Genomic DNA, 72089 nt, shown 5'->3' with positions numbered 1-72089 from the left:
GAACCAGTGTGGCTACGCCCGGTCCTTGCGAAGGTTAAAACGAGTCTATTTGACAAACTATCGTTGTGGTTTTGATGCGTAGGTAGAGATTGGTTCTTGCTTAAGCCCGTAGCAGCCACGTAAAACTTGCAACAACAAAGTAGAGGACGTCTAACTTGTTTTTGCAGGGCATGTTGTGATGTGATATGGTCAAGATGATGAGATTATAATTGTTGTTGTATGAGATAGATCATGTTTTGTTAGAAGTTATCGGCAACTGGCAAAAGCCTTATGGTTGTCTCTTTATTGCATAAGATGCAAGCGCCAAATAATTGCTTTACTTTATCGCTATGCGATAGCAATAGTTGCAAGAGCAAATAGTTGGCGAGACGACCATGTGACGACACATTGATATAGATCAAGATGATGGAGATCATGGTGTCATGCCGGTGACGATGGAAATCATGACGATGCTTTGGAGATGGAGATCAAAGGCACAAGATGATGATGGCCATATCATGTCACATTTTGATTGCATGTGATGTTTATCTTTTATGCATCTTATTTTGATTAGTACCGGTGGTAGCATTATAAGATGATCTCCTCACTAAATTTCAAGAAGTGTTCTCCCTGAGTATGCACCGTTGCCAGTTCGTCGTGCCGAGACACCACGTGATGATCGGGTGTGATAAGCTCTACGTTCACATACAACGGGTGCAAGCCAGTTTTGCACACGCGAATACTCAGGGTTAAACTTGACGAGCCTAGCATATGCAGATATGGCCTCGGAACACTGAGACCGAAAGGTCGAGCGTGAATCATATAGTAGATATGATCAACATAATCGATGTTCACCATTGAAAACTACTCCATCTCACGTGATGATCGGACATGGTTTAGTTGATTTGGATCACGTGATCACTTAGAGGATTAGAGGGATGTCTATCTAAGTGGGAGTTCTTAAGTAATATGATTAATTGAACTTAAATTTATCATGAACTTAGTCCTGGTAGTATTTTGCAAATTATGTTGTAGATCAATAGCTCGCGTTGTTGCTTCCCTGTGTTTATTTTGATATGTTCCTAGAGAAAATTGTGTTGAAAGATGTTAGTAGCAATGATGCGGATTGGATCCGTGATCTGAGGTTTATCCTCATTTCTGCACAGAAGAATTATGTCCTTGATGCACCGCTAGGTGACAGACCTATTGCAGGAGCAGATGCAGACGTTATGAACGTTTGGCTAGCTCAATATGATGACTACTTGATAGTTTAGTGCACCATGCTTAATCGGCTTAGAATCGGGACTTCAAAGACGTTTTGAACGTCATGGACCATATGAGATGTTCCAGGAGTTGAAGTTAATATTTCAAGCAAATACCCGAGTTGAGAGATATGAAGTCTCCAACAAGTTCTATAGCTAAAAGATGGAGGAGAATCGCTCAACTAGTGAGCATGTGCCCAGATTGTTTGAGTACTACAATCGCTTGAATCAAGTGGGAGTTAATCTTCCAGATAAGATAGTGATTGACAAAATTCTCTAGTCACCATCACCAAGTTAGTAGAACTTCGTGATGAACTATAATATGCAAGGGATAACGGAAACAACTCCCAAGCTCTTCGTGATGCTGAAATCAACGAAGGTAGAAATCAAGAAAAACATCAAGTGTTGATGGTTGACAAGACCACTAGTTTCAAGAAAAGGGCAAAGGGAAGAAGGGGAACTTCAAGAAGAACGGCAAGCTAGTTGCTGCTCAAGTGAAGAAGCCCAAGTCTGGTCCTAAGCCTGAGACTAAGTGCTTCTACTACAAAGGGACTGGTCACTAGAAGCAGAACTGCCCCAAGTATTTGGCGGATAAGAAGGATGGCAAAGTGAACAAAAGTATATTTGATATACATGTTATTGATGTGTACTTTACTAGTGTTTATAGCAACCCCTCAGTATTTGATACTGGATCAGTTGCTAAGAGTAGTAACTCGAAACAGGAGTTGCAGAATAATCAGAGACTAGTTAAGGGTGAAGTGACGATGTGTGTTGGAAGTAGTTCCAAGATTGATATGATCATCATCGCACACTCCCCTATACTTTCGGGATTAGTGTTGAACCTAAATAAGTGTTATTTGGTTTTTGCATTGAGCATGAATATGATTTGATCATGTTTATTGCAATACGGTTATTCATTAAAGTCAGAGAATAATTGTTGTTCTGTTTACATGAATAAAACCTTCGATGGTCATACACCCAATGAAACAAGTTCATTGGATCTCGATCGTAGTGATACACATATTCATAATATTGAAACCAAAAGATGCGAAGTTAATAATGATAGTGCAACTTATTTGTGGCACTGCCGTTTAGGTCATATTGGTGTAAAGCGCATGAAGAAACTCCATGCTGATGGGATTTTGAAATCACTTGATTATGAATCACTTGGTGCTTGCGAACCATGCCTTATGGGCAAGATGACCAAACACTCCGTTCTCCGGAACAATGGAGTGAGCAACTGACTTATTGGAAATAATACATACTGATGTATGCGATCCGATGAGTGTTGAAGCTCGCGGCGGGTATCGTTATTTTCTGACCTTCACATATGATTTGAGCAGATATGGGTATATCTGCTTAATGAAACATAAGTCTGAAACATTTGAAAAGTTCAAAGAATTTCAGAGTGAAGTGGAAAATCATCGTGACAAGAAAATAAAAGTTTCTACGATATGATCGCTGAAGTAAAATATTTGAGTTACGAGTTTGGTCTTCAATTAAAACAATGTGAAATAGTTTCACTACTCACGCCACCTGGAACACCATAGTGTAATGGTGTGTCCGAACATCATAGTCGTACTTTATTAGATATAGTGCGATCTATGATGTCTCTTACCGATCTACCACTATTGTTTTGGGGTTATGCATTAGAGATAGCTGCATTCACATTAAATAGGGCACCATCTAAGTCCGTTGAGATGACACAATCTGAACTGTGATTTGGCAAGAAACCAAAGTTGTCGTTTCTTAAAGTTTGGGGTTGTGATGCTTATATGAAAAAGTTTCATCCTAATAAGCTCAAACCCAAATCGGAGAAATATGTCTTCATAGGATACCAAAAGGAGACTGTTGGGTACACCTTCTATCACAAATCCGAAGGCAAGACTTTTGTTGCTAAATTCGGAGTTTTTCTAGAGAAGGAGTTTCTCTCGAAAGAAATGAGTGGGAGGAAAGTAGAACTTGATGAGGTAACTGTACCTGCTCCCTTATTGGAAAGTAGTTCATCACAGAAATCTGTTCCTGTGACTACTACACCAATTAGTGAGGAAGCTAATGATGATGATCATGTAACTTCAGATCAAGTTACTACCAAATCTCGTAGGTAAACCAGAGTGAGATCTGCACCAGAGTGGTACGGTAATCCTGTTCTGGAAGTCATGTTACTAGACCATGACGAACTTGCGAACTATGAGGAAGCAATGATGAGTCCAGATTCCGCGAAATGGTTTGAGGCCATGAAATCTGAGATATGATCCATGTATGAGAACAAAGTATGGACTTTGGTTGACTTGCCCGATGATCGGCAAGCCATAGAAAATAAATGGATCTTCAAGAGGAAGACGGACGCTGATAGTAGTGTTACTATCTACAAAGCTAGAATTGTCGCAAAAGGTTTTCGACAAGTTCAAGGTGTTGACTACGATGAGATTTTCTCACTTGTATCTATGCTTAAGTCTGTCCGAATCATGTTAGCAATTGCCGCATTTTATGAAATCTGGCAAATGGATAAACAAAACTGCATTCCTTAATGGATTTACTAAAGAAGAGTTGTATACGATGCAACTAGAAGGTTTTGTCGATCCTAAAGGTGTTAACTAAATATGCAAGCTCCAGCGATCCATCTATGGACTGGTGCAAGAATCTCGGAGTTGGAATATACGCTTTGATAAGTTGATCAAAGCATATAGTTTTATACAGACTTGCGGTGAAGCCTGTATTTACAAGAAAGTGAGTGGGAGGACTACAACATTTCTGATAAGTATATGTGAATGACATATTGTTGATCGGAAATAATGTAGAATTATTCTGCAAAGCATAAAGGAGTGTTTTAAAGGAGTTTTTCAAAGAAAGACCTCGGTGAAGCTGCTTACATATTGAGTATCAAGATCTATAGAGATAGATCAAGACACTTGATAAGTTTTTTCAATGAGTACATACCTTGACAAGATTTTGAAGTAGTTCAAAATGGAACAGTCAAAGAAAAGGTTTCTTGCCTGTGTTACAAGGTGTGAAGTTGAGTAAGACTCAAAGCCCGACCACGGCAGAAGATAGAAAGAGAATGAAAGTCATTCCCTATGCCTCAGTCATAGGTTCTATAAAGTATGCCATGCTGTATACCAGATATATTGTATGCCCTACCACTAAGCTTGGCAAGGGAGTACAATAGTGATCTAGGAGTAGATCACTGGACAGTGGTTAAAATTATCCTTAGTGGAATAAGGATATGTTTCTCGATTATGGAAGTGGAAAAAGGTTCGTCGTAAAGGGTTACGCCGATGCAAGTTTGACACTAATCTAGATGACTCTAAGTCTCGGTCTAGATACATATTGAAAGTGGGAGCAATTAGCTAGAGTAGCTCCATGCAGAGCACTGTTGACATAGAAATTTGCAAAATACATGCGGATCTGAATGTGGCAGACCCGTTGACTAAGATTCTCTCACAAGCAAAACATGATCACACCTTAGTACTCCTTGGGTGTTAATCACATAGCGATGTGAACTAGATTACTGAATCTAGTAAACCCTTTGATGTGAACTATCGATGTTAATCACATGGTGATGTGATCTAGATTATTGACTCTAGTGCAAGTGGGAGACTGAAGGAAATATGCCCTAGAGGCAATAATAAAGTTATTATTTATTTCCTTATTTCATGATAAATGTTTATTATTCATGCTAGAATTGTATTAACCGGAAACATAATACATGTGTAAATACATAGACAAACAGAGTGTCACTGGTATGCCTCTACTTGACTAGCTCGTTAATCAAAGATGGTTATGTTTCCTAACCATAGACAAATAGTTGTTATTTGATTAACGAGGTCACATCATTATTTGAATGATCTGATTGACATGACCCATTCCATTAGCTTAGCACCCGATCGTTTAGTATGTTGCTATTGCTTTCTTCATGACTTATACATGTTCCTATGACTATGAGATTATACAACTCCCGTTTGCCGGAGGAACACTTTGGGTGCTACCAAACGTCAAAACGTAGCTGGGTGATTATAAAGGAGCATTACAGGTGTCTCCAAAGGTAGATGTTGGGTTGGCGTATTTCGAGATTAGGATTTGTCACTCCGATTGTCGGAGAGGTATCTCTGGGCCCTCTCGGTAATGCACATCACATAAGCCTTGCAAGCATTGCAACTAAGATGTTAGTTGTGAGATGATGTATTACGGAACGAGTAAAGAGACTTGCCGGTAACGATATTGAACTGGATATTGGATACCGACGATCGAATCTCGGGCAAGAGTAACATACCGATGACAAAGGGAACAACGTATGTTGTTATGCGGTCTGACCGATAAAGATCTTCGTAGAATATGTAGGAGCCAATATGGGCATCCAGGTCCCGCTATTGGTTATTGACCGGAGACGTGTCTCGGTCATGTCTACATTGTTCTCGAACCCGTAGGGTCCGCACGCTTAAGGTTACGATGACAGTTATATTATGAGTTTATGCATTTTGATGTACCGAAGGTTGTTCGGAGTCCCGGATGTGATCACGGACATGCCGAGGAGTCTCGAAATGGTCGAGACGTAAAGATTGATATATTGGAAGCCTATATTTGGATATCGGAAGTGTTCCGGGTGAAATCGGGATTTTACCGGGTTACCGGGAGGTTACCGGAACCCCCCGGGAGCCATATGGGCCTTCATGGGCCTTAGTGGAAAGGAGAAAGGGGCAGCCCAAGGTGGCTGCACACCTCCCCCCTCCCCTAGTCCTATTAGGACTATGAGAAGGTGGCCGCCCCCCCTCTCTCTCTTTCCCCCCTTGGGAATCCTAGTTGGAATAGGATTGGGGGGGAATCCTACTCCCGGAGGGAGTAGGACTCTCCTGGCGCACCCCTTGTGGCCGGCCAGCCTCCCCCCCTTGGCTCCTTTATATACTGAGGTAGAGGCACCCTAGAACACACAAGTTGATCCACGTGATCTATTCCTTAGCCGTGTGTAGTGCCCCCTGCCACCATATTCCTCGATAATACTGTAGCGGAGTTTAGGCGAAGCCTTGCTGCTGTAGTTCATCAAGATCGTCACCACGCCGTCGTGCTGACGGAACTCTTCCCCGACACTTTGCTGGATCGGAGTCCGGGCATCGTCATCGAGCTGAACGTGTGCTCGAACTCGGAAGTGCCGTAGTTTCGGTGCTTGATCGGTTGGATCGTGAAGACGTACGACTACTTCCTCTATGTCGTGTCAGCGCTTCCGCAGTTGGTCTGCGTTGGGTACGTAGACAACACTCTCCCCTCCCGTTGCTATGCATCACATGATCTTGCGTGTGCGTAGGAAAATTTTTGAAATTACTACGAAACCCAACAGTCTAGCATAGTTGATTAAGTTGTGCGAACTCTTATGGTGGTAGACTAGCAGATGTAGGGGAAAGTAGGTGTAACGGTCCACCCGATCGTAAGGTGCTAGCGCTTCTGAAAGACTATGTCTCGGTCATCCGTTTCTCAAACACCATGTAGTGCAAGAATCCCAACGGAGAAGGTCGAGTCTTGTGGGGAAAAGTGCGCAAACCTCTGCAGAGTGTATAAACTAATCATGGTTAGCCGTGTCCCCGGTTATGGACATCTTGAGTATCCAATACCTGGATTATCATGTGAATCTCAACATGTTACTCTAAAATTAATTTTGTTGGGTTTTGTTTAATGATGATGCTTAATTGGGATTGAGAATGCTGTCAACCATTCTCAATGTTTAACAACTACCATGATAGTTAAATAAAATCTATTTCTTTGCAGTAGGGAAAAATTGGCTTTACGCAAAACTGTAACCATAGAGCTTTCCACCAGCCAAATATGCATGTAGTATAGCCTATTTCTTTCATTGCTCTCTATGTGTTACATTGCCAGCATATTCCTTGTGCTGACCCGTTTCGGGCTGCAACGTTAATGTTGCAGACTTTTCAGACGACGATTAAGGTGCTTTTAGGTCGTGGTTCTATACTCAGTGATGCCGTTGGAGTTGATGGACTCACTTATCTTCCCAGCCTTCCGCTGTTATTGTTATTAGATGGCCTTAAGCCATATTTATTGTAATAAGTTCTCTTTTGAGACACTCAATATAATAAGTGTGTGATTGCTACTCTGTTATAAATCCTTCAAGTACTGTGTGGTGTCAGCATTACTGATCCAGGGATGACACCTGAGCATAGAGATTGGACCGTTTGAGGTCTGCTCGCTACAGTTTGTTGGTGGCGGGGGAGTAAACCTTTACTTTTTATCACTTGGGAACCGCCACTAATGTGTTCAGCATGGAAGATATTGATAACTTTTGGTCATGACGTAAACAGGAAGGGTGCATTTACCAAAATTACATTTATCCCTGTTTTTAAACCTTTGAGCTCTGGCACCGCTGCAAATCCCTGCTTCCATCTGTGAAGGGGCTATCTATTTAATTTTATGTTGAGTCATCACCTTCTCAAATAAGCGCCAGATCTGAGAGCACTATTGTCATCCTCATGCATTGTGCATAGTTAATGTTGGATGCATCATGACTGGATCTTTTCTACCATGAATTACAATGTTTAGGCGCTGCCTGAACTTTGGAGGTGCTCTGCATTTATGTTTTACGGTCTCAAAAAGGGCTAGCGAGATACCACTGTTGTCATATTATATCACAGTTGTTTTGACAAAGTGTTGTCATTTGAGATATTTTATTATTGCTCGCTAGTTGCTTATGCCATTGATATGAGTTAATAAATTTCTAAAAGTTATTGTTGACATGGTTAGTCATGATCTTTGCTGAAAACATGTGTGCTACTTAACCTTATTTATGTAAACAAGAACAAAAGAGTTTGTAAAAGTTTTTCTTTCTCACTTTTAGTTTATCAACTGAATTTCTCGAGGACAAGCAAAGGTTTAATCTTGGGGGAGTTGATACGTCTCCGTCGTATCTACTTTTCCTAATGCTTTTGCTCTTGTTTTGGACTCTAATTTGCTTGATTTGAATCAAACTAACCCGGACTGACGCTGTTTTCAGCAGAACTACCATGGTGTTGTTTTTGTGCAGAAATAAAAGTTCTCAGAATGGAATGAAACTATTTGGAGAATTATTTTGCAATAAAAGAAAAATACTGGAGCCAAGAACCATCGGAGGGGGGCCCTGGTTGAGCACAACCCACCAGGGCGCGCCACCCCCTCCAGGCGCGCCCTGGTGGGTTGTGCCCACTTGGTGGCCCTGCAGACCCTAAGTTCAACTCTTGAAATACCTATTTCCGGAGAAAATCAAGGAGAAAGTTTCATTGCATTTCACGATACGGAGCCCCCGCCGCCTCCTGTTCTTCATCGGGAGGCCAAATCCGGAGCCCGTTCGGGGCTATGGAGAGGGGAATCTTCGGTCTTCGTCATCACCAACCCTCCATCGCCAATTCCACGATGCTCCCCATGGGGAGTGAGTAATTCCTTCGTAGGCTCACTGGTCGATGAGGAGTTGGATGAGATCCATCATGTAGTCGAGTTAGTTTTGTTAGGGCTTGATCCCTAGTATCCACTATGTTCTAAGATTGATGTTTTTATGACTTAGCCATGCTTAATGCTTGTCACTAGGGCCCGAGTGCCATGATTTCAGATCTGAACTGTTTATGTTTTCACCATTATATCTATGTTCTAGATCCGATCTTGCAAGTCATATTCACCTATTACATGTTATAATCTGTAAACCCAGGGTGACAACAATTGGGATACTTTCTGGTGATGACCGTAGTTTGAGGAGTTCAAGTATTCACTATGTGTTAATACTTTCTTCCGGTTCTCTATTAAAAGGAGGCCTTAATATCGCTTAGTTTATGTATGGACCCCGCTGCCACGGGAGGGTAGGACAAAAGATGTCATGCAAGTTCTTTCCATAAGCATGTATGACTATTTATGGAATACATGCCTACATTATATTTATGAACTGGAGCTAGTTTAGTATCGCCCTAGGTTATGACTATTATATGATGAATATCATCCAACGTATTCATCGTTCCAATGCCTACGAATGTTCCACATATTGTTCTTGCTAAGTTACTACTGTTGTTGCTACTGACACTTGCTACAAAATCATTGCTATCACTGTTACCACTACTATCAAAACTATCATATTACTGTGCTACTAATCATATTGCTGCGGATATTTAATCTCCAGGTGTGGTTGAATTGACAACTCAACTGCTAATACTTACAAATATTCTTTGGCTCCCCTTGTGTCGAATCTATAAATTTGGGTTGAATACTCTACCCTCAAAAACTATTACGGTCGCCTATACTTGTGGGTTATCAACCACAAGACATCAGGGCGCGCTGAGGAGCCAAGGCATGCCCTGATGGGTTGTGGGGCCCAAGGGGGTCTCCTGCATCGCCTCTTCACCCTATAAATTACCAAATATTCCAGAAACCCTAGGGGAGTTGATGAAACATTATTCCAGCCGCCGCAAGTTCTAGAACCACGAGATCCAATCTAACACCATCACGGAGGGGTTCATCATCCTCATTGGTGCCTCTCCAATGATGCGTGAGTAGTTCACCACAGACCTACAGGTCCGTAGGCACTAGCTAGATGGTTGCTGATGTCTAGTACACAACCTTCTTCTTGTAGACGTTGTTGGGCCTCCAAGTGCAGAGGTTTGTAGGACAGTAGCAAATTTCCCTCAAGTGGATGACCTAAGGTTTATCAATCCGTGGGAGGCATAGGTTGAAGATGGTCTCTCTCAAACAACCCCGCAACCAAATAACAAAGAGTCTCTTGTGTCCCCAACACACCCAATACAATGGTAAATCGTATAGGTGCACTAGTTCGCCGAAGAGATGGTGATACAAGTGCAATATGGATGGTAGATATAGGTTTTTGTAATCTGAAAATATAAAAACTGCAAGGTAACAAGTGGTAAAAGTGAGCATAAACGGTATTGCAATGTGTAGAACCAAGGCCTAGGGTTCATACTTTCACTAGTGCAAGTTCTCTCAACAATAATAACATAATTGGATCATATAACTGTCCCTCAACATGCAACAAAGAGTCACTCCAAAGTCACTAATAGCGGAGAACAAACGAAGATATTATGGTAGGGTATGAAACCACCTCAAAGTTATTCTTTCTGATCGATCTATTCAAGAGTCCATAGTAAAATAACACGAAGCTATTCTTTCCGTTTGATCTATCATAGAGTTTGTACTAGAATAACACCTTAAGACACAAATCAACCAAAACCCTAATTACACCTAGATACTCCAATGTCACCTCAAGTATCTGTGGGTATGATTATACGATATGCATCACACAATCTCAGATTCATCTATTCAACCAACACAAAGTACTTCAAAGAGTGACCCAAAGTTTCTACCAGAGAGTCAAGACGAAAACGTGTGCCAACCCCTATGCATAAGTTCAACTGAACCCGCAAGTTGATCACCAAAACATACATCAAGTGAATCACGTGATATCCCATTGTCACCACAGATAAACACATGCAAGACATACATCAAGTGTTCTCAAATCCTTAAAGACACAATCCGATAAGATAACTTCAAAGGGAAAAATCAATCCATTACAAGAGAGTAGAGGGGGAGAAACATCATAAGATCCAACTATAATAGCAAAGCTCGCGGTACATCAAGATCGTACCATCTCAAGAACACGAGAGAGAGAGAGAGATCAAACACATAGCTACTGGTTCACACCCTCAGCACCAAGGGTGAACTACTCCCTCCTCGTCATGGAGAGCGCCGAGATGATGAAGATGGCCACCGGTGAGGGTTCCCCCCTCCAGCAGGGTGCCGGAACAGGGTCCCGATTAGTTTTTGGTGGCTACAGAGGCTTGCGGCGGCGGAACTCCCGATCTATTCTGCTCTCTGATGTTTTTAGGGTATATGGATATATATAGGCGAAAGAAGTCGGTCAGGGGAGCCACGAGGGTGGGGAGCACACCCAGGGGCGGGCGCGCCTCCCTGCCTCGTGGCCACCTTGAAGCTTCCCTGACGTCTACTCCAAGTCTCCTGGATTGCTTCCGTTCCAAAAATAACTCTCCCAAAGGTTTCATTCCGTTTGGACTCCATTTGATATTCCTTTTCTTCAAAACACTGAAATAGGCAAGAAAACAGCAATTTGGGATGGGCCTCCGGTTAATAGGTTAGTCCCAAAATAATATAAAAGTGTATAAATAAGCCCATTAAATATCCAAAACAGAATATATAATAGCATGGAACAATCAAAAATTATAGATACGTTGGAGACGTATCAGCATCCCCAAGCTTAATTCTTTCTCGTCCTCGAGTAGGTAAATGATAAAAATAGAATTTTTGATGTGGAATGCTACCTAACATATTTATCAATATAATCTTCTTTATTGTGGCAAAAATATTCAGATCCATAAGATTCAAAACAAAAGTTTAATATTAACATGAAAACAATAATACTTCAAGCATACTAACAAAGCAATCATCTCTTCTCAAAATAACATGACCAAAGAAAGATATCCCTACAAAATCATATAGTCTGGCTATGATCTATCTTCATCACACAAAATATTTAAATCATGCACAACCCCGATGACAAGCCAAGCAATTGTTTCATACTTTTGATGTTCTCAAACTTTTTCAATCTTCACGCAATACATGAGCGTGAGCCATGGACATAGCACTATAGGTGGAATAGAACGGTGGTTGTGGAGAAGACAAAAAGGAGAAGATAGTCTCACATCAACTAGGCGTATCAATGGGCTATGGAGATGCCCATCAATAGATATCGATGTGAGTGAGTAGGGATTTCCATGCAACAGATGCACTAGAGCTATAAGTGTATGAAAGCTCAACAAAGAAACTAAGTGGGTGTGCATCCAACTTGCTTGCTCACGAAGACCTAGGGCAATTTGAGGAAGCCCATCATTGGAATATACAAGCCAAGTTCTATAATGGAAAATTCCCACTAGTATATGAAAGTGACTACATAGGAGACTCTCTATCATGAAGATCATGGTGCTACTTTGAAGCACAAGTGTGGTAAAAGGATAGTAGCATTGCCCCTTCTCTCTTTTTCTCTCATTTTTTCGGCCTTCTTCTTTTTTATGGCCTCTTTTATTTATTTATTTTCGTCCGGAGTCTCATCCCGACTTGTGGGGGAATCATAGTCTCCATCATCCTTTCCTCACTGGGACAATGCTCTAATAATGATGATCATCACACTTTTATTTACTTACAACTCAAGAATTACAACTCGATACTTAGAACAAAATATGACTCTATGTGAATGCCTCCGGCGGTGTACCAGGATGTGCAATGAATCAAGAGTGACATGTATGAAAAATTATGAACGGTGGCTTTGCCACAAATACGATGTCAACTACATGATCATGCAAAGCAATATGACAATGATGGAGCGTGTCATAATAAACAGAATGGTGATAAGTTGCATGGCAATATATCTCGGAATGGCTATGGAAATGCCATAATAGGTAGGTATGGTGCTTGTTTTTAGGAAGGTATATGGTGGGTGTATGATACCAGCGAAAGGTGTCGGTATTAGAGAGGCTAGCAATGGTGGAAGGGTGAGAGTGCGTACAATCCATGGACTCAACATTAGTCATAAAGAACTCACATACTTATTGCAAAAATCTATTAGTTATCAAACAAAGTACTACGCGCATGCTCCTAGGGGGATATATTGGTAGGAAAAGACCATCGCTCGTCCCCGACCGCCACTCATAAGGAAGACAATCAATAAATAAATCATGCTCCGACTTCATCACATAACGGTTCACCATACGTGCATGCTACGGGAATCAAAAACTTTAACACAAGTATCTCTCAAATTCACAATTACTCAACTAGAACGACTCTAATATTACCATCTTCATATCTCAAAACAATCATAAGGAATCAAACTTCTCATATTATTCAATGCACTTTGTATGATAGTTCTTATTATATACCTCTTGGATGCCCATCATATTAGGACTAAATTTATAACCAAAGCAAATTACCATGCTGTTCTAAAGACTCTCAAAATAATATAAGTGAAGCATGAGAGTTCATATATTTCTTCAAAATAAATCAACCGCCGTGCTCTAAAAGATATAAGTGAAGCACTAGAGCAAACAGCAAACTACTCCAAAAGAAATAAGTGAAGATCAATGTGTAGTCGAATAATTATGCAACTATGTGAAGACTCTACCGTTTAATAATTTCAGATCTTGACATTTTATTCAAACAGCAATTAAATACTAATAAAATGACGCTCCAAGCAAAACACATATCATGTGGTGAATAAAAATATAGCTCCAAGTAAAGTTACCGATGAACGAAGACGAAAGAGGGGATGCCATCCGGGGCATCCCCAAGCTTAGGCTCTTGGTTGTACTTGAATATTACCTTGGGGTGCCTTGGGCATCCCCAATATTAGGCTCTTTCCACTCCTTATTCCATAGTCTATCGAATCTTTACCCAAAACTTGAAAACTTCACAACACAAAACTCAACAGAAAACTCGTAAGCTCCGTTAGTATAAGAAAATAAATCACCACTTAGGTACTGTTGTGAACTCATTCTAAATTCATAATGGTGTAATATCTACTGTATTCCAACTTATCTATGGTTCATACCCTCCGATACTACTCATAGATTCATCAAAATAAGCAAACAACACATAGAAAACAGAATCTGTCAAAAACAGAACAATCTGTAGTAATCTGTATCAAAAGCAAACTTCTGGAACTCATAAAAATCTGCAAAAATAGGAAGTCCTAGATAATTTGATTATTGATCTACTTCAATTGGAATCAGTATTTTATCACTTTCTGGTGATTTTTAACAATTGTTTTAGTGCACAGAAAGTTTCTGTCTTTTTCAGCAAGATCAAATAATTATCATCCAAGAAGATCCTACAGGTCTTACTTGGCACAAACACTAATTAAAACATAAAACCACATCTAACCAGAGGCTAGATGATTTATTTATTACTAAACATGAACAAAAAGCAAGGAGCAAAAATAAAATTGGGTTGCCTCCCAACAAGCGCTATCGTTTAACGCCCCTAGCTAGGCATGATGATTTCAATGATGCTCACATAAGACATAAGAATTGAAACATAAAGAGAGCATCATGAAGAATATGACTAGCACATTTAAGTCTAACCCACTTCCTATGCATAGGGATTTTGTGAGCAAACAACTTACGGGAACAATAATCAACTAGCATAGGAAGGCAAAACAAGCATAACTTCAAAACTTTAAACACATAGAGAGGAAACTTGATATTATTGCAATCCTACAAGCATATATTCCTCCCTCATAATAATTTTCAATAGCATCGTGAATGAATTCAAAAATATAACCAGCACCTAAAGCATTCTTTTCATGATCTACAAGTATATAATTTTTACTACTCTCCACATAAGCAAAATTCTTCTCATTCGGAATAGTGGGAGTATCATAAGAAACTCGAATACTATAAAATGTTTCCACATTAAAAGGGTAATGTTCAGAAAAATGGTAATCATACTTATGACAAGTTTTATAAATATAATCATCACTACTTTTTATAGCATAAGTTTCATCACAATAATCATCATAAGTAGCAACTTTGTTCTCATCATAATCAATTGAAACCTCTTCCGAAATAGTGAATTCATCACTAAATAAAGTCATGACCTCTCCAAATCCACTTTCACAAATATTATAAGATTCAACACCCTCCAAAGTAGTGGGATCATTACTTCCTAAAGTTGACACTCTTCCAAACCCACTTTCATTAATATAACCATCATAAATAGGAGGTATGCTATCATCATAATAAATTTGCTCATCAAAACTTGGGAGGATAAAAATATCATCTTGATTAAACATAGCATCCCCAAGCTTGGGACAAACATTAATCGTAGCAAATATATTCTCAAACATAGCATCCCCAAGCTTGGGCATTTTCATATCATAAGCATAATCACTCTCATCATTAATAGTATGGATAGCACCAATAGTGTAGCAATTATCATCATCACACTGAGTAATAGGAGCAACATCATTTGGGAGGGATACCTTTCTACCTTTTCTTATTCGTCTTTTCTTTTTATTCTTCACATCATGTGTGGGTTTAACCCTCTCTTTTGAGCTCCTTATTAATGAGATTAGTTGAATAGAAAGCTCCTCCTCGTTACCTGATTCATCATAAGAAATAATAGAAGGATATTGGGAAGTCTCTTCCCTTTCATTAGTATTCTCTTCATCTTCTATTTGTTTTCTTGTCTTTATGTAATTGGCAATATAAGGATTTTCAATGCAATTCACCGCACAATACATAAAAATTTCTTCTAGATCAAAATCAAGAAATCTATCAAGATTAAATTTTGGAATACCCTCAGTTATACGTTTCATTTCTTCATACCCCAAAAGAAGACTAAGCTCTTTATGATGCTCAAGGGTAATCAAGTTATCACAATTTTTGGACATGATTTGATCATGAAACAAATAGCATTGGAGCTTTAAATGACCATGTTCATTGCAAAGTTCACAAGGATGGCGATAAATATTGAATCTTTCAGCACAATCATCTAGCCTTTCTTGCAAACATTTAGTTTCCAAATACTTATGGCTCTTGCAAAATCTATCTTCTCTATTTGGTGCGTACTTGCAAACTCTATGCACTCCACAAAAGTTGACATGCTTATATGACATATTTTCATCATGACTAGTGCAATCATCATTAGTACTATGGATATTCAAAGAGTTCATACTGACAATATCGCAATCATGCTCATCATTCAAATATTTAGTGCCAAACATCCTAATGCATTCTTCCTCTAGCAATTGAGCACAATTATCGGAATACTTATTTTTGTCAGGACCCCAATTCTAAGTCACACCAATCTAGCCTGTAACACCTCATATCACTTTGCGGCCTCACGCACGGTCTTCCCACGGGACCTTTTGGCTCACGTATATGATAGTGTCGCTAGCATCCATATGACAGAGAACCCGGGCCGACATGACTAGTCGTGAACCCAAAGTGGCACTAACTTACGGGAACAGGCATACATGAATCAACATCGAGCATGTCGGTCAGCAGCGTGTGAATCCAGGCTGTAGCACTGGGCTAACAGGACTCCGGTAACCTGGGCTGTAGCAGGCTAGGCAGGACTCCGGATGTCACCGTGTGACATTTCCCCGAAGGGACAGACACAGGAACGAAGTGAAACACATGTCGGCCAGTCAAGTGTCCTGAGCAGTAGTGTTGGGCTAGCAGGACTCCGGTGAACCGGGCTGTAGAGGACTACTATGGCTCATGGAAGCACAAGACTACATTTCCCCATAAGAGAGGCTACCAAGGATAAACAACTAGGTTGTCGGATCCCACACATACCAAGCATTTCAATCATACACATAATATGCTTGACATGTGTAAATACAACATGGCATCACAACATAACTCTACGACTCAAGTATTTATTCATTAGGCTCCTAGGAGCGGGATATTACAAAGATGGGTCTCATGACCCAACATACAGAGCATACAAGCAACAAGCACATGCGGAAGCTTAACTTGTCTGAGTACAGACAACTACGAATGAAGAAGGCTGAGAAGCCTGACTATCTACCAGATCCTGCCGAGGGCACAAGATCGTAGCTGAGGTATCAAGCTAAACGTCGAAGTCCACACGGAACTACTAGCGAGACTGAAGTCTCTCTGCAAAAACATAAATTAAGCAAATGTGAGTACAAATGTACCCAGCAAGACTTACATCAGAACTATCTACATATGCATCAGTATCAACAAAGGGGATGGTGGAGTTTAACTGCAGCAAGCCAGCTTTGACTCGGTGGCTATCCTGAACTACGACTGCAAGTAACTCTTTTGAGGTGGCGCACACGAGTCGACAAATTCACCATACCAATACACCACTAAGGATCCGCTCCCGTCTCCCTGCGAGAACGCCATCCGTAGCACTCACGCTTATCTTGCGAGTTTTAGAGTATCCACTTTCACTTGTCTATGAACTATGCAAGGGGTCCAAGTTTCCATATCCGAGGAATCCGGCTATTCGAATAGATAATGATAACCCTGCAGGGGTGTACTTCTTCACACACGCTCTCGCCACTTATCGCCCTGTACACGTCATGTACCTCGGCAACCGTCAAGCGGAAGCCGGGCGAGAGGGTGTCGGCCACGACCTGACTAACCACACAAGTCTCTAGTCCAGGTTTATCGCCTATTCGGGTTCCATCCGCGAGGAGATTCGGCCGGAGTTTCGCTCACAGCCCCAAACGATGTGTGCAGGGTTCCCGAGACACCAAACGGGCGCCCGGTACACCGTGTCATGGTGTATCTACCGCATCATAGCCCACCCCTAGGGTCAGCGCTACGCACGGCCGCCAACACATAACCTACAAACACCAGAAACTAATTGCAACTCCTGGACAGAGGACAAGGGCAGTTAATAAGTCGAGAGGGTCCATTGGTTTCGGGCCCAATGCGTGGTAGTAGCTGTTCATGGATCACAAACACAAAACGCAGTTCCTAAGAACGGTTTCAATGAGACAACCCACCATGTACTCCTACATGGCCTCTCACCACTACCTTTACCAAATCGTGTTCACACACTTAGCTCACACACCGAGGACATGTGCAACACTGTTCCAATTCATCCCTGATAAATCAGACCTGACTCAACTCTAAGCAGTAGCAGGCATGACAAACAAGCATGAATGAGTAGGCACATCAGGGCTCAAACAACTCCTACTCATGCTAGTGGGTTTCATCTATTTACTGTGGCAATGACAGGTCATGCAGAGGATAAGGGGTTCAACTACCACAGCAAGTAACAGATGAATCGTTGTTGTCCTAATGCAGTAAAAGAGAGCAGGAGCGAGGGAGTGGGATTGTATCAGAATGAACAAGGGGGTTTTGCTTGCCTGGCACTTCTGAAGATAATATAGCTCTTCATCGGTGTCATCGATCACAACGTCGGAAACATCGTCTACTGAGAGGGGGCAATTACCGGCAAACAAGGAAGAATACAATCAATGTAATGCAACAATATGATGCATGATCATGACATGGCAATATGCTGTGATTTGGGCAAATGCGATAGAAAGTCATTTTAATTGCAGTGGAATTCAAAACTACATCAAATTCCAACTCCAAACCTATTATGAACTTTGCCCTAATCATGTTTCATTCTAAAAAGTGGGGTTAACTTGCTCAAACATGCATGAAAATGGTACAAATGGATAGATTGGATTTTTCTGATAATTTTTCATATATAATTTATCTTATTTGGAGTTACGGTTGAATTTCTATGAATTTTGGAAGTTTAGGGGATTTTCTGAAAATAAATAAATCATTTAGATTTATTTAAAATACAGAAAAGCATTTACTGCATCAGCCTTGCATCATGCTGACATCATCTGGTCAATAGACGCGGTCCAGGTCAAACCTGACCGGTGGGGTCCACGGGTCAGTGTCACAGTGTCAACTAAAGAGGCTGACGTGTGGGTCCGGTCAATGCCGACGTGGCCAAGTCAACGCTGACAGGCGGGGCCACGGGCATTAGGTTAGTTTAAATAGGGAATAACCCTATGGTTAATTAAGGGATGGGGCCCGTCTGTCAATGACCGTTGGGGTTAACTAATCGGTGGTTAGTGCTAATTAAGCACGCGCCACGTCATCCAATCAGGCGACTAGTCGCCGGCGGTAAGCATACGCGGCGGCGCTCCTCGTCCGGCCATCCCTGGCATCGGCTGGACACGCGGCTGGGCGCGCCAGAAAGCCCGCGATGCGGCGCATCTAGCGGTGGCCGCGGTGTGTGTTGGGGTTGTGTGTAACAGCGGCGGCGATGAGCCGAGCGGCCGCCGGAGTTCGGGCATCCATGGTTTAGGCGTTACGGGGCACGGCGGGCGCGGCCGATGGTCTTTATGGGTTTCTGGGATCACTAGGAGCACGCGGAGGCAACGAGCACAGCTGGAGGAGCTCGGGAGCACGAAGCTCACCGGCCATGGCGGCGGCCGGAGCTCGGGTTCGCGGTGACGGTAACTAGCGAATGGGTAAGGAGGGGTGAGCAAGGGGGGAGGAGCAGGAGCTCACAGTGAACTCGATGGCGTTGTCGGTGAGGTCGCGGAAGCCCGGACGGCGACGAATCGAATGGGGCGGCGCTCGGGGCAGAGGGAGAAGACAATGATGATGGCGGCACTGTAGGGCGCTCTGGCGTCGTTTGGCTTGGCGAAGATGACGAGAAGGTCATGGCAGAGCCTCCAGAGAGGGAGAGGGGGCACGAGGACAGCGGTGGCTACGAAAACAGCGGTGGTGGCGACAAGCTCCGCTCGGTGGGTGAGAGAGAGGGGAGGGGAGAGAGCTGCGAGGAGGGAGGAGGTGTAGAGGGTCGAGGGAGGGTGCGTGGCACCCTCGGGTGAATCCAGCGGCGTGCAGGCAAGCAGGAGGTGGCCGGCGCGTGCGCGCGCGCGTCGGGCACACGCCCTCGTGCCCACTGGCACGAGGAAGAAGACGCGCCTGTCCCTGGGCTGGGCCAGGAACAGTGTCGGGCCGCTACTGTGTAGACCTGGTAAGTTTCTGCCTCTCTCTAGTTTTCTAATTTTGTTTCTATTTTCTATTTTTCTGCTGCTGTTTTGGCTTTAGTTAAAATACTAAAGCATTTTGTAAAATGCTGGAATAATTTGTGGACACTCTCTGGATTATTCTAGTGGCCCACATTTAATTTCAGCATTATCTGAGCATTTAAATTATTTATAGTGTTTAAATGCCCAAAGTCAAATACAATATGAATTAATTCAAAAATCCAGGAATGACCTACAAATATGTTCATCATTTTTGGTAGAGGTTTCACCCTTTATCAGAAATCATGAACATTTTCAAAGGGCATTTTGGGTTCATTGAAAATGACTTTAGTTGAGCTTATTTGAATTCCATGTGGTGCTAGGGTTTGAACATCCCCATTTCAAATTTCAAACAATATAGACATGATCCATGGATGCTTATGAAACTAATTGCAATCAAATTCTAGGGCTGTGACAACTCACCCCCACTAAACAAGAATCTCGTCCCGAGATTCAAGGCGTGAGGTAAGAAGACAGGGGGGGCACAAAGCTAACACCATCTTCTCGATCCAATTGCTCTTCTCAAAGATGTTGATTCATTGCATCATACTGATCTTGACATCTTTGCTTTCGAGATCTTCACCCAACACGACAAGGGAAAGAGAGGGAAGCTCTACAGGGTTCGATCTTCATGAAGATCAAGAAAATCATGTTCAAATCATGGAATGAGATGTTGAACATCTCTTGAGCTGAGAGGCAAAACACACCTTAAAAGGACGGAAGAAACAATTGACGAGGGTTCACTAGGTAGGCAACAATTCCACACCTAAGAGGGTGGTGAACGGTTGTCAACGTAGCAAGGAGTTGAGTTGCCATGATACCATAACGGGGCTCCTCAGGGAAGGTGACTCGTAGAATCATTCCTTAAGTGGCAAAAAGAATTACTTTTGATTCAGAGATCATTGAAACTCTTTATACCAGCCTAAGGCAATTTACGAACAATCGTTTGACGGAGTTCGGAAGAATGACACACTCGGTCTAGAATGGATGATGTGAACTACCTTGTTGAAGACAACGCAAGGGATGATTTTGCTTGCACGTGCTCTCAAGAACTTGAGCATTTCCATATTCATCAAGGTTCTACCAACATCCGTGTCGAGGATCCTGGCATCAAATCTTACTACCATGATGAATAGTGATGGATAATGCGGATACAAAGGAAGATAACACCTTCTCAGACTTCCCCTTAGCGAGGCTAAGGAAACAGAATCTGGATGATCGACCGAGAGACATTTAGCACTCCGCTTCTAATGTTCTCCTTGATGTGCTAGCGTAATCCATTCATAGATATGGTTTGATATCTAGGACATCAAGTAAAAGGTCGGACTTCGGGAACACAAAAATCCATAAGGAACAACTATTGGAATAATCCTACGAAATCCTTATGGGGAGGTGGCCAACTTTCTCCATCAAGATACTACAATAATAAGTCCTCCGTCCGGGTGTGTTGGCCACGACATCCACTTTACCGGGTTACAGAGAGACCAATATTATAGTTCTTGAGAAACGTTCCAACCATCATATCTGCCTGAGATTCGGATCTGGTTGGTGTCAGGATATTCCAGACTCATCAAGTCTAGAAAGAAAAATAAAAGTTTGCAACACAATTCGACTAGATGACGTTGCGAGATTCTCGGGAAATGAACTACGATAGCAAGCTCCAAAACATGAGTTGGTTCTGCTACAAACCTGTGAACATGCTATCCAAGACAAGCATGACCACGTAGTAGTCTTATAATAAAACACTACTGTGTTCAAGTGGGAAACCATCAACGGGGATATTGAAGTCTTGTGCATTACCATGGATTAGCACTTAACTCCTTTTCCTAGAACAAATCAGTCAGTGGCTTGGTGTGCTAGGGACACATATGGAGTGGAGGCGGCCAACCTATCAAACCATGATGTACTTCGCACATATGCATGACTAACTTGGGATGATTCCAGAGGAAACAAAACAAACCTTTCTCAAATTCATGGCGACAACTTACACCTAATGCACGTGAACTTGGAGAAAGTCACTTCTTACACCAAACAGGTATTACATAAACGGGACATGAAGATAATGCTTACAAAAGTTTCCAACACTAGCTTGATGTTCAACATGAATCAAGGAGGAGACAAGGATGTTGTCGATGGGCTCAACAACAATTTATCCAGGTTTCCATATAGATGGAATTCCACAACTACATGAACAAGACGATAGTGTTGGTCAGACCCAAAAGATATAATGGTGCTTGCTCGAGGGGTCAACCAAGAGTAAGACAACATTATGAATATCATTGGTTCTGATTTTACTTGACGATAGCCCATACTCAAGTCAAAGTTTTGATAAGGTAATAGATCAACTGATCACGAGGATCAATCGATGAAGATATCACCTATCTTCAACACATGCAGATATATCCCTTGAAATGAGCTAAGCTGGCAAACTTTTATCTTCCAACTCTCCAAGTTATTGTTTAGCTTAACCAACTAGCTCAGGGGGTAACCGACACAGATTTCTTGGAGAATGGCTGGTTTACAAGAAACCAACTCAATCACGAGCTCAACATAGCGGTCAGGTGACAACCTGGTAACACTTCCGAGAAGATTTTCGAAAAATCACGAACCACCGATATGTTACTGAGCTCGAGAACAATCTTGCTTTTCAGGGCAAGACGATATGGTCAAACGAGCAATGGATTGACACAATCCTAACTCATTGATCGAAGAGTGCACCGGAAATAAGGACTAGGTAGCACAATCAACCTTAGGGTGATGATTCAATAATCAACACGCTAAGAATGAGGTTATTGTCCAATTAACTACCAAGCAACGGAATTGCTAGGAGCATAGATTTCACACACCACGATTCACTTGTCGGCATCCCGGTTACAATAACACGGAAACCAAGGAATGAATGATGATGGTGATAAGTATCACTACGTCAAGAATTCATAAGAGGTGGTGCAATTCTCATGACAATCCTGACATAAAGAGAGCAACACTCCAAGGTAGAACAGAGTCAAAAGCTGGGTTGCATTTTGATCTGTGGAATACAACTGCTTTAACCCAATCCTGGATATGGATGAGGTACTGGAGTTTGTTTCTCCTAGTCATTCCGAATAGAATGGCTTGATGGACCACAAGAATAAAAGGCATCGATAACACGAATGCACAGCTACTCCTGACTATCAACTGATAGACAAAGACCAAAATACAACTAAAGAGGGACAACTCAAGGAACATATAATTTTCTGAGTTGTGGATGCATAGATTAGTATGTCGAATAAAGCTCAACATATTTCTTCCGGAAAATCCATGCAGAAAGGTAGAACTGGCAGAGTCACATCATAGAATGGAGACCTCATCAAGAGCACTCTTGTTGTGATCATTGGTTCAAAGATCTTCTGCCATAATGGTTCATGGTATTTGGAAGAGGAAATACCACAGACCTCGAGGACTATCGCAAAGGTTACTAATATCCTAAAGGTACAAGCAACACTATCAACACGAGGTAAGTAGAGTGGATCTTGGGTCAGGAACCCAGGAGTGGAATACCTACTACTAGATGGCATCACAGGATGCTTTCGAGAATAATGGCCAGAATCATCACACTGGAAATACAAAACATGGCTAGGTTACTAGATGATCCCCTAGGGCACCTAGGGTCATAATAATAATTCCAACATATATGTCGAGGCAATAGAATACCTCAACTCAACAATTAATGTGGTTAAACATGCCCAAAGAAACATCGGGGACGGAAAGAAGGGATTTGCAAATGCATCAGACAATTTTAGAAACCTGGGATGACTCGGACAGCATAACGACTGTAAATGCTCAAAATGATTTGAGACATCCTGCAAAGATGGTGGCATAACCTCTCAACATCACAATATCAAGGTTTTGAGGCCAGCTATGAACATATGGAAGTAGTAGGAACTGAACTGAGGCATGAACTCAACAATCCTAGGCAACTACGGTTTAGTAACACGTCATCCTGAGAGATAGAAGAGAAGCCTAGTTCTTAACCCCGTAGAAAAGAAGAGGATGACTCAGATCAGAAGGCAATAGGGTAAAGGAGTAAAAGAGCCTTACGTTCCCTTCCACAATCAATTCCCTCATATAACTAAAGCATTTCTAGACTCGACTTCGACCAGTATGGCTTGGTAATCCTACAGGCAGTCAGGCTCTGATACCAAAGCTATCACGACCCCGATTCTAAGTCACACCGATCTAGCCTGTAACACCTCATATCACTTTGTGGCCTCACGCACGGTATTCCCACGGGTGTCGCCTTACCATGGCCCGGGACCGTTTGCGCCTTTTGGCTCACGTATATGATAGTGTCGCTAGCATCCATATGACAGAGAACCCGGGCCGACATGACTAGTCGTGAACCCAAAGTGGCACTAACTTACGGGAACAGGCATACATGAATCAACATCGAGCATGTCGGTCAGCAGCGTGTGAATCCAGGCTGTAGCACTGGGCTAACAGGACTCCGGTAACCTGGGCTGTAGCAGGCTAGGCAGGACTCCGGATGTCACCGTGTGACATTTCCCCGAAGGGACAGACACAGGAACGAAGTGAAACACATGTCGGCCAGTCAAGTGTCCTGAGCAGTAGTGTTGGGCTAGCAGGACTCCGGTGAACCGGGCTGTAGCGGACTACTATGGCTCATGGAAGCACAAGACTACATTTCCCCATAAGAGAGGCTACCAAGGATAAACAACTAGGTTGTCGGATCCCACACATACCAAGCATTTCAATCATACACACAATATGCTCAATATGTGCAATACAACATGGCATCACAACAAGACTCTACGACTCAAGTATTTATTCATTAGGCTCCGAGGAGCGAGATATTACAAACATGGGTCTCATGACCCAACATACAGAGCATACAAGCAACAAGCACATGCGGAAGCTTAACTTGTCTGAGTACAGACAACTACAAATGAAGAAGGCTGAGAAGCCTGACTATCTACAGATCCTGCCGAGGGCACAAGATCGTAGCTGAGGTATCAAGCTAAACGTCGAAGTACACGGAACTACTAGCGAGACTGAAGTCTCTCTACAAAACATAAATTAAGCAAACGTGAGTACAAATGTACCCAGCAAGACTTACATCAGAACTACTACATATGCATCGGTATCAACAAAGGGGGTGGTGGAGTTTAACTGCAGCAAGCCAGCTTTGACTCAGTGGCTAACCTGAACTACGACTGCAAGTAACTCTTTTGAGGTGGCGCACACGAGTCCACATATTCACCATATCAATACACCACTATGGATCCGGTCTCCCTACGAGAACGCCATCCATAGCACTCACGCTTATCTTGCGCATTTTAGAGTATCCACTTTCACTTGTCTATGAACTATGCAAGGGGTCCAAGTTTCCATATCCGAGGAATCCGGCTATTCGAATAGATAATGACCCTGCAGGGGTGTACTTCTTCACACACGCTCTCTCCACTTATAGCCCTGTACACGGTCATGTACCTCGGCAACCGTCAAGCGGAAGCCGGGCGAGAGGGTGTCGGCCACGACCTGACTAACCACACAAGTCTCTAGTCCAGGTTTATCGCCTATTCGGGTTCCATCCGCGAGGAGATTCGGCCGGAGTTTCGCTCACAGCCCCAAACGATGTGTGCAGGGTTCCCGAGACACCAAACGGGCGCCCGGTACACCGTGTCATGGTGTATCTACCGCATCATAGCCCACCCCTAGGGTCAGCGCTACGCACGACCGCCAACACATAACCTACAAACACCAGAAACTAATTGCAACTCCTGGCCAGAGGACAAGGGCAGTTAATAAGTCGAGAGGGTCCATTGGTTTCGGGCCCAATGCGTGGTAGTAGCTGTTCATGGATCACAAACACAGAACTCAGTTCCTAAGAACGGTTTCAATGACACAACCCACCATGTACTCCTACATGGCCACTCACCGCTACCTTTACCAAATCGTGTTCACACACTTAGCTCACACACCGTAGGACATGTGCAACACTGTTCCAATTCATCCCCGATGAATCAGACCTGACTCAACTCTAAGCAGTAGCAGGCATGAAAAACAAGCATGAATGTGTAGGCACATCAGGGCTCAAGCAACTCCTACTCATGCTAGTGGGTTTCATCTATTTACTGTGGCAATGACAGGTCATGCAGAGGATAAGGGGTTCAACTACCGCAGCAAGTAACAGATGAATCGTTGTTGTCCTAATGCAGTAAAAGAGAGCAGGAGCGAGAGAGTGGGATTGTATCAGAATGAACAAGGGGGTTTTGCTTGCCTGGCACTTCTGAAGATAATATAGCTCTTCATCGGTGTCATCGATCACAACGTCGGAAACATCGTCTACTGAGAGGGGGCAATTACCGGCAAACAAGGAAGAATACAATCAATGTAATGCAACAATATGATGCATGATCATGACATGGCAATATGCTGTGATTTGGGCAAATGCGCTAGAAAGTCATTTTAATTGAAGTGGAATTCAAAACTACATCAAATTCCAACTCCAAACCTATTATGAACTTTGCCCTAATCATGTTTCATTCTAAAAAGTGGGGTTAACTTGCTCAAACATGCATGAAAATGGTACAGATGGATAGATTGGATTTTTCTGATAATTTTTCATATATAATTTATCTTATTTGGAGTTACGTTTGAATTTCTATGAATTTTGGAAGTTTAAGGGATTTTCTGAAAATAAATAAATCATTTAGATTTATTTAAAATACAGAAAAGCATTTACTGCGTCAGCCTTGCATCATGCTGACGTCATCTGGTCAACAGACGCGGTCCAGGTCAAACCTGACCAGTGGGGTCCACTGGTTAGTGTCACAGTGTCAACTAAAGAGGCTGACGTGTGGGTCCGGTCAATGCCGACGTGGCCAAGTCAACGCTGACAGGCGGGGCCACGGGCATTAGGTTAATTTAAACAGGGAATAACCCTATGGTTAATTAAGGGATGGGGCCCGTCTGTCAATGACCGTTGGGGTTAACAAGTCGGTGGTTAGTGCTAATTAAGCACACGCCACGTCATCCAATCAGGCGACTAGTCGCCGGCGATAAGCAGACGTGGCGGCGCTCCTCGTCCGGCCATCTCAGGCATCGGCTGGACACGTGGCTGGGCGCGCCAGAAAGCCCGCGATGCGGCGCATCTAGCGGTGGCCGCGGTGTGTGTTGGGGCTGTGTGTAACAGCAGCGGCGACGAGCCAAGCGGCCGCCGGAGTTCGGGCATCCATGGTTTAGGCGTTACGGGGCACGGCGGGCGCGGGCGATGGTCTTTATGGGTTTCTGGGATCACTAGGAGCACGCGGAGGCAACGAGCACAGCTGGAGGAGCTCGGGAGCACGAAGCTCACCGGCCATGGTGGCGGCCGGAGCTCGGGTTCGCGGTGACGGTGACTAGCGAATGGGTAAGGAGGGGGTGAGCAAGGGGGAGGAGCAGGAGCTCACAGTGAACTCGATGGCGTCGTCGGTGAGGTCGGGGAAGCCCGGACGGCGACGAATCGGATGGGGCGGCGCTCGGGGCAGAGGGAGAAGACAACGACGATGGCGGCACTGCAGGGCGCTCTGGCGTCGGTTGGCTTGGCGAAGATGACGAGAAGGTCATGGCGGAGCTTCCAGAGAGGGAGAGGGGGCGCGAGGACAGCGGTGGCTACGAAAACGGCGGCGGTGGCGGCGAGCTCCGCTCGGTGGGTGAGAGAGAGGGGAGGGGAGAGAGCTGCGAGGAGGGAGGAGGTGCAGAGGGTCGAGGGAGGGTGCGTGGCGCCCTCGAGTGAATCCAGCGGCGTGCAGGCAAGCAGGAGGTGGCCGGCGCGTGCGCTCGCGCGTCGGGCACACGCCCTCGTGCCCACTGGCACGAGGAAGAAGACGCCCCTGTCCCTGGGCTGGGCCAGGAACAGTGCCGGGCCGCTACTGTGTAGACCTGGTAAGTTTCTGCCTCTCTCTAGTTTTCTAATTTTGTTTCTATTTTCTATTTTTCTGCTGTTGTTTTGGCTTTAGTTAAAATACTAAAGCATTTTGTAAAATGCTGGAATAATTTGTGGACACTCTCTGGATTATTCTAGTGGCCCACATTTAATTTCAGCATTATCTGAGCATTTAAATTATTTATAGTGTTTAAATGCCCAAATTCAAATACAATATGAATTAATTCAAAAATCCAGGAATGACCTACAAATATGTTCATCATTTTTGGCAGAGGTTTCACCCTTTATCAGAAATCATGAACATTTTCAAAGGGCATTTTGGGTTCATTGAAAATGACTTTAGTTGAGCTTATTTGAATTCCATGTGGTGCTAGGGTTTGAACATCCCCATTTAAAATTTCAAAAAATATAGACATGATCCATGGATGCTTATGAAACTAATTGCAATCAAATTCTAGGGCTGTGACAATTTTCATGAAAGACATTAAAAAGATGAAGCATAGGAGGCATCCTTAATTCCATTTTTTGTAGTTTTCTTTTAAAGACTAAACTAGTGATAAAACAAAAAACTAAAAGATTCTATTGAAAGATCTAAAAATATACCTTCAAGCACTCACCTCCCCGGCATCGGCGCGAGAAAAGAGCTTGATGTCTACTACACAACCTTCTTGTAGACATTGTTGGGCCTCCAAGTGCAGAGGTTTGTAGGACAGTAGCAAAGTTCCCTCAAGTGAATGACCTAAGGTTTATCAATCCGTGGGAGGCGTAGTTTGAAGATGTTCTCTCTCAAACAACCTTGCAACCAAATAACAAAGAGTCTCTTGTGTTCCCAACACATCCAATACAATGGTAAATCGTATAGGTGCACTAGTTCGACGAAGAGATGGTGATACAAGTGCAATATGGATGGTAGATATAGGTGTTTGTAATCTGAAAATGTAAAAACAACAAGGTAACAAGTGGTAAAAGTGACCGTAATCGGTATTGCAATGTGTAGTGTTGAGTATATGTGTTACGTGCATATTGTGTATTGGGCCCGCCTTATAGTTGCTTATATAGTTGAGGTCCATGGCCCACCTTTGTACAGCATATATACGTGCCTATACACGAACAGCAATACATCGTGCAATTCACATAATCCATATGGTATCAGTTTTTAGGTTATAAACCTAGTCTTCCGCTGCCGCCGCCGCGCGCCTCCTCACGCGCCGCCGCCACCACGCCGCCGCCGCCCGTGCGCACCTCCTGCGCCGGCCGCCGCCGCTCCTCCTTGCCACCGCGCGTCCCCTTCCTCCCACACCGCCGCATCCATCCGCAGGCCGCCGCTCCCTTCGAGCCGCCCGCCTGCTTCCCTCCCGCGCCGCCGCACCCGTACTGCCGCCGTGCCTCACACTTGCTAGCTGCGCCTTGCATCGCTAGGCAATCCCCGCATCGCCAGCTCCACGTGAAGACCCAGTCAAACCATTGGGCATTAGTACCAGTACTTCTAGTACGTGAGCAATTCCACAAATCAACTCGTTCTTTGAGATCCGATTGCTTTCTCAAGTCCTCCGTGTAGCATCGCGTCGCCCGCTTGCTAGCTTCGCCTCGCCCGCCATATGGCTCGTCGCCCGCCATGCAGCAAGGCGCGTCGCCAGCAGGGCCATACGGCGCGTCGCCCGCGGGGCCAGCAGCGCCTACAGCTTTATACAGTGCCATGCATGGCTACGTGTACGGCGCCATGCAGCCCGCGATGCAACCAGGCGTGTCGCCCACGGGGCCATACGCCTCGTCACTCGCCATGCAGCAAGGCACGTCGTCAGCAATGGCGTCAACCGGACCGTCCGCCGCCGCTACTGCCGTCCCGCCGCCAGCGCCCTCTGTCGCGGCTCCGCCGCCGGCGCTCTTCAGCCAGTCCGTCGTCGCCCCGCCTCCGGCGCCCTCCGATGCGGCTCCCCACGTATCCGTTCCCACATACGGGGCGTACGGAGCTTCACCCGCGTACGGGTCTTCCGGGTATTAGTGGGGGTCATCAGCGGGCCAGTAGGTTTTTTCGGCGGATCATCCGGCCTACCCGGCACCGCAATTGCCGGCGGGGCTACTATCCACACCGTACGGGCCTCCCGCCCCTCCTGCACCTCATGCATACTACGTGGCTCCGAAGCTATATGGAGAGTACCCACCGCCGCAGCTAAGCGGCGATTACGGCTTCCCCATGGCACCTTCGTCTCCCTCACCGACCCTGCCGCCGGCGCCTTGGGACCCGGTGCTCCTCACCGGGCTGCATGCCGCTCCTACGCCGAATAACTACACTGGAGGTGATGATTAGTACATGGACACTGGTGCTACAGCTCACATGTTTGCTCATCTTGGTAATCTTGCCTCCTTCACTCTTGTCTCCACCGACCGCCGCATCATTGTCGGCGACGATTCCACACTTCCTATCACACATGTTGGGCACACTTCTTTTCCTTCTACTTCTATGCCTTTATCTTTGTCTAACATACTTATGTCTCCTCATCTTATTAAGAATCTTGTCTCCGTTCATTATTTCACTCGTGAAAACTCTGTCACTGTTGAATTTGACGAGTTTGGTTTTAGTGTCAAGGACGCTCGAACCAGGATGGTACTTCACCGATGTGACAGCCCCGACGAGCTATATCTGATGCATTCGCCCTCATCCACCACCACCGCACCGGTCGCTCTCTCCGCTGGAGTTGATCTCTGGCACGCTCGCTTAGGTCACCCCAACCCCGTCACACTTCGTCATATTCTTAGGAGTTTCAGTTTCACTTGCAATAAGATCGAGGATCACACTTGTCATGCCTGTCGAGTCAGCAAACACGTTCGCCTGCCATTTAATAATTCCACCACCATTGCTTCTTTTCCTTTTCATTTGATTCATAGCGATGTGTGGACCTCTCCGGTTCCTAGTAACTTGGGCTATTTATATTATCTGGTCATTCTTGATGATTATTCTCACTATGTGTGGACTTTTCCTTTGCGCAGAAAGTCGGATGCACTCTCTACCTTGACGGCTTTTTACTCCTATGTCCGCACGCAGTTTGGGCGTCCCATCCTTGCACTTCAAACAGACAATGGAAAAGAGTTCGACAACCTCACTTTCCGCACTTCTTTGGCGCATCACGGCACCGTTTTCCACCTCACATGTCCGTACACTTCACAGTAGAACGGTCGAGCCGAACACATCCTTCGCACTCTGTATGACTGTGTTCGCACGCTCCTGTTTCATGCCAACATGCCACCTCGTTTCTGGCTGGACGCACTCGCCACTGCATCACTTCTTCTTGACCTTAGACCCTGCCGCCCATGGTGGAACTACGCACCTCACCATCTTCTCTTTGGTACGCCTCCGTCTTATGACGACTTGCGTATTTTTGGGTGCCTTTGCTATCCCAACACTGCCGACACTGCTTCTCACAAGCTTGCACCTCGATCCGTCACTTGCATCTTTATCGGCTACCCTTCTAATTCCAAGGGATATCGGTGCTATGATCCCGTCTCCCACCGTGTGTTCACCTCCCGGCACGTTTACTTTGATGAGCATGTGTTTCCGTTTCAGCAGATACCCTGGCTGTTCCTCCCGCCACCGGTGACGCGGGCTCCTCGACGCCTCTCCTAGGGCCCTCGCGCGCCTCCCTTGGCCCGCCCCTGGCTTTCAGGCGCACCCCCCGCAAGTGGCGCCTCCTATAGCCGCGGCGCGCACTGGGACCCCCGCGGTCCCCTCGGCGCCCCCGGCCTCCTCGGTGCCCTCGGCGCCCCCAGCGCCCCCAGCCTCCTCGGCGCCCACGGCACCCCCGGCGCCAGCGGCCCCCCGGCGCATGTGGTCGGTCCGGTCACCCGCGCTCGTACAGGCGTTTTTCGCCCGAGCTCGCGCTACTCCTCGGATGACTACGTCCATGCGGCGTCCACCTCTGAGCCGTCGCCATTGTCGTCCTCCGTTCGAGCCGCTCTTCGTGACCCGCTCTGGATGGTTGTGATGCAAGAGGAGTTTGACGCCCTGTTGCGCAACCGGACGTGGCAGCTTGTTCCCCGTCCCCGTCACGCCAATGTGATTCCTGGGAAGTGGGTCTTTAAACACAAGCTTCGTCCTGATGGTACCCTTGATCGCTATAAAGCGCATTGGGTCGTTCGTGGCTTCCGACAACGTGCTGGCATCGAATTCACCGACACCTTCACTCCGATCGTCAAGCTCGACACGATACGCACGGTTCTCCACCTTGCGGTCTCTCGTGCTTGGCCGGTGCACCAGATGGACGTCTCCAACGCCTTCCTCCATGGTCACCTCGAGGAGCAGGTCTTCTGCCAGCAGCCCACCGGGTTTGTTGACCCGGCGCTTCCAGACCACGTGTGCCTGCTTTCGCGGTCCTTGTACGGGCTCAAGCAGGCTCCGCGCGCTTGGTACCAACGCATCACGGCGTTTCTTCATCAGCTTGGGTTCCGCCCTACCCGCTCGGACGCCTCGCTCTTCGTCTATCATCGGGGCTCTGACACGGCCTACTTGCTGCTCTATGTCGTTGACATCATCATGACGGCATGTACGGATGGTCTCCTCAGTCAGCTCACGGCTCGTTTTCGCGCTGAGTTCGCCATCAAGGACTTGGGTCCTTTGCACTACTTCCTCGGTGTCGAGGTGGTGCGCCGTCCGGATGGCTTCTTCCTTCATCAGCGGAAGTACGCTCACGAGCTCCTGGAGCGCGCCGGCATGCTTAACTGCAAGCCCGCCACTACGCCTGTTGATACGAAGGCCAAGCTTTCTGCCACAGATGGTTCTCCTGCTTCGGATGCTGCTTTCTATCGGTCTATCGTTGGTGCTCTCCAGTACCTCACTCTGACTCGACCGGAGATCCAGTATGCCGTGTAGCAGGTGTGTCTTCATATGCATGCTCCTCGAGACATTCACTGGGCTGCCATCAAGCGGATTCTTCGCTATATCTATGGCACTATGGATCTTGGCGTCACGCTTTACGCCTCCGCCGACACCGCCCTCACCGCCTACTCCGATGCAGACTGGACGGGCTGCCCTGACACTCGTCGCTCCACTTCGGGCTATTGTGTCTACCTGGACCCTCACTTATCTCGTGGTCGTCCAAGCGGCAGCCTACGGTCTCTCGTTCCAGTGCTGAGGCTGAGTATCGTGCGGTGGCCAACACTGTCGCCGAGTGTTCGTGGCTTCGCCAGCTACTTCAGGAGCTCTCTTGCCCTGTCGATCGTGCCACTGTGGTCTACTGCGACAACGTCTCGGCGGTCTACCTCTCCGCTAACCCGGTGCATCATCGACGGACCAAGCATATTGAGTTGGATATTCATTTTGTTCGGGAACAGGTGGCCCTTGGCCATATTCGTGTTTTACACGTCCCTACTTCCCAACAATTTGCCGATATCATGACCAAGAGCTTGCCTACGGCGTCATTTGAGGAGTTCCGGTCCAGTCTTTGCGTCAGCCACGGTACCGCTTCGACTGCGGGGGAGTGTTGAGTATATGTGTTACGTGCATATTGTGTATTGGGCCCGCCTTATAGTTCCTTGTATAGTTGAGGTCCGTGGCCCACCTTTGTACATCATATATACGTGCCTATGCACGAACAGCAATACATCGTGCAATTCACATAATCCACATGTAGAAACAAGGCCTAGGGTCCATACTTTCACTAGTGCAAGTTCTCTCAACAATAATAACATAATTGGATCATATAACTATCCCTCAACATGCAACAAAGAGTCACTCCAAAGTCACTAATAGCGGAGAACAAACGAAGAGATTATGGTAGGGTATTCTTTCTGATCGATGTATTCAAGAGTCTGTAGTAAAATAACACGAAGTTATTCTTTCCGTTCGATCTATCATAGAGTTCATACTAGAATAACACCTTAAGACACAAATCAACCAAAACCCTAATGTCACCTAGATACTCCAATTCAAGTATCCGTGGGTATGATTATACGATATGCATCACACAATCTCAGATTCATCTATTCAACCAACACAAAGTACTTCATAGAGTGCCCCAAAGTTTCTACCGGAGAGTCAAGACGAAAATGTGTACCAACCCCTATGCATAAGTTCAACTGAACCCGCAAGTTGATCACCAAAACTTACATCAAGTGAATCACGTGATATTCCATTGTCACCACAGATAAACACATGCAAGACATACATCAAGTGTTCTCAAATCCTTAAAGACTCAATCCGATAAGATAACTTCAAAGGGAAAAATCAATCCATTACAAGAGAGTAGAGGGGGAGAAACATCATAAGATCTAACTATAATAGCAAAGCTCACAGTACATCAAGATCGTACCATCTCAAGAACACTAGAGAGAGAGAGAGAGAGATCAAACACATAGCTACTGGTACATACCCTCAGCCCCGAGGGTGAACTACTCCCTCCTCGTCATGAAGAGCACCGGGATGATAAAGATGGCCACCGGTGAGGGTCCCCCCCTCCAGTTGGGTGCCGGAACAGGGTCCCGATTGGTTTTTGGTGGCTACAGAGGCTTGCGACGGCGGAACTCCCGATCTATTCTTTTCTCTAATATTTTTAGGGTATATGGATATATATAGGTGAAAGAAGTCGGTCAGGGGAGCCATGAGGGCCCCACGAGGTTGGGGGCGCGCCCAGGGGGGCAGGCGCGCCTCCCTGCCTCGTGGCCACCTCGAATCTTCCCTGACGTCTACTCCAAGTCTCCTGGATTGCTTCCGTTTCAAAAATAACTCTCCCGAAGGTTTCATTCCGTTTGGACTCCATTTGATATTCCTTTTCTTCGAAACACTGAAATAGGAAAGAAAACAACAATTTGGGTTGGGCCTCCGGTTAATAGGTTAGTCCCAAAAATAATATAAAAGTGTATAAATGAGCCCATTAAATATTCAAAACAGAATATATAATAGCATGGAACAATCAAAAATTATAGATACGTTGGAGACGTATCAGTTGCTTCTCTCTTTCTGATTATCAATACAATGGTCTCTTGGAGATCTATTTGATGTAATGACTTTTTGCGATGTGTTTGTTGGGATCCGATGAAGTTTGAGTTTATGATCACATCTATATCCATGAATATTATTTTAGCTTTCTTTGAATTCTTATATGCATGATTATTGTTAGCCTCGTATTTCTTCTTCGAATCTTTGGTTTAGTTAGGCCAACTAGATAGATATTTCTTGCCATGGGAAGAGGTGATTTGTGATGGGTTCGATCTTACGGTGTCCTCACCCAGTGACAGAAAGGGTAGCGAGGCACGGATGTATCATTGCTATTAAGGATAACAAGATGGGGTCTATTCCTACATGAATAGATCTTGTCTATATCATGTCATCGTTCTTATTGCATTACTCCGTTTCTCCATGAACTTAATACACTAGATGCATGCTGGATAGCAGTCAATGTGTGGAGTAATAATAGTAGATGCAGACAGGAGTCGGTCTACTAATCTTGGACGTGATGCCTATATATTGATCATTGCCTAGATATCGTCATAATTATTTGTTCTTCTATCAATTGCCCAACGGTAATTTGTTTACCCATCATGTGCTATTTTCTCGAGAGAAGCCACTAGTGAAATCTACGGCCCCGGGTCTATCTTTTATCATATTTGCTTTCCGATCTATTTGTTGCCATACTTATTTTCAGATCTATTATTCCAAAAACCCAAAAAATATACCTTACTGCACTTTTTCTTTACTTATTTTATTTTGTGTTCTTGCGAGATCTATTTATTAAACTCATACAAACCAATCTATCTTTTTTCCCGAGGAGGGATTGACAACCCCTCTTACGCGTCGGGTTGCAAGTATTTGTTCTTTGTGTGCAGGTACCGTTTACATAGTGTTGCTTGGTTCTCCTACTGGATTGATACCTTGGTTTCACAACTGAGGGAAATACTTACCATAGCTGTGATGCATCATCCCTTCCTTTTTGGGGAAATATCAACGCAGTCTAGCCACGTTAAGGGGAATTCGGGGTGTCCACCATGTAGACATCGTAGCTAGATGTAGCAGTCCACCTGCCGTTGTTTACCAGAGGCAAGGTGTTTTCTGTGGGGCCATCGGCCTCTTCATCCTTGTCCATGGCCTCGCTGTAGTCTAGCACATCGGTTAAGTCATCGACCGTGGCGACTAGGTGGGTGGTGGGTGGGATGTAAATTTCTCAATCGTCGGCTTTAAGTCTAATCTGATCATAAACACAAGTCTTGCAGTCCAAGATGGACATGCTTTGGATACGATCGAGCATCTCATTGAGGTGAGGCAGCTCTTGGGGATTCATCTCTTGGTTGTAAGCGGGGCTGACTCAAAGTATGCCAGATGTATAACTTGACGCGTCTTCGGCGCGAAGGGGATCTGGGAGTGAATCCGGACTCTGCGCCGAGGTAAGTTCTAACCCTGGCGTAATTTTAGAGGTGGGAGCCAGATCTACGTCCGGACTGGAGATCGGAAGGAGACTGGCCGAAGTGGTTGCGTCGGGGGTCTCTAGCGACAGCGTGACGGGAATCGGCTCTGTAGTCGAGCCTCCGGGGCTGGACGAGCTCTCAATTTGGCTAGGGGCCCATCCCGACAGGACAAGTTTGTCGCGGGAATCCGCGGTGTATTCGAGGCCACCGAAGGTCATGATCCGACCTGGGGCGTAGTTCTCGACAGAGGCCAGATGACCTGTCGAGTTGGCGAAAAAGACCATGCTGCCGAACACAAAAAAGTTGGCCGGGGGCGTAAACACTCCCATGGCCGTTGGCGTAGTTGATCTGCAGGTGAGCCATCGATCCTTCTGGTGATCGCACAATGGAACTCTCAATGAGAGTACCAGTGTCGGTGTGAAACCAACAGACCTCAGGGTAGGGGGTCCCGAGCTGTGGATCTCGGATCGAGGGTAACACAAACGAAGGAAACGATGTTTATCCAGGTTCGGGCCCTCTCTATGAAGGTAAAACACTACGCCCTGCTCTTGTTTACATTGATGAAGATGTATCGAGTACAGAGTTGATCTACCTCGAGATCGTAATGTGTGGTCTAACTCTAGGGCTAGGTGAATGATTTTGCGTTGATGTCCCCTCTACGGGCTAAACCCTTTGGCTTTATATACACGCCAGTGAGGGTATTTAGGGTTACAAGGTCGGTATCTAGGAGCAAGGCGGCAACAGAGATGTTGGAGTATACGTCAAGTCTTTGGTGGAGGTAGTCTTGATCACGCCTCCTGTGTAGGGCCTCCGGAGTCCATTTTGACCACGAATGAGGGCCCATCGGCCCAACCCGAGGAGAATGGGCCGACTGGATTAGTACCCCCTTATTTAGGACACCGTCACTTAGACAAATCTAGCTTATAAGCACAAAAGCTCTTATCAGGGCCTTTCTCCTGCTGAATAAAGTGAATGCACTCAAAAGCAATTAACACATTATCCGTAGTCATCCGCAAAGGGACAAAAGCGCTCTGTTCCGGAGAAATTATGTTATCAGGCCGTAAACTGATAGGTAAAAAGCTCTCAGTTTCTTGGAGTTGTACCTGATTGTGTATTTAACTGAACTCACACAATTCATAATCAGATTAACCCATGATCATGGAACCCCAGTTTTGTTATTATATCATATTTCTTGAAAAATTCATACGACTCTATCATAGGCCTTGTGGATATCCAGCTTTACAACATAAAGGCCTGTGAGACCATCTCTTTTATTCTTGATTTTATACAATAACTAAAATACATCTAAATGTGTTGTAAACAAATCTAAACATTATCAATGTTAAGTTTGCCAGTCTGAGTAGATTCTTAATCGAGTTCATATCCGACGCACCACCTTTTGCCCAACCAGAAGCCGAATCAAACTAACTAGAAACCGTATCAAACGATTACTGTGCCTCGATAAACAATAATGCTACACGTATGAAGGAATACGGGGTTTTACACAAAACAGCTGGAAACCCCGCCGGTAATAGATCAGGCACGCCGAACTGAAAAAGAGAAGCGGCGATGGCCGCCGGCTGGTCCTCCCTCCCCGCCGATATTCTCAATGAGATCTCGGGTCGCCTGAACACCGACGCAGACCAGCTCCACGCCCACCAGGTATGCGCCCACTGGCGAGCCTCAATTTCTCCTCCGGCCGCCTACCGCCCGTGGGTCGTCGCCGCCCGACAGGCCCCCGACGGACTGAGCCCAGTCGGCGAGTACTCCCTCCAGCTCCCTCGCGGCGTCCCGGGCGTCGACTTCAAGGCGGCCCCACCCGGCCTCCCGTACTGCTGCGGCACGCCCCGCGGCTGGTTCGCCCTTGCGGACGACGTCCGGTCCCCCACGCGGCTCGTGATGTGGGAGCCCCACTCCGGCACCGAGATCCCGCTTCCATGCCTGTCCCCGGTCTTCCAGGTCTTCCTCTCCAGCGACCCGCTCGAGTCGTCGCACTGGATGGCCGTCGCGACCAAGCACAGATGGCCCGAGGCGCACATCCTCTTCTTCTGGCGGCCCGGGGACGCCGCCTGGAGCGGCCCGGCCAAGGTTCCTTGCGCGGAACTCCACAGCGTCGAGTTCCATGCGGGGAACATATACTGCATCGACGGCATGTCTAACGTGTCCATCTACGATCTCAAGCTCGGCACGGCGTCCCCTCCCGTGCTCCTCCGGTGCTTCGGCATGAGCCCTAATCAGGCGTCGGAGTCGTGGGAGACCCGCAAGTACTGGAAGGACAGCGTGCGTGCGGTGCACGTCGTGGCCTGCCGAGGCGAGCTCCTGCTCGTGCTGCTGTTCCACGGCCGCCGCCCGTCGCTCATGGAAGTCTACAGGCCGGCGTGGACGCCCGCTGAATGGCCCTTCCGGGTCGGTGAGAGGGTGACTGACCTCGGGGACTACGCGCTCTTCCTCGGCTGTGGCGACGCCGTTGCGCTGTCTGCCAAGGAGTACCCTGCGATCAGGGGGAACTGCGTTTACTACCTGGTGCACAACCTCCCCAAGTACAGGAAGCATTGGGCAATGGTGTACGAAATTGCTTCACACACGATACACATGAATGATCTGCGAACGATGCCTTCTCTACGCATCAGCTAAAAAAATAAAGGGGTACCTAGAACTCATCTAGATGAGACGTAATTTGGTCACATTCACCTGGAAAATAAGAATGGATACAACCCACGTCAGCACACACGCATCTTATAGCACCACATCCAATGACTATAAAAGGTAAATGAGACCAAATTAAATCTCATCTAGATGAGTTCTAGCAAAACTGAAAAACAAAACCAATCGCCTCCTGCGTTCACGGACGGGAGCTGCCACATGGGATCGTCCATGAGTCGGCTGCTGGGTTGTCGTGTGTATAGCAGCGCTGAATGGTGTATGATCTGGGGACGGGTGACGTGGACGATATACCTTACCCTGCGGTGCACAAGCAGGAGAATGGCTGCTGGCCATACTCTTGGTTTTGTCCTCGAAGGCCCTTCCTCAAGAAGCAGTTAGCTTAAGCAATAAGCATGGACTTTGAAAATTAGTCTTTTCCTTATGAAATTCCTGTTGTGACTGTTTTAACCACAGAATTTCGTTATCGATTGTATAACTGTTAAGACTGCTGGAGTTTCCTCCGTTCAAATTTAAGCTAAAACCACCACACTTATTCTGAAACGGGAAGTAAAAAGTACGGAATTATATCAAAACTGTTAGAGCTCATCTTGACTATTTATCTCCAAATAATAGGCTCGCTGAAAGGCTGAAAGCTGATTTGCTGATCGAAAGTGTTACTCTAATCCCGAGCACAAATGCACCCTCATAGACAATGAATTCCAGGAAAAAAATTAAATGTTGATTGTCTGTTACGTGCAGATCATCTTGTCTCAGAAAGGAAATGTGAACAATGCTGATGTGATTAATGATGAATGAACTGTAATTGTTGTATTGATTGCGTGTTATGGTACAATGTATACATCCGGAATAGACGTGTTTCGGTTGCTCGCGAAGTTTCAACGATGCAACGGCACAACGACAGGAACAAGGGGAGATTTCCCATTAATTAAACATGTTTAATTAAGCTGTAACACTCCCCCCTAATAAGTTTTTAAAAAAACATTCCTAATCCCGCAGAGCATAGTTTAGTGGTGGAAAAGGGCTGATGTCTTGCCATCCACCCAGGTTCAAGGTACAGTATTTGTAATTTAGATTTGTTGCACCAATTATACTGTAAGCGCCTCCCTTACAGTCTTTCTGTCAAAAGGGGGTCTGTATCGTCACAAGCCACATTATCTTCATAGATAATGGTAGGTGATTCGATAGAACCAATTCCACACGACTAATGTATGTGATTGATCATTCTACAAAGCCACATGCATCCGTGTGTTGCCTCATATAATGAAATTGTTTCGGAGTAATTGGTAGATATTGCCACAAGAGTCTGTTTTGAAGACTTTCATGATATGGCATTTTCACCATGTAGGAACACAAAATCGGTTTGCGATCTCATATTACGGGGATCAGATAAATAGTGAGCATCTAGGTATCCAATCATATTAGAGTCCTGATTTCTCTGAAACTGGAAAAAATAGACAAAGATTCTTTCTGCCTTATCTAAAGATATTCTTGACTCCTGACCAATGGTGTTTGATGGGAGTTGCACTGTGTCTAGCAAGTAGATTGACTACAGATGTGAGGTCAGGTCTCGTGCAATTTGCGGAAGACTCTCGCATTGCGTTCGGCCATATCTCCCATGGAATTAGCATCATGAAGGAGGTAAGCGATTTGAAAGATCCATGATGAAGATGAAGACATGCCACCAATCCCTCGCCGAAGCCATCATTGCCCAACTTGCCATAGAACGTCATGCATTCATGCATGCCAAGCCAAGGCAAGATTTCATTCCAAATGCGCATGGTGAAACGACATTACAAAAGAAGGCGGGCATCCGACTCTTGGCTTTGCTTGCTGAGTGGGCACAAGGACCACAAATTTACCATCCCTGTCTAAGCAAACCGCCAAAAGTCCAAATCGTGTTTTGAATTACCAGACAAGCAAAGACGCTCACCATGTCTGAGGTAATGAGGCCCTCTTGTAGGCCGAGGAAGCAACGTGCATCCCATCCTTGATGAGTTTCCATTTAATTGTGTCCTTGACATCTTCGATAAGAATAATGATGAATAGCTTTTCCCATAGGCCGGCGAATTGCTGAATGTGCTCAAGAGTGAAACTCATGCTCATGTCAATTTAAGATCCAGAATTTCCTATCCGATGCTTTTTGCACCGAGCAGTTTTTCTTTCAGGGGCAGCCAAAGATGATCGGAGAGCAATATCAGAATCTGGCAGCGAGTTCATTGCCAACGGTGACGCAAGAGGCCGCTGCAAAAAGTTCACAGTCGTTATCCGTGCAAGGCGTGCCCAACCAAATCAAGGCTTGGTGTCATCCAGTCCCACCACAGCCAACGGAGAAGAGCTGTAGCAAACTTAAACTTATCCAGATTGAGAATGCCCAAACCACCATGCTTCTTCGGTTTAGCCTTTGTAAAACTATGTTGCAAGTTTTTTATAATGAAAATCAATGAGGCGTTTCAAAAGATAAAAAAGAGAAGCCAGGCGAGTGGTATGAACTAGTGAGCTTCTGAGAGTACAGCACCACATGAGTATTTGCGGTGTTTGACTAGTTTAACGATGGCGATGCAAGAGACATACGCCAACAATGAAGATGCAGGAGACAGACTGCCAACATCTGACATTTATTCAAGTCCTACCACATGGACATAACTATAGCTCAACGGGTCTCAAAATTGAGCAATGTTTGATGAACCTGTCAACGTAAACAAATGAGGCAACAATATAGCCAGTAGACGTGGCAGCAGTATCTGCTGAAATACTCCCAAGTAGAGCAGGTAAACCGAAATAGCGAAGTATTCACTAATCAGAACAAATGTATGTGCCTGATACGTCTCTTCGGGTGTGCTTCGTCGAACACTATTTGTCGTTGACAAGTGGGCTGTAAACAGGGTACCACATCTTCCGAGCCACGTAGTCCACCGTATCCGACTGTGAACACATAAGAAGAATCAGGCAATGTTCTGACGAGCAACTTATAGGATGTGAAATTTTGAATGGCGTACCTCTGACATGCTCCTGAGGTCCCGAGGATCCAAGTCAGGGCATCCCTCGGCCAGATCTTCATCAACAGCAGCACGGGCGACTGCAGCGCCGACACGTGCGGTGATGTGCCTGATACTGCGATGTGTGGTGGGTGGTAATGAGCAACAATAGAATGCTTGGAGCAAGGTGTCGTGGTTACAGAGTGCAATGGCACGAGTTGGGTCATTGAGCAAACCTTGAAATTGAAGGAAAGAGGATTCCTTTTCGAATCGCATCATCTGTGATGTATGAAGCAAGGCTGCACCAGCAATTGTTAGACTAATGCTTAGCTGAATTTTGTTCAGGGAAGGAGAAAAAACAAGAGCCATGCGAGATATATTAACTACAAAAACTGTACAATATAAGTTTGTGATAAGTCCTTGGCTGAAAACTGCAAGCTAAAAGTTATGCACTTTGTCGCCCAGTTACATTAATACCTACTCACTCCATTCCAAATTAATTGTCCTAGGTTTGTCCTAAGTCAAACTTCTTTAAGTTTGACCAAGTTTATGTAAAAGTGTGCTAGGATCTAAAGCAACAAATATATATAATGCACAAATATATTTTATAAAGAATCTAATGAAACTAATTTGTTGTTGTAGATGTCGATATATGGACAAAAGTAGAACTTCAACTAATTTGGAACGGATCGAGTGAAAGGCTAAAATCTGCTTGACATCCCACGCAAATGGTACTTAAATAGTTAAATGAGGTAATAACCAAGGAGACGTCATCGGGTAAGACCAATGAGTCGATCCTACCAAATGGGACTTACCACTCAGCTGCAGCATGGAGCATGCCATCCGAGATATGCCGAGCACCTGACAGAAGGGCTCCTAAACCAATCCTGTATTTCAGAGATTTGGATCAGGTGAAAACAAAAAACGGAGACTCAAGGAAAGACAGAAAGATCATCATACCCAGGAAACAGATACATGTTGTTCGCTTGATTAGCATAGCCTTTTCTACCATTGCCTGGGACAACCCAATTGTAGCATTATCAGTTACCGACAATGATTTTAAGTAAGCAAACAATACAAACGAGATTAAACATGACTCACTTAAAGTAACATTACTGAAAGGGCTTCCACTGGCAAATACTGCATTTTCTCCAACATGCTTGAATACATCTTCAGGCGTACATTCAGCTGCAACAAAAAAAAGGCCAATGTTAGTGACTATTTTTAAGTATTCGAAAGTAAATATGGGGAGAAACCTTTAGTTGTTGGGTTGGACATTGCAAAAATTGCAGGGCAGGGGGAGTCAGATTCTTTCATAGCCTTGAGAACCTGAGGTGATACAATATTCCTAAGTTAAGCTCAATTGCTGATAGTGATACATTAAGGCATACGAAATTATGAATATCACAACAGTATGACCCTATAATTAAGCATTGTCAATACGATTCTAGCCAATTTAATGCTATAAGATCAAGAAAGGAGACGACTTTTTGGACCTAACAGAAAGTATATATATTTGAGGCTGTCAGTGTCCATGGGACCATTCTGAATCATGATGAAGAGTGCTAAATAGCATATAGCCAGAGATATGATCCTTCAATGTAACAATGGTGAACTTATAATGTTAAATGGAACTTCTTGGCGCACATGTTCTACCTCAAGGGGTTCACATCAATACATAGCCGGGCGCAATAAATCTCTAGCATTATGAGTGTATTTATCAGTACTTTCGAGTATTTCTAGATATGGGAATCAGGATAGGGTGGTCACAGTCCTTCACTAAACTTAAAAATGGACTACTTGATACTACAGACAAGACCCTGGTATGAGGGTTGATGGGACTGGGCTGGTAAAATAGGGGAAAGAAATAGAAGAAACACCATCAGCTTCCAGCAGTCATGAGGTAATAAGATTACACAACGATGGAGCTTACCTCCTCATTAAATATCCCGCCAACTCCAGATAGTCCTAAAAGGACATGAGGCTTCACTTTCTTGACCTGACAATGAGCTGAATTAGTGCAACTACAGAAGGAGTTGGAAGTCTTTTCTGCTAATAATATTGATTAAGAATGAACAAAGAACATCAAAGTTTAAATACCACTTCAACAAGACTAGCCCCCTCATGGAGATCTTCGACCTCTTCAGGACCATAACCTCTAGCAAAACGAGCAACAGCTGGATCCAGATCCTTTCTACTTTTGGTAATAAGGCCCTGCATGGTACAGCATAACAGTGCCACATAAATAACCAATTGTGCACTTAGAAATCAAGACTTGGCACTAAAGTGGAAACTATATATATAAGACACACGGAAACTGGTAAAAAGCATGAAACAATGTATTTGACTGGATAAATTAAACTTACATCTTTGTCCAGAACCCAGAATTGATTGTGTCCTTCGCCCAGTTCTCCAATTTTATGGGTCCCTGGCATCCTTAACATTGCATGTTTAGCCATGTTAAGCACACCTATCCCAGCACTGGATTCTGAAGAGATGTTAGAATGGACAAAACAGACTTTTGACGAGCAAAAGTTTATATGCAATTGGCTGAGGAAATTGTACAAGCATGTCAAACGTATCACGGACCTTCCAGCTCCCACCACAACTATCTTCTGCTTAGTAAAATCTGCGAGGGGTCGACCTTGTGCTCTAACAGCTCCAAGTAGACCAGCTAGAGCAACTCCTGCTGTCCCCTATTGAATATAAAGGTCCCAAGAAATGATAAATTAAAACTGAAATAAACAAAAGAGTGCTAATAACTTTCAGAAAACAAAGTTGGGGAATCAAAGTACCTGCACATCATCATTGAACATGCAAAATCGGCTCCGATACCTCTGAAGAGTTTCAAATGCCCATTTCATTTGGAAGTCTTCAAACTGAAATTTCACCACTTCAGCAACGGAGCATCATCGACTTAGCAACCAAAGTATGACTGCAGCACATACATACCTGTACAATTGCTTTAGGCCACCGTGCATGAACAGCTTCCATGAACTCATCTACAACAGCTAAGTATTCCTCTCCTTCCAACCTAGGTTGCCTCAATCCTAAATCTAAGAAGATAATCACTTAATAAGCAATGCTATGATGCAGGCATTTACTCCAAACAGTAAGAGTTTCTACTTTTTTTCCTTCTAAAGAAAAATGGGTAGAACTTCACGTTAATCTGAGTATGCTCAACTGTGCTTGTCACAAAACTGGATAAAAAACATTTTATAATGTTTCAGAAGTTGTGTTTAATGTATCTTACGCACATAGCTTGTCTTCAAGGAGTTCTTCATTATTTGTTCCCACGTCAAGCATTATTGGAAGAACCTGCAAGGAGAATCGACAAATATAAAAAGGGGGAATGCCACAAGTAACCTCTAGTTAATTGATGCTCTTTTACGTTCCAAAAAAGTAGCAAATCACATACCTTCTGTGGGTTGATACCAGCAGCTGCAACATAAACATCAAGTTTACCAATAGGTATACCTATGCCCTGAACTCCAAGATCACCTAAACCTAGAATCCGACTCCCATCAGTCACAACTATCATGTCAACCTGAAATAAGCAACGAAGCACATGATGAAGTTCAGTACAGGCACATAGCTCTGGGAAACCACTCATATTATTGTGGAGCAATTCACATGGATACAGCTACAGAACTGGCTTTAAAAAAAGATAAACAACTAGATAACAAATTAGTGTTCCATTGATATTGATATCATACTGCACTCATAAAATCGCTACCTAAGCTCCTGTGTCCAACTACCTTGGTAACAAAAACTGCATCAAGTTTTTGAAATATTCAAGTGTACCTTCTCTGCTGGCCAGTTGTAAATCATCGACATCATCTCCCCTTTATCCTTTGCACTGAAGTACATCCCGCGGGGACGCCTGAACAGCCCGCTGTAGTTTTCGCAGACCAAGCCGACAGTAGGGGTGTATATTATGGGCGCGAAATCCTTGATATTGTCAATTAGCACCTGCAGCAGAAACAAACCATACCACCACAAATACACATCAAACACCCAGTTCAGTCACTCCCTTGCGGTAAAAAGACAAGCATGCCAACCAATCAGAACTGTAACAGTGGGAGCTCACCCTGTAGTACAACGTCTCGTTCCGGTCGTGCAGCCTGTTGAGGATCCTCCACTTGGCCAGCGAGACCACGGAATCGGGCTCCCCCTGCGTGTTGTGCTCCAGCGAATGGTACGAGTTTACTGCAGCGCGCGTAGAGAGCTCGCGACATTAGCGACCAGAGAGGGCGTGATCTCAGGAGAGATACATACGGCCCCGTGGGGCTAACGTGAACAATGACGCGGCAATGCGAGTGGGGGTGGGGGCGAGGCGACTCACTGAAGCGCTCGTACTGCTGCTCGAACGACATGACCCGCGGCGGGAGCAGGCCCCGGAGGCCGAGGCGGTCCCGCTCCGTGAGGGGGAACGCCGTGTCCTGCGCGAAACGGAATCGAAGTGAAACCGCGGATCGCGGGATCGAGGGAGGGGCGGCGAGGCGGGGCGGGGGCGGGTACCTTGTTGTACCAGGGGTCGTGGAGGATGTCGGTGCCGCGCTTGTGCACGATGCAGGGGCCGCGCACGGCGGAGCCGGCGCCCGACGAGGGGGCGGACGTGGACAGGAGCCGCCGGATCTGCGCCGACCGCCTGGCCGCCGCATGGCGCCACATCACGCTGGGTCAGCCGCGGCGCCGCTCGGGGTCGGTCGGCACGGTGGAGGGGAGAACGCCGGCGCGCTGGTGGTGCGTGAGGTGAGACCGAGCTTCTCGGAGGCGAAGGGAGAAAGAGAGAGATTTGAAGGGGGGTGGAAGTGGAATGCGTCGCCGCGTGGTGCGGGCACTCGCGGTGAGGACAGGACAGGACAGGACAGGAGGGCCCGAGTGTGACGGGCGATGCCGAGCCAGCTGGTCGTGTTGGCTTCGCCACTACGGGGCCGGTGAGGGTCGCGCGCGGAGCAGCGGACGCGGGGCGGGGCGGGACGCGGCTCTACTAGTGAAGGCGCTGTCGGGGACTTTGCGGGTTGGGGCCCGACCGGCAACCAGATGAGGAATTTGCCGAGCACACGCGGTGCGGATCCCCTTTGCGCCCCATGTCAACTTTATTTTTTCTGCGTGAATGCTTGATGTCAACTGGACTGGTGCGGATGTGCATTTTCGTGTGCCGCAGCTTTGCAACGGATGCGAATCCACTGACGCTTTGTACGTGCGTGCTATTCTGCTTTGAATGTACGCGCAGGCGCAAATGCGCGACAGGTTACGCTTAATATTTGTACTCGTATTTGGATAAGAAACGACCAAAGACGTTTTATCTGTTCAAAATAATACTTGCGCTGTAACTACAAAATCATTGCTGGGTGGCCCTGAAGGATTCTCTGTTTGCGCCGGCTACTCTAGTATAGTATGTTGGGCGAGAAAAATGGATGGTCGGAGGGGGTGCGTACCGTGCTGACACGAATCGGATGCATTTGCCAGAAACTGTTCGGAACCGTTCGGGCGCCGAATCGGAAAGGACCCGCCGCCCTGACTCAAATCTGCGCTGCGCTTTCAGCCGTTCTTTTCTACCGTCAGATTGTCGGTGTTCGCTCCCATACCGTCTACAGATCGTCCAACCGGATTTCAGACTTATAAAATGCATTTCAGATGAACTAGGACTGATAGTGAAAGAATAAGGCCAACTCCAACGCAAGATTCGGATTATGTCTGTTTTGGTCAAGAGGACAATCCTCTCCGGTTTTTTAACTTAAATTTGAACATAAAAAAACATAAAAAAAACTTAGACTTATAGTTACATAACCCAAATTCAGTCCAAAAGTACTCCCGGCAGTCCATTAAACATTAAGTAAAACTAAAAAGAAAATAATAAAAAAACTTAGATCGGTTGTAGCCGCCGCCGCTGTCATTCAGGCTGTCCACCGTTACCCTACTCCTCGTCGTCATCCTTGGTAAGGTCGATGAACGGCGAGGGCTGCCATGGGTGCGCAGTGGCGCCTGGGGTGGTGCAAGCAAGGCATGTGGCTGGTCACAGGATGGTGACAAAGGTTCGGCACACACCCAAGAGGCTGGTGCAGAAACCAACTTCAGTGTGCAGGGCAACGTAAACGTCCAGCTCTAGGACTGCCCTACCAATGCCGGATCCCAGGTCACAACTGTTAGGACCAAGAGTATATCGATCGGGAGGTGAATGGGCGATTCAAAATTTCTTGTGAAACTTTGAACGGAATCAATCCATCGCAGCGGATACGAATGAATGGATCCTTGGACAAAGCAATGACAGAGCTTCGATAAAAGAGATACATCGAAATAAAACTAAGCAAATCTTTTGAAGGAAGATGCTATAATCGTAAGAGCGTAGTATCTGTTTTTACGATCATAATGACAATACAGTAGGCAAGCAAATGTAACAGCCTGGTATTGTTAACAATGGAAATGCGAGTGATAGAAAATAACAAGTAGCGAGAGTGAAATGATGTACAGACAAAGATGGACTTAATGAGTGGAATGATAAACACGAAAAGATAAGTCAGGCAGATAGTGCTATGCAGAGTGAAGAAAAATAGCCAAATAATATGGCTATTGTATTGAGCACACAATCATCAAGATAATCCATCACGAAGCACACCGAAATAGCTACTGAAGGAAATGTAGTAGGAAAGGAAAAACCGGAGGTGCTCGATGGCGACAAATGAATTTGATGTTGGGGAATATAGTAATTTTAAAAAAATTCCTACGCACACACAGGATCATGGTGATGCATAGCAACGAGAGGGGAGAGTGTGTCCACGTATCCTCGTAGACCGAATGCGGAAGCGTTAGCACAACGTGGTTGATGTAGTCATACATCTTCACGATTCGACCGATCCAAGTACCGAACGCACGGCACCTCCGAGTTCTGCACACGTTCAACTCGATGACGTCCCACGAGCTCCGAACCAGCAAAGCTTCACAGGGGAGTTTCGTCAGCACGACAGCGTGATGACGGTGATGATGATGCTACCGACGCAGGGCTTCGCCTAAGCACCGCTACAATATGATCGAGGTGGATTATGGTGAAGGGGGCACCGTACACGGCTTGGAACAATCAACGTGTGTGTCTTTGGGTGCCCCCCGCCCCCGTATATAAAGGAGCAAGGGGGGAGGCCGGCCAGCTTTGGTGCGCCCCAAGGAGAGGAGGAATCCTCTTCCTACTAGGAAGAGGATTCATCCTTTCCTAGTCCAACTAGGAAGAGGGAGGGGGGAGGAAAGAGAGGGAGAGGGAGAGGGAAAGAGGGGCTGCGCCCCCTTCCCCTAGTCCAATTCGGACTCCTCATGGGAGGGGGCGCGCCACTGTTGGAAATATGCCCTAGAGGCAATAATAAAATGATTATTATTATATTTCCTTGTTCATGATAATTGTCTATTATTCATGCTATAATTGTGTTATCCAGAAATCATAATACATGTGTGAATACATAGACCATAACATGTCCCTAGTGAGCCTCTAGTTGACTAGCTCGTTGATCAACAGATAGTCATGGTTTCCTGACTATGGACATTGGATGTCATTGATAACGGGATCACATCATTAGGAGAATGATGTGATGGACAAGACCCAATCCTAAGCATAGCACAAGATCGTGTAGTTCGTTTGCTAGAGCTTTTCCAATGTCAAGTATCATTTCCTTAGACCATGAGATCGTGTAACTCCCGGATGCCGTAGGAGTGCTTTGGGTGTATCAAACGTCACAACGTAACTGGGTGACTATAAAGGTATTGTCGGGACCCCGATTCTAAGTCACACCGATCTAGCATGTAACACCTCATATCACTTTGCGGCCTCACGCACGGTATTCCCACGGGTGTCGCCTTACCATGGCCCGGGACCGTTTGCGCCTTTTGGCTCACGTATATGATAGTGTCGCTAGCATCCATATGACGGAGAACCCGGGCCGACATGACTAGTCGTGAACCCAAAGTGGCACTAACTTACGGGGACAGGCATACATGAATCAACATCGAGCATGTCGGTCAGCAGCGTGCGAATCCGGGCTGTAGCACTGGGCTAACAGGACTCCGGTGAACCGGGCTGTAGCAGGCTAGGCAGGACTCCGGATGTCACCATGTGACATTTCCCCGAAGGGATAGACACAGGAACGAAGTGAATCACATGCCGGCCAGTCTAAGTGTTCCGGAGCAGTAGTGCTGGGCTAGCAGGACTCCGGGTAAACTGGGCTGTAGCGGACGACCATGGCTCGGTGAAAGCACTAAACTACATTTCCCCATAAGAGAGGCTACCAAGGATAGACAACTAGGTTGTCGTATCCCACGCATAGCAATACATGTTACATGTACGCATAATATACAAGTATGTGTTGTACAACATGGCATAACAACATAACGCAAACTCATATAGATAAAGGCCTAAGAGAGCCACATAGCATTAAATACAAACAGGGGTCACATGACCCATCATTCAGAGCATACAAGCAACGGAAGCATTACATGTCTGAGTACATACAACTACAAAAGAAAAAGGCTAAGAAGCCTGACTATCTACAAGTCCCTCCCAAGGGTACAAGATCGTAGCTGAGGTAACAAGCTACTCGTCGAAGTCCAAGCGGTACTACTAGTGAGACAGATGTCTCACCTGCAAAACATAAATAAAGCAAACGTGAGTACAAAGGTACTCAACAAGACTTACATCATATCCTATCATACATGCATTTGTATCAAGAAGGTAATGTAGGGTTTAGTTGCAGCAAGCCAGCTTTGACTCAGTGGCTATCCTGTTCTACGACAACGAGAAACTTCTTTGAGGTGAGGCAGCACACACGAGTCCACTAATCACCACATCAATACACTACTATGGGTTCATCCTCGTCTTCTTACGAGAAAGCCATCCATAGCACTCACACTTGTCTTGAGCATTTTAGAGTATCCACTTCAAGTTGTCTATGTACCACGTAAGCATCCAAGAAGTCCATAACCGCGGACACGACTATTCGAATAGATCATGATAACCCTGCAGGGGTGTACTTCTTCACACACGCTGTCACCACTTATCACCATGTACACGTCATGTACCTCGGCAACCTTCAAGCGGAAGCCTGGCGAGGGTGTCGGCCACGACCTGACTAACCACACAAGTCTCTCATTGTAACGCCCTCGATGCGACTATATCTCCCACGTGTCGAAGCACGACTTAGAGGCATGACCGCATTGAAAGCAATGTCGCAAGTGAGGTAATCTTCACACAACCCATGTAATACATAAGGGAAAAATACATAGTTGGCTTACAATCGCCACTTCACACAATTACATGAATAAAGCATTACAACAACCAAATACAATCAAGGTCCGACTATGGAACCAAAATAAAGAGCAACCCCAAATGCGACAAGGTCCCCCGATCGACCCCAACTGGGCTCCACTACTGATCAACTAGCACGAAACAACACGAAGGACAAGATATTAATGGAGCTCCTCCTTGAGCTTGGTTGCGTCACCTGCTCGGTTACATCGGCACCTGCAAACTGGTTTTGGAAGTAACTGTGAGCCACAGGGACTCGGCAATCTCACACCCTCGCGATCAAGACTATTTAAGCTTATGGGTAAGGTAAAGGTATGAGGTGGAGCTGCAGCAAGCGACTAGCATATTTGGTGGCTAACAACGCAAATGAGAGCGAGAAGAGAAGGCAAAAGCACGATCGAGAATCTATGATCAAGAAGTGATCCTAGAGCAACCTACGTCAAGCATAACTCCAACACCGTGTTCACTTCCCGGACCCCGCCGAGAAGAGACCATCACGGTTACACACGCGATTGATGTGTTTTCATTAAGATCAAATTCAGCTTTTCTACAACCGGACATTAACAAATTCCCATCTACCCATAACCGCGGGCACGGCTTTTGAAAGTTCGAATCCCTGCAGGGGTGTCCCAACTTAGCCCATCACAAGCTCTCACGGTCAACGAAGGATATTCCTTCTCCCAAGACATTCCGATTATACTCGGCATCCAGGTTACAAGACATTTCGACAATGGTAAAACAAGTCCAGCAACACCGCCCGAATGTGCCGACAAATCTCGATAGGAGCTGCACATATCTCGTTCTCAAGGCACACTCAGATGAGCTCTCCATACAACTAAAACCAAACCTCGAGTTTCCCTGAGGGGGTGCTGCACAGGGCTCTAGTTTGGACCAACACTCAGAGGAGCACTGGCCCGGGGGGTTTAAATAAAGATGACCCTTGAGTCTGCAGAACCCAAGGGAAAGAAAAGGCTATGTGGCAAATGGTAAAACCAAGGTTGGGCATTGCTGGAAAAGCTTTAATCAAGGCGAACTATCAAGGGGTTCCCATTATAACCCAACCGCGTAAGGAACGCAAAATCCGGGAACATAACACCGATATGACGGAAACTAGGGCGGCAAGAGTGGAACAAAATACCAGGCATAAGGCCGAGCCTTCCACCATTTACCAAGTATATAGATGCATTAATTAAATAAGATATATTATGATATCCCAACAAAATATCCATGTTCCAACATGGAACAAGCTCCAATCTTCACCTGCAACTAACAACGCTATAAGAGGGGCTGAGCAAAGCGGTAACATAGCCAAACAACGGTTTGCTAGGACAAGGTGGGTTAGAGGCTTGGCTCAACAATATGGGAGGCATGATAAGCAAGTGGTAGGTATCGCAGCATAGGCATAGCAAAAGAGCGAGCATCTAGCAAGCAAAGATAGAAGTGATTTCGAGGGTATGGTCATCTTGCCTGAAATCCCGCAAGGAAGAAGAACGAGTCCATGAAGAAGACAAACGGACGTAGTCGAACGGGTCCTCAAAAATGCGACGTTACCGGAACCAACCCGAAGAAGCAACACCGGAAAGAAGCACACAACATAGTAAACAACCAACACACGAACATGGTATGATATGCGGGATGCGGTATGTGATGCATATGCATGATTTGTAAAGGAAATGATTGAACTTGGCCTCAACTTGGAAATCCAAGAGTTCCACTGGAAAGGTGAGGTGATTTCAGTTGAAATCGATATAAAGATCACCGGAATCGGATGCACGGTTTGGAAATGGCAAGCAAAACAAATATGGCACCGGTCTGCGATAATCAGCAAGTGACCAACTAAACACATCCAGATAAATATGCCACAACACTCAAACATGGCAACAAAATACATGGCAGGGATCCACTCAAGATGCTTGACAAAAGATGAACACTAAGCTACGGCTAATTCATCCATTAACAAGTTCAAACAAACATGGCAAAAGTGCAAAAGATAACAGGTTTCAGACTTAGTGAAATTAACACAATTCTGGAATTTATCATCAGAAAGCATACTTTAGAGCATGAAAACTACATGCTACAGGAACTTAACATGGCAAAGAAAGGCACGGCATGAAGCTACTCAAAGCACTTAACAAAAGTCCCTTAGTGACCTTCAGCCAAAAGGGATCAGAAAATACAATTGCAAGCATGTGAACATGGCAAAAACATAAACAGATCTCAGACTTAGTGAAAAACTGGAGCATGGCAAAACAGTTAACGAGTATGCATGTTTACGCCCTCGGTGCACTCACTACAGAGCATGGCATGAAAAACTAAGCATACACCCATCAAGAATACATGGCATAGAAGCTAGACATGGCAAGAACAATAACATAGCATGCACGGATCAATAGCAACAACCTCGGCAAAATCGCTAAACATGTTAACAATCTGCCAGGAACATTTTATAAAAAAAGTAGAGCTCGATTGACTCAAGGTAGGGTGCTCCATAAATGCAAACAAAGACATGGATGGATAGAGCACCACAATGTTAACAAAACATCCTTACTGATCATCCTCAAAAGAGGCACGGATCACTAGGAAACAACATGAACATATGACATAACGACAAAATCAGGACAAGGACTTAGTGAAATTCTAAGTCCCTGAAATCAACATTACCGATTACGCTACTTTGCAAGCTTGTGCTAGTCACCACAAACATCAGAAAAATACATGACAAGCACCTCTGTAAAGATGGCATGGCATATAACAAAACACATGTAGAGCTCAGGGTCATAGCATGCACACATTAATCATGGCAAAAATGACAAAATGCCATTTGCTGAAACAGATCTGCAACTTTCCTCACATAGCCCTCTCCCAACAGCATTTCGGGCATCAATATGAGCTCAACTGAAAATGATGCAATGAGATGAAATGATTTACTCGTTGAGACGAACATTTTGATATGCTACACGCTCAAATCGGAGCTACGATGAGGGAGTTATGACATGATGAAAAAGCCTAAAAATTAACATCAGATCTGAGGACTTAGTGGAAAATTACCCTCCGGAAAAGTCAACTCGGGACGGAGGGAACCGGGAAGCGGACGCACGTTTATATGGGGCACCCGGTGGATCTCATCCACCCGGGGTGGATCTGGGACAGGGCGGCGGCTGACATCGGCGAGGACGCCGGAGGCCGAGGCGGCGACGCGCGGCAACCGAGGCGGCGGGGCGCGGTGGTCCGGCGAGAGGCGCGGATGTGGGCGAAGACGGCGAAGAAAATGGTGGCGCGGGGCGGAGCTCCGGCGAGAAGATCGGGAGGCGCGGCGGCGAAGCTCCGTGACTAAGGTGGCGGTGGGGCGGCGCCCGGCGACGAGGCGCGGTGGCGCCGGACGGGCGGTGCGGTGGCCGGTGCATGGCGACGGCGGCGGGGCGAATCGGTGGCGGGGCGAATCGGCGGCGAGCGCGGCGACGAGGAGAGGCAGGCGCGGGGGCGAAGCTCCTTGGGCGGCGGCGGCGACCGGGGCCGCGCGGTGGTGGGAGGAGAGAGAGGGTGAGGTGGCGCGATCCGATTTGCTATGGCCAGCGGCGTTGGTGACGTGGCACGCTGCCATTGGTCGGAGTGAGGTGGCCGGGCAGGGTGGACATTGTCCGGCGCGGGACGAAATGTCCGGCGGCGCGCGGAGGAGGTTAGGGTTTCGTCTGCGCGAAAAAATCCGAGAGGCACACATATTTATAGGTAGAGGGAGCTAGGAGTGTCCAAATGAGGTGTGGTTTTCGGCCACGCGATCGTGATCGAACGCTCTAGATGATAGAAGGGGTTTAGGTGGGTTTTGGGCCACTTTGGAGGGGTGTTAGGCTGCAACACTCACGAGGCCTTTTCGGTCCCTCGGTTAACCGTTGGAGTATCAAACGAAATCCAAATGGCACGAAACTTGACAGGCGGTCTACCGGCAGTAAACCAAGGCCGCATCACAAGTCTCGGTCCAATCCGAAAACGTTTAACACCCGCACACGAAAAGAGGTAGAAAGGAACACCGGGTGACATAGGAACGCTAGATTGCAAAACGGACAACGGGGAAAATGCTCGGATGCATGAGACGAACATGTATGCAAATGAAATGCACATGATGACATGATATGCAATGCATGACACGCAAGCAATGACAAGGCAACAACAGCGAATAACTGGAGGACACCTGGCATATCGGTCACGGGGCGTTACAACACTCCACCACTATGAGAGGATCTCGTCCCGAGATCTAGAATGGCACCAGAGGGAAAAACGGAAGAGAAAGAGAAGATGTAAACTAAGTTGCTCCTTTGACAAACGAGTGAAACCAAAGAACCTTGAAAAGGTTAAGCCATTTCGAAAAAAGAATACAACGGAGATAAATGAAGTTGAAAGCACTCCGTTAGCAAAGAGGAACAAGGAAGAACAACTTTGGGAAGCACTCCGGTTGAGAAGGGATGAAAGGCTTGATAAGGCGAAAAGAACTTGAGCAAAAAGGACAGAACACTCCGGTTAAATGGATAAGCAAAAGAAAGAAGCATGATCTTGACAAAACAGAATGATGGGTTGAAAAGAGCAACATTGCAATGCCTTCGAAACAAAAGTAAGAATGGAATGAACGAAGGGAAACAAGATCTTGGGAGAGCACACTGACAACAAATGCTAGAACGGAGTTTTTGGAAAACCAACAACGAAAATAAAAGATAGGCTTATAGTGGGCTTATGGAGAACATCTCAAAACTACGAGGTGAAGTTCCGCCACTAACGAGAAACAAAGGATTTGGATTGATATGAACAAGGAGACGAGAAACTTATCTCACTGGTACGATAAATGAAGAACTTGGATCATTTATAAGCACCACAAATAGCAACATCCTTACGGAAAGCTTTAGGTGAAATATAACCCAAGGTAATTCCAATGAAGAGATGGATGGATTTATGATACCTCATTCTTGACAACATGTGAATCATGAGGCATGAACTCAAATTATCAAGAATGGCATAATACCACCTCGAATGATACGGTTGAAAGAATTGCACTTTAAAAATGCAAGATAAAGAATACTTGAGCTCCTCTAAGAAGAATCTTGATGAACACTTCGAGAAAGAATTAAATCCTTGGTGAACCATCTTGTAGAGCCTTCATGAGAACTCCGGTAAACAAAGGAATGATTAAACGGAAGGAAAGAGAAGTTGAAAACACAAGGTGAATCCTTGTAATGATTAGATGGGTCTTCGCGACAAGATAAAACGGAAAACCTCGGACCTCCGGAAAAGAAAGATGAAACAATTAAAATATAGAATTTGAAGAACCTCCGGAATAAGGGATTAATCACTACGATGAAACAAGAATAAGAATTACATTCTGCTTATCCTTCACCAATTTAAATTGATGACAAGCAACGGATCACATACGACTTATTCTCGTAGAAAGGATTTAGATAGATATAGCGCAAACTTAATGAACCACCGGTAGGATTGAAACAACGAATGAATTGATATGATAAGGAAGGAAGAGAAATCTTAAACAAACCACGGTAAGAATTGAAAATGAACGAAGAGAAGATAAAGAAACACCTGGAAGAATTATAAAATGAACGAAGATGCTTGAGAGGATTTAGATACATGATAACGAAGAGATCATGAGCCGATTAGAGATCACTTGAACGAAGCACCGGTAAGATTGGAGAATGATAACTGAAAGCTGAGAATGAATAAACCTGAATTGATGGACTCCAGATAGGTGAAAGGAATTCTCACAATCAAAACAATTATGAGAGGATGGCCTTGAACTAGAACCACGAATCTTGAAGAGAATGGAGCAAGATTGAGAGAAAATCTTCTTCGGCCTTCCAAATCTGAGAATTACGACGAGAAACACCACCATGTATTGTTGAGATACTCCGGAAGAATCAAAAGCGAAGAGGTTGAGCCAACTATGAAAAGAATTTGAAAAATCTTGGAGAAAGACATTTGACTGATGATAAATCATTCTTACATCAAACTTCGAAAAGAAAATTTGGGGATAGCTCCGGGAAAATAAGAAGAGTCAGGTAAGATCCTGGCAAAAGACCTGTGGGTTAGGGTCCACTCAAAAGAAACACCGTTGATGATTTAAAAGAGAGGTTGCACCAGTTGAATTAGATGGCTAGAATGAGATAACAATCTCGAAATAGGTTGGACGGATCTTGAATGAAAAGACGAGTCTTCTGAGATATCTTCAGCACTCCCGAACAAATGAATAGCAAGAAATGAATGATTATGAGGTACACCGGCATGAAAGAAACATTTGAAACGAGTAAAGGATATGGTCAACACCAAAAACTTGAATTCGACCCATCGGAAAAGAAAAAGAACGAATAATGATGAACTAGAAGCTCCGTTAGAATCTTCATGAGAATCACCGGATAAGAAAATTGACAGAAAAAGAATGAAGAGGCCTCGCATCAATAAGATGGATACTTGATCAAGAAATCTGAATCCTTGGAGAAAACAAGGGATGGAGGGTGGGAAAAACAAAGGCAACTTGGAGATGGCTGAAACAAACACCATTGAGAAGAACTGAGAATTGATATTGCTAATGTTGAAATGATCGGATCCACTTAAAGAGAGAGACACTGGTTGAAAAGGAGTGATATGACAATCTCGATTATCGAGAAGGATTAGTATTCACATCGGAGTATGAGAACACCGGTTCGGAAAGGTATGGAATCAACACTTGACTTCGAAGCAACTCGAATACCACAACTCAAAACAAAACAAAGGATTAGCTTGCGGAATAAGCCGGAACAAACATATGATAGAGATCTCATCCGAAATTTTCATGGTGGGGCCTACACGGGCTCGATCGTACAGCACCATCATGTATAAGGCAGTGCACATGACATACGAAGCGTCCCCGAGTCGGCATAGGACTCTTTAAGACACAACGAGACCACTGTAAAACCGACCGTGAATAGGTGGACCACTAGACGTCGAACCCCAATTTCATATCATACATCCGTCGGAAAGATATCCTAAGAGCTACTTGAATTCCCACTTATAAACGTCCGTTATACGAGTTATGGCAACGTATGTATGATATGACCAATTTAAGTACTGGGGCAGGAGTTCGGGAGTATTGCCATAACTCGTATAACGGATGCTTTTCGAAGGTCCAATCCGAAAACGTTTAACACCCGCACACGAAAAGAGGTAGAAAGGAACACCGGGTGACATAGGAATGCCGGATTGCAAAACGGACAACGGGGAAAATGCTCGGATGCATGAGACGAACATGTATGCAAATGAAATGCACATGATGACATGATATGCAATGCATGACACGCAAGCAATGACAAGGAAACAACAGTGAATAACTGGAGGACACCTGGCACATCGGTCACAGGGCGTTACACTCATCCAGGTTCATCGCCTATTCGGGTTCCATCCACAAGGAGATCCGGCCGGGGTGTCGTTCACGTCCCCAAACGATGTGAGCAGGGTTCCCAAGTCCACCATCCGGGTGCCACTTGGTACACCGTGCCACTGTGCCTAGTCTGTCCCAAGACCACCTGGCAGGGTGCCACTTGGTAGACTACTAACACTACCTACAAACACCAGAAACTAGTTGCGACTCCTGGACAGAGATCAAGTTTGTTAATAAGTTGAGAGGGGTCGAGTTACCGGAACCCAATGTGTGGTAGTATCGAGTCATTGGACAACATACATAGAACTCAGTGCTTAAGGACGGTTCTAGTGAGACAACCCACCATGTACTCCTACATGGCCCCTCACCGCTACCTTTACCAAATCATGTTCACACACTTTACTCTCAGCATCAGAACATAGAACACTGCACTCCAATTCATTCCCAATGAATCAGACCTGACACACTCTAAGCAATAGCAAGCATGGCATGGTAGGAACACAACAATGGATTCAATCAACTCCTACACATGCTAGCGGGTTTCAACTAGTTACTGTGGCAATGACAGGTCATGCAGAGGAATGGGTTCAACTACCGCAGCACAAAGTAGTAGTTGAATCGTTGTTGTCCTAATGCAATAAATGAGAGCAGGAGCGAGAGAGTAGGATTGTATCGGAATGAACAAGGGGGTTTGCTTGCCTGGTAGATCAACAGGGGGCACTGCTCCTCAGATAGGTACTCTGGAGCACTCTCCGGAGCAGGACCTATCGAGAAGGAATGGTGCCGGCAATCAATACACAATCATATGCAACATTATGATGCATGAACATGGCATGAGTATGTGATGTGTTTTGAGCGAATGCATTTAGCATTCTATTTGGAAGAGGTCCATTTGAACCAAAGGTTCAAATGCAACTCTAAATTAAGTCCCTTTAAATGCCATAAGTGTGTTTTCATATATACAGCATGTATTGGTTGGTTTGTCATGCATGAAAATGGTACAGATGGATAGATTGAATTTTTCTGATCATTTTTCATATATAACTTATTTCAATCTGAGCTACGGTTGAATTTCTATGAATTTTTGAAGTTTATATCATTTTCTGGAATTTCCTGATTTAATTTAAAACCAGAAAAGAAATAACTGCGTCATGCTTGCGTCAGCAAGTCAACAACGCTGACTGGGGTCAAACCTGACTTGTGGGCTCCACACGTCAGTGTAACAGGTTAAGCAGGGGGTTAGTTTATCCTAATTATAGGGTTAGTGGTGCTGGGGCCCACTGTCAGTGTCAGGTTTAGTTAAATGGTGATTAGTCTTAAGCTAATCACCTGACCCATGGGGCCCACCTAACAGGCCGGCGAGGTTAAAGGGTCAAACCCCACCGGCGTTTAGCCGCTGGCGAGGCCGAACGCGGCGGAAGGGCTCGGGATTGCGTCTCCGGCGACCAAATGGGCCGCGGAGACCATCTCCGAGGAGCTAGTGCTCGCGCGCATCCACTGGTGCCCTCCGTTTCACCGGAGACGGCCTAAATCGACGGCGGCGACCACTTGGGCGGCGGCCGGAGTTCGGCGGGGAGGGGAGAAGGGGCTACGGTGCACGGCAGGAGCAACATGTGAGGGTTTTGGGGTCCTGGCGTTGCACTGAGCACGGTGGTGTGCTTGGTCGTGGCCCTAGGTGACAGTGTCCATGACGGCGACATGAACGGCGGCGAAGAGCTCTCGGCTCTGACGACATCGTTGTTAGAGGAAGGAATCGAGCTAGGGGAGAGGGGGGATCGACGCAGTGGCTCACAGAGGATCCGACGGAGGCGTCAGCGAGCTCGGGGGAGGTCCGACGCGGGCAGAACGGCGACGGCAATCTCGGGCGGCCGGAGGTGAAGATGCCGGCGGAGGCAGCTCCACAGGGCGTCCGGCGACGCGTGGCTTGAATGAGAGGTGGTAGGCGATGTGGCGGAGCTCGTGGACTCATCAGAGGGGCGAGGGAACGACGGAGAGCGTGTCAGCGGTGAGCTACGGCGACGGCAGTGCTTCGGCTGTCATGGGAGAGGCGACAGAGGCGGAAAGGAGGACGGGAGAGAGTGAGACAGGCCTGGGGGGTCGCGTGGCGATGTTCGGGACGGCCAGGGCGTTCGAGGGAGAGGCCAGGCAGGCAGGTGGCGTGGCGCCCATGCGCGCGGGCGGCGAGCGTGTGCCTCTCGTCCTCCTGGTGCCAGGAGGACGACGTCTGGCGTCGACAGAAGGTGGGCTGGGCCAGCCTGCTGGGTCTGAGCAGATGGGCCGCCAGGTTAGTTGGCCCAGGTATGCGTTTTCCCATTTTTGTTTTCTTTTCTATTTTCTGACATTTGTTTCTGATTTAGTAAAAATACTAAATCATTTTATTTACTTATGCCAATTTTTGCAGGGGCTAGTGGTATTATTCAAGAGCTCCTCAACTACTGGCATAATTTTTGGACAATATTATATATATAATAATATATATCCAAAGCAAATAATTACTGCATTAATTCCAAATGCCCAAAATAAATACTTATGAGCTCCTGAAAATGTTGGTTTGATTTTTATCTCTGTCCAATATTTTCAGAGAGCAACATGAGCATTTTCTTAGACCTTTTTGGAGCAATTTTTTTTATTTGGGTCATTTCCAGAATGATTCTGAGGGTTTCACAAATCCCCATTTCAAATTTCAATGAAATTTAAACATGATGCAAACATGAAGGCTAGCCTAGGTCATACCAGAACTAGGGATGTGACAACTCGCCCCCACTTGAAAAAATCTTGTCCCGAGATTCAGGAGTTGGCGGAAAAAAAGTGGGGTACTCCAGTCGAAGACGATCTTCACGCTCCTAAGTAGCTTCTCTCTCGGAATGATGAGACCACCGAACTTTGAGAAACTTGATGTTATGACGTCGAGTGACACGCTCTGCTTGATCCAGAATGCGGACGGGGTACTCTCGATAAGTGAGGTTATCTTGGAGATCAAGCGTTTCGTGGTCCACTACGCGGATGGGATCCGAGAAGCAACGCCTGAGTTGGGAGACGTGGAAGACATCATGTACTCGAGAAAGATGTGGGGGTAGTTCCAACTGGTAGGCAACCTCTCCTCGTTTAGCGAGAATGTGAAAAGGACCAATGTAACGAGGAGCCAACTTGCCCTTGATACCGAAACGATGGGTACCCTTCAAAGGGGTAACCCGAAGGTAAGCCTTGTCGCCAACTTCATAAGCCACTTCCTTATGACTACGGTCATACTGGCTCTTTTGACGAGATTGGGCTGTTTTCAAATTCTCACGAATGATGCGAACTTGCTCTTCTGCCTCCTGGATCATATCCCGTCCAAAGAATTGTCTTTCACCAGTTTCTGACCAGTTCAAAGGTGTTCGACATCTTCGTCCATACAGAACCTCAAAAGGAGCTTTCTTGAGGTTGGATTGGTAGCTGTTGTTATAAGCAAACTCGGCGAAGGGAAGACACTTCTCCCAATCCATACCGAATGAGATAACACAAGCTCTAAGCATGTCTTCGAGAATTTGGTTGACCCTTTCCACCTGACCACTTGATTGAAGGTGGAAAGCGGTACTGAAGGAAAGATGGGTGCCCATGGCAGTTTGGAAACTCTCCCAGAAATGAGAGGCGAAAAGACTACCACGGTTTGAATTTATCTCTAGTGGAACACCATGAAGTGACACTATTCGAGGAATATATAAGTCAGCGAGCTGACTAGCAGTGATACTCTCTCGAACAGGTAGGAAGTGAGCCACTTTGGAAAGACGATCAATGACTACGAAGATAGCATTATTCCCTTTCTTGGTCCTGGGAAAGCCGGTGATGAAGTCCATACCAACTTTATCCCATTTCCATTCAAGAATAGCTAAAGGCTGAAGGGTGCCAGCAGGCCTTTGATTCTCTGCCTTAACGCGACGACAAACATCGCAGTTAGCAATAAACTGAGCAATTTCTCTCTTCATCCTTGTCCACCAGAACCTCTGGCGCAGGTCCTGATACATCTTAGTACTACCGGGATGAATCGTGAGAGGAGATTCATGGGCCTCCTTAAGGATTAGTTGCCGAAGATGCTGCTTCTTGGGGACCACCAGGCGATTCCCGAAGAAAAAACACCTCGATCATCTATAGAGAAACTACCAGCAATGCCCTTGGCAATGTTTCTCTTGATCCGGGTAATCCCCGTATCATGCTTCTGGGCTTCTATGATATGATCCACAAGAGTAGGTTTCGCCACCAAGGTAGAAAGGAATCCGTGAGGAGCAATGTGAAGGTTAAGTTTACATAATTCCTCATGGAGAAGTGGTTGGCCCTGCTGCAACATGAGATTGTTGCAATAGGACTTACGACTTAGCGCATCAGCCATGACATTTCCCTTGCCTAGGGTGTAGGTAATCCCTAAGTCGTAATCTGAGATCAACTCCAACCAACGTCTTTGCCTAAGGTTCAAATATGGTTGGGTGAAGATATACTTGAGACTCTGGTGATCGGTGTAAATCTCGCAACGCTTACCAAGAAGGTAATGTCGCCAGGTCTTAAGTGCATAGACTACGGCTGCAAGCTCTAGATCATGTGTAGGATAATTCTCCTCATGTGGATGCAACTGTCAAGATGCATAGGCAATCACATGGCGATCTTGCATAAGAATGCAACCTAGTCCCTATCATGAGGCGTCGCAGTAGATAACAAAGTCTTTAGTGAAATCTGGTGGCACGAGTATGGGAGCAGGAGTCAGGCGTCTTTTCAGTTCCTGAAAACTGTACTCACACTGTGGGGACCACTCAAACTTTTTATCTTTCTTGAGAAGTTTCATGAGAGGTTTGGCCACTTTGGAGAAGTTCTCAATGAAGCGGCGACAGTAACTGGCTAGGCCAAGGAAACTCCTAACTTGCTTAACCGTTTCAGGCAGAGTCCAATCAAGAATGGCCTGGACTCTCTCGGGATTGATAGCAATGCCCTTACCAGATATCACATGGCCCAGGTAGGTCACTACTAGCAGCCAAAATTCGCACTTGGAGAACTTGGCATAAAGGCGGTGCTCTCTGAGTTTCTCTAACACAAGTCTAAGATGTTCGGCATGTTCTTCCTCGTTCTTCGAGTAAATAAGAATATCATCGAGGTAAACCACGACGAACTTATCTAAGTACTCCATGAAGATCGGGTTCATCAAGCGAGAGAAGGTAGCTGGAGCATTGGTTAGACCAAAGGACATGACGGTGTACTCATACTGGCCATAACGAGTGACAAAAGCCGTCTTAGGAATGTCGCCATTTCTAATCTTGATTTGATGGTAGTCTAACCTCAAATCCATCTTGGAAAAGACTGAGGATCCAGCGAGCTGATCATACAGATTGTTGATCCTGGGGAGTGGATACTTGTTCTTTATCATGACCAAATTAATGGGACAATAATCTACAACCATTCAGTCCGTACCATCCTTCTTCTTGACGAAGAGGACGGGGCAAGCCCAGGGAGAAGAACTAGGATAGATGAAACCCTTTTGCAAGGATTCATCGAGTTGTTTCTTAAGCTCAGCTAGCTCTAAGGGTGCCATCTTGTAAGGTCTCCTAGAAATTGGGGCGGTTCCTGGGATAAGATCTATGACAAACTCTACAACTCTGTCAGGTGGAATACCTGGCAGTTCCTCTAGAAAGACATCCAGAAAGTCACGGACTACCGGGATATCTTCAAGGTTTGGAGGAGGGCTGGCATTAAGAGAATAGAGTTGGCGCTTTGCAACTCTAGTGGAGACAGTGACTATCTTGCCAGATGGGTGTGTAAGCTGAATAGACCTTGTGTAACAATCAATCTTGGCATAATGAGCTTTCATCCAGTCCATACCCAAGATGATGTTAATATCTGTAGACTTGAGGGCTATAGGTGATGTAAGGAATACAAGTCTGTCAACAAGGATTTCATTACCATGGCTTACACTAGAAGTTTGCCATTTGGATCCAGGAGTTTGAATGACTAGTGGAGAGGGCATATCACAAAATGAAATGTCGTGCAAGTTAGCATAGCTTTCAGAAATGAAGGAGTGAGATGCTCCAGTGTCGAACAGAACCGATGCTGGATGACAATTGACAAGGAGTGTACCAAGAACGACATCCAGATCATCATGAGCGTCTTTAGCTGAGACGTGATGCACACATCCACGTTCAGCGGGAGCTGACTTGACACTGATCATCTTGCGTGATGGCTTACCACGGCCAACGGACTTCTCAGGCTGGGGTGGAGCATAGTTTGTTTGAGAGCAGTCACGTGCATAGTGTCTTGGCTCTCCGCATGTGAAGCAAGTCCCTGAGGTAGGACGTGGACCCGCATTGACAAGTGGTCTACCGATAGGCCTGGGTGGAGCATACGGTTGAGCTGGGTGAGGCGCCACATAAGAAGGCCTCGGTGTATAACTGGGTGGAAGAGCGGAGTTCGGAACCCAAATCCAACGCTTCTGCGAACTAGAACCGGAGGAGGAACCCAAATCACGGGTGTGCTTACGAGACTCCTCGTAAGTGAGTTGAGCTGTCTCTGCATTAATGGCCTTGTTCACAAGAGCCTGGAATGTATTGCAATGATGCAAGTGGAGATCACGACGCAACTTGGGGTTGAGACCCTTCCGGAACCTAGCCTGCTTCTTGGCATCTGTGGACACCTCTTCTGTAGCATAGCGGGCAATGTTCTCAAACTCTCTACTGTAAGCATCAACAACCATCTTATCCTGGGTGAAACTACAGAACTCTTCTCTCTTGCGGTCAATGAGAGCCAGAGGAATGTGATGCTCGCGAAAAGCCTCAGTGAAATCTCTCCAGGTGGGTATCTGGCCAGCTGGAAGCATAGCCTCAGTGATCACCGTCGGCACACTACCTCTACATTTACCTACGGGATTAGTTTTAAACCTCAATAATTGTTATTTAGTGCCAGCTTTGAGCATGAACATTGTATCTGGATCTCGTTTAATATGAGATGGCTACTCATTTAAATCCGAGAATAATGGTTGTTCTATTTATATGAGAGATATGTTTTATGGTCATGCCCCGCTGGTCAATGGTTTATTCTTAATGAATCTCGAACGTGATGTTACACATATTCATAGTGTGAATACCAAAAGATGTAAGATTGATAATGATAGTCCCACATATCTGTGGCACTGCCGCCTTGGTCACATCGATGTCAAACGCATGAAGAATCTCCATACAGATGGACTTTTGGAGTCTCTTGATTTTGAATCATTTGACACGTGCGAACTATGCCTCATGGGTAAAATGACCAAGACCCCGTTCTCCGGAACAATGGAGCGAGCAACCAACTTATTGGAAATTATACATACTGATGTGTGCGGTCCAATGAGCGTTGAGGCTCGCGGTGGCTATCATTATGTTCTCACTCTCACTAATGACTTAAGTAGATATGGGTATGTCTATTTGATGAAACACAAGTCTGAGACCTTTGAAAATTTCAAGGAATTTCAGAATGAGGTAGAGAATCAACATGACCGAAAGATAAAATTCTTACGATTAGATCATGGGGGAGAATATTTAAGTCACGAATTTGGTACGCACTTAAGGAAATGTGGAATCGTTTCACAACTCACGCCGCCTGGAACACCTCAGTGTAACGGTGTGTCCGAACGTCGTAATCGCACTCTATTGGATATGGTACGATCTATGATGTCACTCATTGATTTACCGCTATCTTTTTGGGGATACACTCTAGAGACAGCTACATTCACTTTAAATAGGGCACCGTCTAAATCCGTTGAGACGACACCGTATGAATTATGGTTTGGGAAGAAACCTAAGCTGTCGTTTCTAAAAGTTTGGGGATGCGATGCTTATGTCAAGAAACTTCAACCTGAAAAGCTCGAACCCAAGTCAGAAAATGCGTCTTCATAGGATACCCTAAGGAAACCATTGGGTATACCTTTTACCTCAGATCCGAAGGCAAGATCTTTGTTGCCAAGAACGGGTCCTTTCTGGAGAAAGAGTTTCTCTCGAGAGAAGTAAGTGGGAGGAAAGTAGAACTCGATGAAGTACTGCCTCTTGAAGCGGAAAGTAGCGTAGCTCTGGAAGATGTTTCTGTGGTGCCTGCACCGACTAGAGAGGAAGTTAATGATAATGATCAAGGTACTTCGGAACAAGTTGCTACTGAACTTTGAAGGTCCACAAGGACACGTTCCACACCAGAATGGTATGGCAACCCTGTCCTCGAAATCATGTTGTTAGACAACGGTGAACCTTCGAACTATGAAGAAGCAATGGCGGGCCCAGATTCCAACAAATGGCTTGAAGCCATGCAATCCGAGATAGGATCCATGTATGAAAACAAAGTATGGACTTTGACAGACTTGCCCGATGATCGGCGAGCGATAGAGAATAAATGGATCTTTAAGAAGAAGACGGACACGGATGGTAATGTTACCATCTATAAGGCTTGACTTGACGCTAAGGGCTATCGACAAGTTCAAGGGGTTGACTACGATGAGACCTTCTCACCCGTAGCGAAGCTGAAGTCCGTCCGAATCATGTTAGCAATTGCCGCATACTATGATTATGAGATATGGCAAATGGACGTCAAAACGGCTTTCCTTAACAGCTTTCTTAAGGAAGAATTGTATATGATGCAGCCGGAAGGTTTTGTCGATCCTAAGAATGCTAACAAGGTATGCAAGCTCCAGCGCTCCATCTATGGGCTGGTGCAAGCATCTCGGAGTTGGAACATTCTCTTTAATGAAATGATCAAAGCGTTTGGGTTTATGCAGACTTATGGAGAAGCCTGCGTTTACAAGAAAGTGAGTGGGAGCTCTGTAGCATTTCTCATATTATATGTGGATGACATACTTTTGATGGGAAATGATATAGAACTTTTGGACAGTATGAAGGCCTACTTGAATAAGTGTTCTTCAATGAAGGACCTTGGAGAAGCTGCTTACATATTAGGCATCAAGATCTATAGAGATAGATCGAGACGCCTCATAGGTCTTTAACAAAGCACATACCTTGATAAGATATTGTAGAAGTTCAATATGGATCAGTCCAAGAAGGGGTTCTTGCCTGTGTTGCAAGGTGTGAAATTGAGCTCAGCTCAATGTCCGACCACGGCAGAAGATAGAGAAAAGATGAGTGTCGTCACCTATGCCTCAGCCATAGGGTCTATCATGTATGCCATGCTGTGTACCAGACCTGATGTAAACCTTGCCGTAAGTTTGGTAGGAAGGTACCAAAGTAATCCCGGCATGGAACACTGGACAGCGGTCAAGAACATCCTGAAGTACCTGAAAAGGACTAAGGATGTGTTTCTCGTATATGGAGGTGACGAGGAGCTCGTCATAAAGGGTTACGTCGACGCTAGCTTCGACACAGATCTGGATGACTCTAAGTCACAAACCGGATACATGTATATTTTGAATGGTGGGGCAGTAAGCTGGTGCAGTTGCAAGCAAAGCGTCGTGGCGGGATCTACATGTGAAGTGGAGTACATGGCAGCCTCGGAGGCATCGCATGAAGCAATCTGGATGAAGGAGTTCATCACCGACCTAGGAGTCATACCCAATGCGTCGGGGCCGATCACTCTCTTCTGTGACAACACTGGAGCTATTGCCCTTGCCAAGGAGCCCAGGTTTCACAAGAAGACCAGGCACATCAAGCGTCGCTTTAACTCCATTCGTGAAAATGTTCAAGATGGAGACATAGATATTTGCAAAGTACATACAGATTTGAATGTCGCAGATCCGTTGACTAAACCTTTTCCGCGAGCAAAACATGATCAACACCAGAACTCTATGGGTGTTCGATTCATCACAATGTAACTAGATTATTGACTCTAGTGCAAGTGGGAGACTGTTGGAAATATGCCCTAGAGGCAATAATAAAATGATTATTATTATATTTCCTTGTTCATGATAATTGTCTATTATTCTTGCTATAATTGTGTTATCCGGAAATCATAATACATGTGTGAATACATAGACCATAACATGTCCCTAGTGAGCCTCTAGTTGACTAGCTCGTTGATCAACAAATAGTCATGGTTTCCTGACTATGGACATTGGATGTCATTGATAACGGGATCACATCATTAGGAGAATGATGTGATGGACAAGACCCAATCCTAAGCATAACACAAGATCGTGTAGTTCGTTTGCTAGAACTTTTCCAATGTCAAGTATCATTTCCTTAGACCATGAGATCATGTAACTCCCGAATGCCATAGGAGTGCTTTGGGTGTACCAAACGTCACATCGTAACTGGGTGACTATAAAGGTATACTACAGGTATCCCCGAAAGTATCTGTTGGGTTGACACGGATCGAGACTGGAATTTTTCACTCCGTATGACGGAGAGGTATCTCTGGGCCCACTCGGTAATGCATCATCATAATGAGCTCAACGTGACCAAGTGTTTGGTCACGGGATCATGCATTACGGTACGAGTAAAGTGACTTGCCAGTAACGAGATTGAACGAGGTATTGGGATACCGATGATCGAATCTCGGGCAAGTAACGTACCCATTGACAAAGGGAATTGAATAAAGGATTGATTGAATCCTCGACATCGTTGTTCATCCGATGAGATCATCGTGGAACATGTGGGAGCCAACATGGGTATCCAGATCCCGCTGTTGGTTATTGACCGGAGAGTCGTCTTGGTCATGTCTGCGTGTCTCCCGAACCCGTAGGGTCTACACACTTAAGGTTCGATGACGCTAGGGTTGTAGATATATTAGTATGCGGTAACTCGAAAGTTGTTCAGAGTCCCGGATGAGATCCCGGACGTCACGAGGAGTTCCGGAATGGTCCGGAGGTGAAGATTTATATATAGGAAGTCCAGTTTCAGCCATCGGGAAAGTTTCAGGGGTAATCGGTATTGTACCGGGACCACCGGAAGGGTCCCGGGGGTCCACCGGGTGGGGCCACCTATCCCGGAGGGCCCTATGGGCTGAAGTGGGAGGGGGACCATCCCCTGGTGGGCTGGTGCGCCCCCATGGGCCTCCCCCCGCGCCTAGGGTTGGAAACCCTAGGGGTGGGGGGCGCCCCCCCTAACTTGGGGGGCAAGTCCCCCCTTGGCCGCCCCCCCCCCCTTGGAGATTGGATCTCCTAGGGCCGGCGCCCCCTAGGGGCCCTATATATAGTGGGGGGGGGAGGGAGGGCAGCCGCACCCAAGTCCATGGTGCCTCCCTCTCCCCTCGTAACACCTCTCTCTCTCTCTCTCGTTGGAGCTTGGCGAAGCCCTGCCGAGATCACCGCTGCTTCCATCACCACGCCGTCGTGCTGCTGGATCTCCATCAACCTCTCCTTCCCCTTGCTGGATCAAGAAGGAGGAGACGTCTTCCCAACCGTACGTGTGTTGAACGCGGAAGTGCCGTCCGTTCGGCGCTCGGTCATCGGTGATTTGGATCACGACGAGTACGACTCCATCAACCCCGTTCTCTTGAACGCTTCCGCTCGCGATCTACAAGGGTATGTAGATACACTCCCCTCTCCCTCGTTGCTAGATGACTCCATAGATTGATCTTGGTGATGCGTAAAAAAATTTAAAATTCTGCTACGTTCCCCAACAGCCACCTCCTGGGCTGCTGCCCTCTCTCTCCCCTCAGGCCCACTAAGGCCCAATATTTCCCCGGGGGGTTCCGGTAACCCCTCCGGCACTCCGGTTTTCTCCGAAACCATCCGGAACACTTCCGGTGTCCGAATATAGCCGTCCAATATATCAATCTTTACGTCTTGACCATTTCGAGACTCCTTATCATGTCCATGATCACATCTGGGACTCCGAACTACCTTCGGTACATCAAAACACAAAAACTCATGATACCGTTCGTCACCAAACTTTAAGCGTGCGGACCCTATGGGTTCAAGAACTATGTAGACATGACCGAGACACGTCTCCGGTCAATAACCAATAGCGGAACCTGGATGTTCATATTGGCTCCCACATATTCTACGAAGATCTTTATCGGTCAAACCGCATAACAGCATACGTTGTTCCCTTTGTCATCGGTATGTTACTTGCCCGAGATTCGATCGTCGGTATCTCAATAGCTAGTTCAATCTCGTTACTGGCAAGTCTCTTTACTCATTCCGTAATACATCATCCTGCAACTAACTCATTAGTTACAATGCTTGCAATGCTTATAGTGATGTGTATTATTGAGTGGGCCCAGAGATATCTCTCCGACAATCGGAGTGACAAATCCTAATCTCGAAATATGCCAACTCAATAAGTACCTTCAGAGACACCTGTAGGGCACCTTTATAATCACCCAGTTACGTTGTGACGTTTGGTAGCACACAAAGTGTTCCTCCGGTAAACGAGAGTTGCATAATCTCATAGTCATAGGAACATGTATAAGTCATGAAGAAAGCAATAGCAACAAACTAAACGATCATCGTGCTAAGCTAACGGAATGGGTCAAGTCAATCACATCATTCTCCTAATGATGCGATCCCATTAATCAAATGACAACTCATGTTTATGGCTAGGAAACATAACCATCTTTGATCAACGAGCTAGTCAAGTAGAGGCATACTAGTGACACTTTGTTTGTCTATGTATTCACACATGTATCAAGTTTCCAATTAATACAATTCTAGCATGAATAATAAACATTTATCATGAACTAAGGAAATAAACAATAACTCTATTATTTCCTCTAGGTCATATTTCCTTCAGTCTCCCACTTGCACTAGAGTCAATAATCTAGTTCACATCGCCATGTGATTTAACACCAATAGTTCACATCACCATGTGATTAACACCCATAGTTCACATCGTCATGTGACCAACACCAAAAGGGTTTACTAGAGTCAATAATCCAGTTCACATCGCTATGTGATTAACACCCAAAGAGTACTAAGGTGTGATCATGTTTTGCTTGTGAGAGAAGTTTAGTCAACGGGTCTGCCACATTCAGATCCATATGTATTTTGCAAATTTCTATGTCAACAATGCTCTGCACGGAGTTACTCTAGCTAATTGCTCCCACTTTCAATATGTATCTAGACTGAGACTTAGAGTCATCTGGATTAGTGTCAAAACTTGCATCGACGTAACCCTTTACGATGAACCTTTTGTCACCTCCATAATCGAGAAACATATCCTTATTCCACTAAGGATAATTTTGACCGTTGTTCAGTGATCTACTCCTAGATCACTATTGTACTCCCTTGACAAACTCAGGGCAGGGTATACAATAGGTCTGATACACAGCATGGCATACTTTATAGAACCTATGGCTTTAGGCATAGGGAATGACTTTCATTCTCTCTCTATCTTCTGTCGTGGTCGGGCTTTGAGTCTTACTCAACTTCACACCTTGTAACACATGCAAGAACTCTTTCTTTGACTGTTCCATTTTGAACTACTTCAAAGTCTTGTCAAGGTATGTACTCATTGAAAAAAACTTATCAAGCGTCTTGATCTATCTCTATAGATCTTAATGCTCAATATGTAAGCAGTTTCACTGAGGTCTTTCTTTGAAAAACTCCTTTCAAATACTCCTTTATGCTTTCCAAAAAATTCTACATTATTTCCGATCAACAATATGTCATTCACATATATTTATCAGAAATTCTGTAGTGCTCCCACTCACTTTCTTGTAAATACAGGCTTC

The 72089-nt window shown here is 45.6% G+C and overlaps 2 protein-coding genes across 2 annotated transcripts; one reads left to right on the top strand and one right to left on the bottom strand.

The window, feature by feature from the left end:
- The first annotated feature begins 37542 nt into the window (after positions 1-37542).
- LOC125532846 lies at positions 37543-38782 on the top strand. The gene has a single exon (XM_048696735.1). It carries the CDS (start codon positions 37718-37720, stop codon positions 38780-38782), a length of 1065 nt encoding a protein of 354 aa, XP_048552692.1. The 5' UTR covers positions 37543-37717.
- A 2626-nt stretch (positions 38783-41408) lies between these two features.
- Positions 41409-46607, bottom strand: LOC125509222 (NAD-dependent malic enzyme 59 kDa isoform, mitochondrial-like). The gene is made up of 19 exons (XM_048674143.1): positions 46309-46607; positions 46133-46229; positions 45878-45996; positions 45592-45759; positions 45206-45334; positions 45045-45105; positions 44740-44843; positions 44583-44666; positions 44377-44483; positions 44154-44268; positions 43888-44001; positions 43721-43786; positions 43044-43116; positions 42889-42975; positions 42748-42802; positions 42603-42674; positions 42024-42086; positions 41809-41923; positions 41409-41734 (listed from the first exon to the last, which is right to left on the bottom strand). The coding sequence occupies exons 1-19, from the start codon at positions 46459-46461 to the stop codon at positions 41663-41665; spliced, it is 1854 nt and encodes a 617-aa protein (XP_048530100.1). The 5' UTR covers positions 46462-46607; the 3' UTR covers positions 41409-41662.
- Positions 46608-72089: the final 25482 nt, after the last annotated feature.

This window comes from Triticum urartu, chromosome 1 (genome assembly GCF_003073215.2).
Source record: "Triticum urartu cultivar G1812 chromosome 1, Tu2.1, whole genome shotgun sequence".
Taxonomy (NCBI): Eukaryota; Viridiplantae; Streptophyta; class Magnoliopsida; order Poales; family Poaceae; genus Triticum; species Triticum urartu.
The sequence above is the reverse complement of the archived record's forward strand: the minus strand, read 5'-3'. Positions and strand labels throughout refer to the sequence as shown.

What these genes read in the sequence shown, in the direction of transcription:
- LOC125532846 (XM_048696735.1), top strand. Translation starts at nt 37,718, where the DNA reads ATGGCCGCCGGCTGGTCCTCCCTCCCCGCCGATATTCTCAATGAGATC.
- LOC125509222 (XM_048674143.1), bottom strand. Translation starts at nt 46,461, where the DNA reads ATGTGGCGCCATGCGGCGGCCAGGCGGTCGGCGCAGATCCGGCGGCTC. An exon ending in GTTGTGGTGGGAGCTGGAAG is followed by an intron (nt 44,269 to 44,376) that starts GTCCGTGATACG and finishes TTCAGAATCCAG; the next exon opens with TGCTGGGATAGGTGTGCTTA. An exon ending in ACCTCAGGAGCATGTCAGAG is followed by an intron (nt 41,735 to 41,808) that starts GTACGCCATTCA and finishes ATGTGTTCACAG; the next exon opens with TCGGATACGGTGGACTACGT.